The sequence below is a fragment of the Macaca mulatta genome, chromosome 3 (genome assembly GCF_049350105.2).
Source record: "Macaca mulatta isolate MMU2019108-1 chromosome 3, T2T-MMU8v2.0, whole genome shotgun sequence".
NCBI lineage: Eukaryota > Metazoa > Chordata > Mammalia > Primates > Cercopithecidae > Macaca > Macaca mulatta.
In genome coordinates, this window is record NC_133408.1 from 85,934,502 (window position 1) to 86,006,590 (window position 72,089).

Sequence of the window (72,089 nt, forward strand, 5' to 3'; positions counted from 1 at the left end):
TCACATGATTGAGAAGTCCCACTATGGGCCATCTGCAACCTGAAGAACCAGAGAAGCCAGCACCATGGCTCAGTATAAGTCCAAAGGCCTGGCAACTAGGGGAGGTGATGGGGTAACTCTCAATTTGAGGCACAAGACCTGAGAAATTGAGGGGCCCTTGGTGCAAGTCTCAAAGCCAAAGAACCTGAAGTTCTGATGTCCAAGAATGAGAGAAGATGGGTATCCCATTCCAGAAGAGAGAGAATTCACCTTCCTTCTGTCTTTTTCTTCTATCTGAGCCGTCAGCCAATTAGATGGTACCCACCAACACTGGGGGACGGTGGATCTTCCACAGTCAGTCCACTGATTCAAATGCCAATCTCTTCCCAAAACTCCTTCATAGACATATCCAGAAATATAGTATAGGCCCCATACTCACAGTTTCACTTTCGTCTGTTTCAGTTACCCCCAGTCAACTACAGTCTGAAAATATTATATGACTGATCTTAGCACTTTGGGGTCACTGTTAAGCAAAATAAGGATTACTTGAACACAAGCACTGCAATATTGCAACAGTTGATCTGATAACTGAGAAGGCTACTAAGTGGCTAATGGCCATCCAGGTGGGACAGAGCAAGACTGCATGAGATTTCCTCACACTACTTAGAACATCACACCATTTAAGATGTATAAGTTTTTTATTTCTGGAATTATCCACTTATATTACAATGTTTACATCACTCATTTCACTCTCTCTCATCACATAGGCATTTTATAATCTCACATCATCACAAGAAGGATGTGAACAGTAGTATGTTATTTTGAGAGCAAGGGAATCACATTCACATAACTTTAATTAGAGTACATTCTTACAGTTGCTCTATTTTGTTATTAGTTATTATTATCTTACTGTAACTAATTTATAAATTAAATCTTATCATAAACATGTATATATAGGAAAAAATATAGTGTATACAGAGTTTAGTACCATCCATGGTTTCAAGCATCCACTGGGGGGCCTTGGAAGGTATCCCCCATGAATAAAGGGGACTTATTCTGTAATGCTGTATCAACTATCTAGGTTTCCCTTAATTCAGTCAAGTTGACATCTAAAATTAACCTCACAGCTTCCATCTCATTGGCCAAGACATAGTCATGTGGTCAGACTTAGCTGCAAGTGGAGCTGGGAGCTGTAGTTTTTTTACCTGGGTATGTGGACTTCAGAATACAGGTGGAATTCTGTCATTGAGGAAGAGGTAGAGGGCAATTAGCAGTCTCTGCCTCCTGTTGGCACTTGGAAGCTCCCAGGAAGAGGCTCACTTCCCTAGATTGACTTTCAAGAAGAATTTGCTCTGACTTTTGTGCTTTGTCCAGCAAGAATAAAATAGTTAAAAAATAATAGCATTTTCATTTTATGTTCCTCATTTCTCCACGTTTTTTTTTTTTCCTGGGAGACTACCACCTGAGGGAATGTGATCAAAGCCAGTGTCCATCGCTGAGAGAGGGGATTGTTCCCTGCCTTGTTTTCATGCTCCAGAGAAAGGAAAGTCTGAAAAAGTCAGAAGAACAAATATGTTGTGGGTTTGGACTCCTCCTGTCCATCATGCTTCAGTCTCATTTGAACTCGTTTCCCTCAAGGGAGAGGAGAATGAGTCTCTTGTCAGTGCCTGGGTATGTGGCTCTGCCTGAGTTGCTGCTGCACAAGGAGGAGCACAGGCTTCACGTCCTTCCCAGCCCTCCAAAATGCCACTGGATGGCACACAGTGGAGGGCGAGCACGGTTCTTGCCGAGTTACACTTGCTGTGTAAATATGGAGCTAAAATAGATCCTCAGCCAGGACAAGGGTGTTATGAGGTGAGGTGCCCTGAAAGGAGGGCTGTCTGTGAAGAAAGGAGAGACTAGCACTTCCTCAAATATCTGCATGGTATTCCAAGTGTGATTTCTAAGTCCCTTTCCCCTTCAAACTTCCCTATGCAGTCTGAAAAAGAAAGGAAGAAAGAAAAAGGAATAAGAAAGTACAAGGCATTCAGGATAACAAGATGTTGGGGGAAGCCAGGACATTGGAGAGGACACAGAGGGGCTCATGGTGTGGTCAGGACAGACATGGCCACGTCGTGAGACGGTAGCCTCAGGGTCACTAACCAAGACTGTGACCTCCCACCCCCAGAGCCTGCTTCTTCAACTCACATTCGGCAGACTTAAGTTTGGCCTTTTGGAAAGAAGTGAATAGCAGCCCCTGCTGCAAAGGAGGGACCTGATTAACCCTCCAGAGCCAGGTGATTCCACTCCTGGCCAAAAGTCACTCCCATCTACCTCCCTGCAACACCTTAGCCACTGTGATGGTCTTGCTTTCTATCGCTGCGCTTGTGATCTGGTTTTCCTGCCCACTTAAGAAGAATTAAAAGAAAATGGGAGAAAACTATATAACGTTTTCCCCAGCAATGTTAAAGGTCACTTTTCAGGGAAGCTGAGTGTTCTGCCCTGATGGGCTCCAGACTCCGTGACAACTGTCTCTTTTCCAGGTGGCCATGCACCATGTGTTGAGCATGCTTTTTCCCTAATTAGAGGCTGTGCTACAGTATGTTGACAGGAAATGCTGGATTGATGACCTATGGGTCCCCAGCCCAAAATCTTGCTGTATCTGAAGGCATTTTTCTGATGTGTCTCATCTTTTGCCAAATGGCCTGTGCCCCCAGCCTTCCTCCCACCCTGCAGAATCCACAGCACTGCTCTCCCAGAACACTTGTGTGCTGGCCTCTAGAGAGACACAGGCCTGGTCCTGACCACAGATGCACTGAGCCATATTCTCAGAGCGCTACACTGCACTCTCCAAGGCCCCATAGGTTTAGACTGAAGAAGCACAACGACCACATCTGCACCACGGGCCTCTTAACTGCAGGTTCCAGACCATTAGCAGCAAGCCGTGTGAGGCTGTTCCCGGCTGGACTGTTTTGTCCTAAAGGATGGGCCCTCACTTATAAGAGATGTCGAACCCTAAACAAGTTTCAACTGTGCTCCAATAATGTTGGCCACCAGGTGGTTAGCACAGAGAGCTTCCATTTGATGTTTGACTCCTCCTAAATATGAGCTAAGAACACGAATCCTACCAGTAAGTAAATTGCTGCGTTTGGATTATAATTGAACTGTTTTGCTGCCAGCATTGCACTTGGAAAATTACAGCTCTATCGCAATAACGAGCCAGAAAGGGTTAATTCACCTCCGAAGCAAGCATAGTTGGTTCACTCCTTCCTCTCCAGAAGGAGCAGATCAAGAGGTAATTATAAATGTCTGACAACCTTATTTATAGTTTTATTGAGCTGTAATTAAACATTAGAGTATTCATCCTCATTATTCTAGCAATTCTACTTTGGATGCATCCTCAGAAGAAGAATTTGGAAGTAATAGAGTAGAATCTTCTTATGAAGTTTAGCATCCTTTAAAGAATAAAGACTTCCATTACTAAGGGGTGAAAATTTGATCTAAATTAGCAAGACCTGTTCCCAGAGCCTAATGTCACTTCCAGTCACTGCTTACCCATCTCAAGTTACGAGGACCACAGAGAGTTTACACTGTCCCACAGGCTTTCCTCGGTGGCCGGGAACTAAAGACTCATTTGCAGGGCTCAAGAGCTGTTTTCAGATAGATATAAAAAAGCAGGTCTAGACCCTCAAGGAAAGAACATTTAAGTTCATGTTTAAGAACTTCTAAACAAGGAAGTTCTGTGAAAAATGTTGGCTATTCACTCACTAATACATAAAACAGACCTATAACCTGTCCTTGCCTAGCTCCCAGTTTGAGTAGGAAGAGGATAAGTGCATAAAAATCATGTTTTTTAACTATGGCAAGTGACATGATTGAAGGAACATGGCATAGGAATAGAGGATAAAGGGAGATGGGAACATGATTAGTAAAGGGAATCAGGTGCAGCTTCTTTGAAGAGGTGATCGACCTGGAGACTACAGGGAGAGGAGAGAGCCTGTGCGAAGGCCCAGGGTAGAACAAAGAGATTTGTCCCCTCCTGATCCATCTGGGGAAGATGAGTTAAGAAGGAAAATCCCAGGAGTTAAGGCTGAATAGGTATGTTTCCTTTCATCTTCCTTTTTCTTTTCTTTTTTTTTTTCTTTTGAGATAGGGTCTCACTATGTTGCCCAGGGTGGTCTTAAACTCCTGGGCTCAAGCAATCCTCCCACCTTGGCCTTCCAACGTGCTGGAATTACAGGCACAAGCCACTGCACCTGGCCTGGAGAGACATGTTTTCAAGTAGCAACTGGTCAACCAGTTGTTGGAACTATTATATTGGAAATATGTATGTAGAGGTTAGAACTAAACTTTACAGACTTTTCCAGTTTGGAGATGCTTAATTTGCCATGTAACAGGGGCTTACATCATGGTAGGCCACATTCTGGCCCAAGTGGCAAGAGAACTAGCTAGGCTACCTCATGTATTTGCTTGGTGTTATGAGAACACAAACACATGTGCACACTCTGAGCCCAGCCTGAGCTTGTAGTTCTTGCCCTCAGATTCTACCTAGCTAAGCGGACCCCCACTTGTCTCCCAGCCATTCCTTTACCTCTCTAATTCATTCTCCACACTGCACTAGAAGTGGTCTTTCTAATGCCAGATTGGATTAGATCCTTTTAATAAATAATGACATTTACCATAATCAACACAATAAAGGACAAGCTAATGGTCAAATTCTTTCTTAGCTTCATCTCATGCTAGTTTGTGCTCTAATGATCTGAACTACTCTCAATCTTCTAAACTCCGTTTCCCCAGCTCTGTTTCCTTCAACATTTTTTGCAGACTCCCTCATCTCCAAGTTGGACTTCGCTTTCTACAGAAGATGCCCGCAGCCTGCATCTGACTGCCACTGAGAATCTTCCTTGGCTCTACCCGTCCTGCAAATGTGAGAGGATAATAAGGCTTTCCTTTGCTTTCTTGGCCACTCTCCTCATAGATAGATTCAGTTTCTCATGGCTGCATGGACCATGATTGCAAGCCCACTATATTTCCTTACAGGCCCACCCAGACTGGGCAGTGCCCTGGAGGATGGTAGGCAAATACTGATGCTCATTGTGAAGTTGGGGCTCTTTGCCTTTGCTGTTCCTTTTGCCTAGAACACCCATCCCACATTTCTTCACAAGTTATCATGTTTTGACCAGTTAGCAAGTAATTTAAAGTGTGTTGCCCTTAGGGGCCATCCATAAACAACAAGCCGTATCTAATTATCCCTCCTCTCTTCTCAGTATCTTATATATACCAAATGTATTCAAATTATTTGTTAGTGGGTGCATGTTCCGCATTGTAAATTGTGCTCCTTAAAGTTAGCTCTGTGTCCCATTCAATTCTCCGTATACCCTATTTCATCCTTCTCTGCCTGGCATTCAGTAGATGCTCACTAAATGCTTGTGAGGCTTTTGAGCTGAACGAAGAAAATAACAAAATAGAGAGCCAGTTGTAAAACACAGTCCTTGACTCCCCAGTCCTACAGAGTGGCATGCACTGAAGACTTTCAAATTGCCAGCTTAGCCCATCTAATCCCTTAGCCAACCATAGCTTGCATGTGCATTAGGGGCCCAAAACTATTTACTTTGGGGGCCTAAAAGTCATCTAGGCTTGAACTTATTCTTAATTCTCATAGTTATTTATGTGAACTTCTCTGAGGGCACTTTCTGCTTTCTACCTCGACATATTCTTTTCTTTATAACTTTATAGCTCTTTATAGCTAAAGTATAAAATAATTAAAGGTTGTACCTAGCACCTAGTAGGTACTCAGTACATCATTGGTGAATAAATGTCTTTTGCTGCATCCACATACTTTCTGTGTCCCTAATGATTTATATGTTGAAATCAAATTCAATATAAATTCCAACCTGTAATTGTCTAACATGTGGCAAATGTCAGTATGTGCTAGCTGCTACTGAGGACACCAGTACAGATCCTAACTCTAATACTCAAATCATAAAAAAAAAAATGAAAGCCTAGGAAATACTCAGAAAATTTCTCAAACACATCAGAACTATATCATTTTAACATTGGGTTTGTGGTTATATTGGGTTAAATGTTTGCACATAGAGATACACTTTAGACCATTAATATTTATTTTTAAAATAATAAGACAGATTACATTCAAATAATTGATTTCAAATAAACAATGGCAATAAACACTCACACATACATAGAATAACCACTCTGAGACTCTGATCATGTAAGGATCTGTTCGGCCTAAAGGGATGATCTTAAGACAGAAATAAGGGTAGAATGTATTATATATGAAATACTAACTGCACAATTTGTTTCACATCACAAAAATATTAATGATGACTGACATTTTGACTTCCATAGAACTTTTTGTCTAACATGATTACATCATAGGTGCAAGTAACCATATAATTGCTCTAATGTGGGCTTAGTTTTAGTCACAAAACCAAGGTTTGATCTTGCACAATTCACCAGACCATTATCCAAAAGAGAACTTACAAAACGATAAATTCAACTGTTAGAACCCACTTTGCTCTTGGTCATAGGCAATAAAAGTTGAGTTTCAGTTGATGAGACATGAAGAAGACTGGAAATCCTACTTTCAAGGAATTTCATATGCTTCATTTGTGGGGTGAAGAATATAGTGCATATCAAAGAAAATCGTGGTCAGTCTTGATTTTTTGTAAGACAGTACCAATTGAATGGGAAAAGATAACACTCATTATGTTGTAGTAATGGAACAGTTACCTTTAAAGCTTAAATATTTTCCAAGCATGCCCCTGAAAAGTTTTCTGATTCACAAGTTATCCTCTTATTTTTATTTTTATTTAAAATTTTATCAATTTTTATTTTATTTTTTATTATGCATCCTATAATGATGCATAATTAAACATCCCATAGGATCCTATAATGATGCATAACTATGCATTCTATGATGATGCGTGTCAGCGTGTGCCCATGTTTGAACTTAATCCATTTACACTTATTGTACTAACTAATAATGTGTAGTACTTCTTCTGTTATCTTGCTTTATGCTCTATGTGTTTTATACTTCACAACTGCTCCCTTTATGGTTTTCAGTCTTTTGTTATGTAGGAACTGTTTTCTAACCTTTCTGCAACCTGATAATTTTGAAGATATGTATTCTGGTTATACTGATAGTTAACATAAACTTTAAAATGCTCCAGTGTACATTTTCTCCCAGGAAGGAAGCAGGATGGTTGACCCTTTCACCCAAATAAATAACTGGAAAAAATAAGCATTATTTTGGTGTCTTTCCTTTTTTCCTCCTTGCTAGTTTCCCTGGAATAGGAACTTCTACTATTTATGATGATCTTTACAACATGGTCAGCCACACTATTTATATGTTCCCTCCATTTTTAAAGCATTTCCATGCAGTGTTCTAATCACATTTACAACCACAATTATTTAGTCTTAGCATTATCTATCTGGCTTCCATAAAATGACTACATCTCTAGTTTTGGATGGTTTAACATTAACTTGTTTATTGGTCAGTTACCACATGTCTTTGAGCATTTTTCAGAATGAGTATACAGGTGGTGTATTGGCGAGCTTCTCCGACAGTACAAGTAAATCTTTATTCAGAAATCCATCTTCTTTCTATATCTCAACATTAATGATACATTTCTTTTACTTTTCCATTGGCTCTATAGTTGACTTTTTTTTCCTGTTTACTCATGCTTGATTGATCACAAGGTTCTTCATATGTGAAGCTTGCCAATATTTACAATGCAGGGAGTCACGTGATTCCTAGCAATGACCTTATGAACAGAATCTTCCTCTAAGATCCTGGAAGGCTGCCTCCTTTGCAGAGCCCCATCTAAATGTGTAGTCTTTAAAAATCAATTGTATATTATGGTCCTTTTGAATTGATGATGGGTCTGCTTCCCCTGTCTGATCATCTTATAGTGAGAAACACAATGTATTCATAGATGATTTGATAGTCTATGTTTTTCTTTTTTAGATGCAGGCTTATGCTGCAATTTCCACAGCGTGCTCTTTTCACTATTTTCCTATCCCCTCCATTTATCATTGTCAGTATCCCATACCTGCATTCTGACTATTTCTGGCCTATTGCATTACCCAGACAGTACTCTCCAGACAGATATCAAAAGAAAAAAAAGAAAGTGCCTGTGAAAGGATTTGGTTGGGTAAAATGACCTTAGCCAAGACAGAAAGCAGTTGCTTCACCATTTAATTGGTGAAGGCTCCAGATACTAGAATATATAACTCACTAAGATGGGGCGGAAATTTCTTAACGTCTTTCTGCTTGATCCAGCTTGCCTATCTCAGGCACTATCCAAGCTTCAGTTGGTAGAAATTCCTCCTGGCATCCAGCAAATCATTAGACTGAATTCCTAGCTTTCAGTACCGTACAGGCTTTTATCTCTCATTCCATTTCCACAATTACTGCAACGAGAACTTGAGAAGGTATATAACATCCCCCTACCTAACTGCCATCTGACATGGGAAGTTTATCTTTATAGGGAACTGGCAAAAGGAAGGTCAGTCTGACCCCATGTTGAAAGGAAGTTGTGCCCCCTTGATTTTTCTTTACAGTGGTGACAACCTATATAAAAGTGGAATACAAAAATAATCATAAGCAAAAACAGGCCAATGACTCTATGACCCTGCCTCTCTCCACTGACCATCAAAGTAGGCAAGGGTCAGTGCCTGAGGAAAACAAATATCTCACACCAGGGGCATTTCTCAACAAAGAAGAGTTAACCAAAACAAAGCTGATCTAACAAACCAAGGCTGCTGAGGACAAAGCAGAGGGGGTTGCTGCAAGAGAGTCTTTGTCTGAGAAGGAATGCCAAGTGAGAATGCAAGGCTATGGAGTAGAGCTGAGGACACCGGCTCTGGCCTCTGACTGCTTGCTTTCAAATCCTGGCTCTCCTGGCAGATTAACTGCAGGTCCATAGGCTAGGCAACAGGTCTATACTTCTGGTTCCTTATTTTATAGATGGTACCTATCTCAAAGGGTAACTATAAGAAAAAATGACATTATACATGCAAAATGCTTGTAATATCATTATAAGCATTGCAAGCAATAGTACCTGGCCCATGATGAAGGCTCATTAATGTTAGTTATTATTATCATCCTCACCACATGTCTTGAACACGGAGAGATCAGATATAGACAAGGCAGAGAACAGCTAGTAGATATGTCTTTGAGCAAAACATGCAGGTTATAGAAAGGGTTGTTCATTCCCCAAGATCCTGGTGGCTCTGGATGGGGAGCAGCGTGGACTTGGGAAAGGGGAACTATTGAGGCTGTAAGGACAGGAAGCCCTGGGCAAGATGTCAATGATGTACCTACTCCCTGAGGACATTAACGTTGCCATAGTTTCCTTGAAATCTCTATATTCTCTGTATCTAGCCTAGAGATGTGTATATAACAGGCATTTACTAGTTCAACCATTATGGAAAACAGTATGGCGATTCCTCAAGGATCTAGAACTAGATGTACCATATGACCCAGCCATCCCATTACTGGGTATATACCCAAAGGATTATAAATCATGCTGCTATAAAGACACATGCACACGTATGTTTATTGCGGCACTATTCACAATAGCAAAGACTTGGAATCAACCCAAATGTCCATCAGTGACAGACTGGATTAAGAAAATGTGGCACATATACACCATGGAATACAATGCAGCCATAAAAAAGGATGAGTTTGTGTCCTTTGTAGGGACATGGATGCAGCTGGAAACCATCATTCTTAGCAAACTATCAGAAGAACAGAAAACCAAACACCGCATGTTCTCACTCATAGGTGGGAACTGAACAATGAGATCACTTGGACTCGGGAAGGGGAACATCACACACCGGGGCCTATCATGGGGAGGGGGGAGGGGGGAGGGATTGCATTGGGACTTATACCTGATGTAAATGACGAGTTGAAGGGTGCTGACAAGTTGATGGGTGCAGCACAGCAACATGGCACAAGTATACATATGTAACAAACCTGCACGTTATGCACATGTACCCTAGAACTTAAAGTATAATAATAATAAAAAATAAATTAAAAAAATTGTTAATTGAATGCAGCAGCACAAACCTGGACCAGAGAAGACCAGAAGCAGCATGAAGGCCAAGACAAAGCTTCAGTGGATAGTCACAATCTTAGCGTCCTGAGTGATAGCTTATGCTATTTATTCAGCACCTTCAATGGTGCCTGCAAGGCACTTTACATATATTACTTTGTTTTCAATTCATACCAAAAATTCCAATTTTTGAAATGAAGAAACCCAGCCTTTGGGAGCTAAGGAATTGATTCAATCTCTGTACACCAGGGTGTGTCCAAGCCACAGTGTGAACCCAGGCTGGCCTGAAATCAAATCTCACAATCTTTCCCCCAGCCACAGCCTTTCTCAAAGTCCTCAGGCAAGAGAGAAGCTTCAAGTCCCTGGGAAAGGAAGCCCAGCACAGAGAGTGCTGGGAGGCTCCACCAAACAAGTATCCCCCTCAGAATATGGCTTGAGATAGAGGGAGAGGAAGAGCTCTGAGCTCACCTGCACCTGAAGATTCATCCCGGAGGCATAGAAAAGACAGACGGCAGCTTGAGACCCAGGGAATCCACGTGGGACCGCCAGCTGTGCCAAGTCTCACACTGTTTTGATCAGATCTTAGCTGTTAGTAGGAATTGAAATAATTGAAAGAATAAAATATTCCAAATATTCCACTTTGTCTTTTTATTAGCCTAATGCAGCATCCAAAGGGCAATTCTCAGGCCAGTCACAAGGAAAAACTATGCATTTGGAAATTGCTGGGCCACTGTAAGGAGGGAGATGATAGACAACCTGAATGTGACTATTATTATCATATGATTTGAATTCACTCCAAATAAAAGTCATATATTAAAAAAAACTGTGAATGTTGCAACAGAATAAGTACTATACATCCTAAATTAGTAACCTCCTACTTTTTTACCTCCCAAATGACCATGATTATGAGTCTGACCTTTTCAGCTGATGACTCAAGAAAGAAAGGCCAACAACTCAGCTGCTACAGTTCTCTGTGAAGGGATTCTTATTTGCATTTTGAAGAAAGTCTTCTTGTAAAAACTGGGACAGCCCGGAAGTACTCTAAGACTTTCCATGAACAGAAAGGTGCCGACCTGCAGGACCCTCCCAGCCTTCCTTGCACTAGGCCTGCAGCACCATTGCTTTCCTGATGAACCCAGACTGGAAGCCCATGGGGAATCAGTTTTCCCCGAAAGTGATGCTTCTGCCATACCTTGGCCAGTGGGGTCCGCCATGCTCCAGGGCCACGAGAGGACCCACAATTGCCCCACAGGAGAGACTTCCCAGTTGTAAAACATGTGCTGCCCACTGGTCAGAGTCCCTGCCCATTGTCAGAAGAGGAATGACGGTGGCCACCCTCATGTCAAGCCTGCAAGGCTGTCCAGCTGCCATTGTGGGAGAGATCTTGCCAGCTCACCAGAACTGGCCCCCAACATGTCTCTCTGAAAGAGAATGTGGGGAAAAGTCAGCAATGTCTAGGCCAGAAAGCTGGATGGGGTAGTGCCTGCCTCCTCTTCTGTGAGTTGATAGATGGGTGTATTCCTTAGGTTAGAAGTCAGAAACAGCTAGAATCATCGTTGGGTGGTGGGCAGGAGACACAAGAGGAGGTTTGAGGAACTATAGACCCTAAACCACGTCCAAATCCACCACCTTTCACAGGACATGTGGGGACTGGAGCAACTTGGAAATAGGGTTTCACAACCACAACGTCTGAAGCCAGGAATTTTCACTTGGGGTAACAGAGGATGGCACAGGAAGACATTCAGAGTCCCATGATCCAGGCAACCAGACTCGAAGATGTCACATGTCAGAGGTGAAAGCGTCCTCCTTATTAAGGTGGTCTCAGAGCAGGGATCAGGGAGATGAGGGTAAGTGTAAGCCCCCGTAGGAGGAGGGGACCAGAACCAGGGGGCTGCAGCCTGCCCATGTTAAAGAGTTCAAGCCTCAGAAAATATCAAATTGTTGCCCAACTGTATAAGAAATACCTAAATTGACCAGGCATGGTCAGTTACCTAAATTGACAAGGCTCACACCCGTAATCTCAACACTTTGGGAGGATGAGGCCGAAGGATTTTTTGATTCCAGGAGTTCGAGGCCATAGTGAGCTACGATTGCGCCACCACACTCCAGCCTGGGAAACAGAGTAAGACCCTATCTCACAAAAAAGAATGACCTACATTACATGTTAAAAATGCAGATTCCTGTGTCCCACTCTAGGCCTGTGCAGCTGAGGCCCAAGGGTTTATCCTGGAGGTTAACCCGACTTGGAGGTTAGTGAGATTTGAAGGGAGAGGGCAAAAAAGGGAGGGAAGACTGATCTAAACCTATCTCAGCAGAGGTTTCCTTTACTTTCCCAGCCTTTACCCAGGCCACCACCACTAAGTCTGGTCTCTAAGGCTTGAGCACACAGGACAAAGTAGCCCCAAAACTGAGACTTGACTTGGTTTCCTACAAGGTTCATTACCCCTTCATGCTAATCCCCAGCCCCTCACCTGCTGTGCTAATGAGACTGGCATCATTAGTCTATTCCCCCAGGGCCACGAGCCCCAACTCACCATGAACATAAGAATCAGGGCTTAGAGCTTCAACTGAAGCCCAGAGCCAAAGCCCCACTGCATTCCCCCAGCCTTGTCTTTCCAGCTCCCTGGGGCCAGAGCTGCTGCACGGAGCCAACCTCTGGCCACATTTGGTACAGTCAGAAAAACAGTGACAGGCTCAGAACAGCTTCTGTCTTCAGCAGTTCCAAGAGGATCAAAAAACTACCTGCAGCCTCCACCTACTTTCTGGTGTGGTACAGAGTTAAATTATCCTGACGTTTACCTGGAATCTCCTGGCCATGGGGCCTATGATGGCAGGCATATTGCAAACACACAATAAAAAGTTATTTAATGCCTAATAGTGTGCTACCCCAAGTCACAGACTACCTCCCTCCTCCCTGCTGTGGTGGCCCAATGCATGGGATGGGCATCTACTTTCCCCTTAGGTGTGACCTGCCCAGTTACCTTTTCTCAGGAATAGGTAATTTCCCCTAAACCGTAGGCTACTTCATTAAGGCCCTGATCAACTGTTTCTCTTCTCCTAGAAGCTGGTCTTACTCCATGTGCTCCCTAGACTACAGGTAGATTCGCATAAAGCAGGGATCAGCACACTTTTTCTGTAAAGGTCAGGTAGTAGATATCTCAGGCTCTGTAGACCACACAGTCCCTCTCATAATGACTCAACTCTGTTGTTGCAATGCCAAAGCAGCTATAGACAATCAGTAAACTACTGAGCATAGCTGCGTTCCAATAAAACACTAACTACAAAAACACACCATGCTCCAGATTTGGTCCATGGACCATAGTTTGCCAACCCCTGGCATAGAGGTGAAAAGGAAAAGCTCTAAAGATAGTTGGTTGGGTTCAATTTCAGGCTCCAACAGTTACTGAGCTGGGCAGCCTCAGTCAAATTAATTGACTTCTCTAAGAAACATCACTATTATCTATACCATGATCTTCCTACAAGGTTTAAGTGAGATTCATGCATATGAAGCATGTAAGAGGGTTTCCAAGCACATAGTAAACAATCAATAGCTGATCACTCTTTTACTCCTTCAGACAGTGACAATTCTGCCCAGCACTTCCTAGCAACTGGCTGCTGCCTCCCTCTGCTGCCTATGGGGTCCCCTGTGCTAGCCCTTGCCCTACCCATGCCTGAGTTTACTCCTCTCTGAGCATTGTTTTATTGATTGTTTAGCTGTCCTGGCTGCAGCCATCCTCTGTGAATGGATTGCACTCCATGGCCCACTCCCCTACACTACTGAGCATGCCTCCTCTGAGCTCCCACGCCCTCTACCTGCCCAGTGCTGCCACTTGGTTCTAGTATTCCTAATGCAGAGCCCCTGGCTCTCTTAGCTCCCCTCACAGCTGGCAGCCCCACTGGGTGCCCAGCAGGCAGGGTAGACGCCTCAGCTAGCTCTGCAAAGTTGCAAATCCTCACAGAGAAAGAGGGATGACCTCATGGCTGCTGCTTCTGGGAGAGGCAACTTCTAAGAAGCTCTCTCCTGGTCTTCCTTTCCATCCTAAAATATGAGTGCAGACTCCCAGTCTCCTAGTTCCCAGCACCCTGCCCTCTCCTAGGCCACATTTGACCAGGTCTGTGGAGAATGACACATTCGTAGAGAATGACATCCCTCTTCAAGGTACCTTCTTAAACCATCGTAGCTAAATAAGCTATGACGTCACCTTCTCATATCAGTGCTTCCCAACAGTGTCCTGAGGAATAGTCATTCTGTGAAACATTAACAAGTGCTTGCAAAAGGGAAAAGTGTTCTGTGGCCAAATAAGTTTTGGGAACACAGGGAGAAAGACGGTTTGAAATATTTCTTTCTGGCCAGGCATGGTGGCTCACACCTGTAATCCCAGCACTTTCGGAGGCCGAGGCTGGCAGATCACGAGGTCAGGAGATCGAGACCATCCTGGCTAACATGATGAAACCCTGTCTTTACTAAAAATACAAAAAAATTAGCTGGGCATGGTGGCGGGCTCCTGTAGTCCCAGCTACTTGGGAGGCCAAGGCAGGAGAATTGCTCGAACCTGGGAGGTGGAGGTTGCAGTGAGCCAAGATCGCACCACTGCACTCCAGCCTGGGCGACACAGCGAGACTCCATCTCAAATATGTATATATATATTTCTTTCCTACAGTTCTTGTCAGGGCAGTTCATAAGTGAGTATGCACTGCTCATCTTCAGGAGAAGAACGAAAAACTCTGAAGCATTTTCAAAATTTATTTCAGTGTGGAACAATTTTCAAGGGCCATCACACATGGTCAGGATTCTGAGGAACACATTCTGGGAACTGCAACTGTGGACAAAGGGCCATGTCTCTCTGCTCTCTGAGTTGATTGATGGCAAAGGTTAACAGAGTGTGCATGGTAGAGAAATCTTTAAAATCCTTCCTGTTCATTACACGTATGTTCATTTCTCATCACAACTTGCTCAGCACATTTGTACCACGGGCCCTGCTTGCCTGCCTCAGGGAGGTGGGCTTGCTCCCTTCTGTCAGCCAGACCAGCCAGATCTATAAAGAATTCCCTTAGTTAGTGAAATACAATGCCCCTTCCTTCCTGAAGCCACCCAGTCACCCCAGTCTGGATCTTTCCAAATGTTCTCCTCTTTGACTCTTAAAAGAAGTGCAAAGCAGCCCACAATTCATGTGAAATGAACTGGCCTGCAGTTTCCTAGTTTGTCCCCATGGGCTCCTTTATGAAACCATGACTTTATTGGTCTTAGTCATCCCATCTCCTTAGAGGCCTTTGCTGAACTCAGTGAACTTATTTAAACATCCCCGGGGCTTCTCCTATTTCCCTCAGCCCCCTTTCTGTGTGCCCGGAGCCTGGTGGTGCTGACCTAAGGAGGCATTGTGGAAATACTAAATCTTTCTAACAATTCCCAGATTGTAGGAAAAACTGCTGTTTGCATTCTTCGCCCTCCATCTGTGTTCATACAGTCACAGCCTCCATCCTTGTTGTCCAAGTGGAGTCTCACTTTGTCTCACAGGGAGATGGAGCTAAGACCCTTGTCCCAGAGGCGATCCCCATTCCTCCCTCAGGGGTAACCCTGGTTCATTGACAAGTGACTTCTCTTTTCTTCTTTCTTTTTTTTATTGCAAATCAGTAGTAAAAGAACTTACAGTCAAACAATGTCTGGGAAGTACCTTGAAGTCTCCTGATGAAAGGTGCTACGGAGGTCCTACATATTATTATTTCTGCAAACAAGGGAAATAATAGCTTGTTGCTTCATCTAATTCCCTTGAGTGGGCTCGGGCTCTGTAATTACCTGGGTTATAGGCCACTTGCTCAGAAGGCTGCATCCAAAGACACAGGCAGCCAGATGGCCCCGACAGGGTTTCACAACATGCTCCCTGAGTGCTCACTCAGGCGTATCTTCTGGGAGGCCGACTTGGGGATGAGAGAGTTAAGCCAGCTTTTTAATATGTGGAAATTGACTTTAATAGGAGAATCTACAAACCCATGAGGCAAGTTAGTGCCAGTTCCTCCCTAGGTCCGAGCACCCATGCAGAGGGAACAGATGTCTGTCTGTCTCTAGTGGGGGCTGAGGCACTGAGACGATGGTCTGGGAGGGCCTGAGGAGCTCTCACCAACTCAAGGTGGAAGGCGGCCTCTAACTCGGCTTTCTTCCTTTCTCCTTGGCAATCCTGCTTCACTCCCCTCATTTTCAAAATGAGAGGGTTGATAAAGTCCACCGTTTCCCAAATGCTCCTCCCTGGCTCTGGTGATTCAGGGGACCCCCTGTGACCACTCCATGGCTCAGAAAGAACCCCACTGGGATGAGCGGTCTTGGGCATCTGGCCTCCATTTCAATCAGATCTGCTCTACTATTCTCCAGTTATGGTTCCTCATGAGATTGTATTTGGGGAGGGAAAGGGTTCTTGCATGTGAAAATGATCAGGTTAAAACATCATCAAGGTCTTTTTAACTGATAATGTCCTTTGATCCCCGTTCTAAGCATCTCCTGCTCAGCTGCTCACCTCACAGCCCAGATTTTCACCCCCCATGTTTTCTCTCCTAGTTGCTCAACTGCAGTTGAAAATTATCAGGATGTATTTCTGGGAATAAATTAAAGGTATGTTTTGCTTTTGAAAATATCGAGTTACCTGGCAGAAATGGAATTCCATCTTTCAGCTTGGGAGTAGTCAGCAGTATTCAGGGGATTTCCCCCTTCCCTGTTATTGGCGGAGTGCTTTCTGCAGTCCTTCCACTTTTACAGGTGCTCCCGCCAGCCCAGCAAGGATGTTGACGCCTTGCCCAGCATCAAGCCAGAAATCACTGGCCTCATAGAGCTTCCATCCCTCTTCTTACAGCTTATGCATGTTTCTGCTCTGCATCAGGTTTTGCTTTTATCAGGGTTCTCTGCACACGTAGCCTGTGGCAAGGGGCCTCCCTTTTACACTTTCCCACTCTGGCAGTCCTGCTGGCAGAGAGACCTTGCACCAGCTCGGGGCTCACACATGTGTGCATACACGCCTGAGCGCCGCTTCTCAAAGAAAGCACAGAGGACCCATCTATGGCTCTCATTCATATGCTCTGGTGCCTAACCTCCACCTTGTGCCAGTGTCTCTGTGAGCTGTTCGCTAAGTGCTCCTATCTAAGTCTTAAAAAGTCAGAGCTGCCAACCTTTTTCTTCCTTCCCTGGAGCAGTTTGACCTGTTTACATCCATCAGAACTTTCAAAAGTATTGATTGGCCCCTCCCCAAGTGTTCATGAGAGTCAGTGGAGAACTTTGGAGATGCTGAACCCCATGGCACTCTTGAAAAGGACAGAAAAGGGGCTGAAGCTGGGCACCTCTTGCCTGGGTTTACCAAGGACTTTACCTGGCTCTCACCAACAGATAGTGCCATTGTTCTCTTGTCTCTGACCTATGGAGTCTCTAGCTATGAAACCCTTAGCCTTTAACTCCTTCCACTGAGACCCCAAGCGTCCCATTCATCCCCTGTGGCTCTCTTAGCTCCCCTCACAGCTGGCAGGCCAACTGGGTGCCCAGCAGGCAGGGTAGATGCCTCAGCTAGCTCTGCAAAGTTGCAAATCCTCACAGAGAAGGAGGGATGACCTCATGGTTGCTGCTTCTGGGAGAGGCGACTTCTAAGAAGCTCTCTCTTGGTCTTCCTTCCCATCCTAAAATACAAGTGCAGCCTCCCAGTCTCCTACTTCCCAGCACCCTTCCTTCTGCTGGGCCACATTTGACCAGGCCTGTGGAGAATGGTGTATCCATTGAGAATGACACCCCTCTCCAAGATACCTTCTTAAACCTCATTTGGGCTGAGATCTCACTCAGTTCTTGGGCTCCTCCTTGCTAAGACCTGTACAACAAGGCCATTGGCTAAGATGTTTCAAAGCACAGTCTGACCCCACGTTTCCCTGACATGTCCTTGCTTTCTTCGTCTCCCAGCCCCAGGCCTCCCACAGGTAGGATTCTTATCAGAGCCGGGGGGCTGAGATCAGAGCTTTCCTCTCTGATCCCTTCCCTTTAACAGGGCCCACCATGGCCCATGGCAGCGCAGAGTCTGAGAAGCATCTGGCTTGGGCTGGTCTGTAGAGATCTGGAATCCAAACAGTCTTTAAAGAGTTATGACTCCAGGAACTGTGGATGGCAACGTTTTCTATTATTAACAGTTCCAACTTTCCCATCTGGCTGTTTTCAGAATGAAAGCTGGAGATTACTGTCAGCATTAATTACAATCAGGTGTACTTTTCTTCTACTCCATTTTGCCCCAGTGGTTTCTCACACAGCAAGAAATCCTTAAAATGCATGTCCTTTGAAATGTGGCACATAAATCCTTGCTGCTGGTGAGAGCGGCTGTCAGCCTGTTGGGCTCTTGCTGGATCTAGGGGAACCTCACGAAGTTCGTGGAAGCTTCCTTGGGTTTAGAAGCTCATCTGAGACCCTCAGACCTTCAGGACAGGAAATGTCAAGAGGATCTGCTTCCTTGCAAGATTTCTGGCACTTCCTGCTTCTAGTTTAACCATAGCTACCTCAGAAACAGTTGTGTGAAACGTCGGTGTTGAGGGCCCCAGCTAAATCAGAGGGTAAAGTTGCAAAGGAAGAAAACCAAGGAGGCTGAGCTGTGATCCACACAGTTCCTCCAATTCCCCACCCAAGTCTCTTTCCCACGTCATCTCTTTCACGCCCTCTCTCCCTACCCCTTGCCCTATTTTTAGTCAATGTTTGAACAAGTATTGTCTCATTCTGAAATATTTTGTCTCTCTCCATGTTTCTTCCTATATGCATATTTACATACATGCTACTTGTCCTATACTTTCTGGAAGTTACTTTCCATTACTCTCATTATTTTCCTCCATAGATGTCCCATATACATTAATCTTTAGAATTAATAAACATCAGGACCATCCTCCTTTTGTAAAGACATTTGAATTTAAACCAGGTAGGCCCTTCTAGCATTTGTATTATTCTTTCATAATAGTAATGCTATTTAAGCCACAGCACTACCATTACTATTTGAGGGACCCTGAGGAAGCTGCTTAGACCCCCTGAGTTTCTGTTTCTTCGCCTGCAGATTACAATACTATGTCTTTACAGGGAAGCTTAGGGGATTCAGGAAGACAATGATAGCTCCACACAGGTAAGCGGCAGGTGTTACCTGCTCATCTGGCGTGTGCTCCATGATTCCAGGCACTGGAAGAAGGAACAAGGAAATGACTCTTAAACATTCTCGAGAGGGCATCTCTCATCTTCTTGGAGGGTGAGGGAAGGGTTGTTGATATAAGACTACAAATGTGTAAGTGACATAAAGCCCTCACTGTCACACCCCCATATTTTTCATGATAGAGCACAATCTTTATGAGTTTCACTTGTCACATGTGGCTCATTCCGTTTTCCAATAGAATGAACCATCTTACCTAGTCAGCCTGTGATTTCATTTTATCCCTGAGCAATTGTAGTCTAAAGTTCCAGTGTTTGAAAAAGAAAACCATTAACCTAGAACTTTGTCCCATCCCTGCCTTCCCCAGACACACAACCCACAAACTAATAAACTTCGGGGGAAAGGGGAGGGGAGAGTGGATAACTTTTAAAGAGCTAAGCAGGGTAGGGCCCATTTCCTTAATAAAAACTGAATAGAGGAACTTACCACAACCACATTGGTTGTACTACTAAATCAGTCCTGGCCATAACTTGCCCTAATTCGCTGCTTCTGTCACTTGCCCCTTTGAGCTCCACAGTGGTGCTGGCTCTCCCTCATTCCATTCACCATTGGCTTCCTTCCTCAGCCGCCCCAGAGACCTTCTGCGGTGGGTATTTACCGCAACTCCCCTCTGAGTTCCTGCAGCCATCTTTCAGATTCATTCTCCAGCTGCATTTCATAATCTCAGTAGAATAAATGAAGTTTTTGACAGTTAATTTATTTCCTTGATATATTTCAGATGTCTCTTCAGACAAAGCTCTGGCTTAGTCATGCTGGTTGTCTAGAATCGGATATTAGGTGAGAACACTTCCTGGACACCCATTATTGAGATGTGCATTAATTGTATTTGCACACAGTCAGAGGGCTCAACGACCTTCCGAACTCCTAATTTTTCTACTTCATTAAACTCAATGGGTGTGCTGAGATTCATAAATGAGACAGTTATGAATGCCGTCGCAACTGCGTGGGTCTGCTTAAAATGGGTGTGCTCATCCCTGTACTTGTGAATGTACAGAAATCATCCATTACAAGCAAAATTAAGGGAAATATGTTATGTAGACAGATGGTATAGTCAAACACTCTGTTTTCCAGGTTTTAAATGTTTTTTACAAGTGTTTTTTTATTGTTAAAGTTGGCAAGTCCTATTTCTTTCTCTGTGCTATAAACTTCTGAAGGTAGCGTCTCCACTTCAGCCCCTTTCCCAGGCACAGGCTTTAGGAAATAGCAGGGTAAATTACAGATACCCTGGGGACAAAGGAAAGATTGTGGGTTGAGTGAACACGTAATTCTGGGTGTGGCTGTTAATTTCTGTTTCCCAAACCCATGACATAGGTAGCTCCTGCATGGGGAAAGCCACCATCATCAGTGGGACACTGCTGTCGTTGGGGAACCCCTGGAATACCCAAGCGCATGGCACCTTCACTTCAGGCTGGTATCCCTGCACCGGTGATCAGAGTGTAAATTTCAATCTTGGCCCTGCTACTTACTAACTCTGGGATATCAGAATGCTGTCTAACCTCTGGGACCTCCAGTACTTCATATGTGCAATGTATTTATAGCTATTTCAAGGATTCAGGAAGACAATGAATACAGAACTCTCAGTACAGTTCCGACGCCTGGCACAAAGAACATGCTTCATACATGCTAGCTTTATTATCATAGATCCAAACTGAAAAAGGGATATAACCCACATGGGATCCATGGATTTCCCTCTTGCCAAGGGTTACCTCTATCTACTCCAGTGTCTAGAATATCCCATTGTGTCAGTCTCTGTGCTGCCTAACAAATGACAAAAAGCTTAGTTGCATAAAATGACAAAAATGTACTCTCTCACAGTTATATGGGTTAGGAGTCTTGGCACAGCTTAACTGGATCCCCTGTTTAGGGTCTCACAAGGCAGTGATCAAGGTATCAGCTGACCTACATTCTCACTGGGAGACTAAACTGGAAATAAATTCACTTCCAAGCTCACTCAGGTGCTGGCAAATGAAAACTCCTTGCAGCTGTAAGGCTGGGGACCCCAGCTTTTTATTGTTTGTCAGCAACCAGAAGCCACTCTCAATTCCTGAGGCTGCTCACAGCTCCTTGTCATGTGGCCCTCTCCACACCTCCTCACCACCTGGCGATTTGCTCCGTCAAAGACAGCAACAGAGGAAAGGAGTGAATCTTCCAGCAAGACAAAGTCTTGCATAACATCATCTTAGAAGCAACTTCTCATCAGTTTTGCCATATTCTATTTGTTAGAAGCAAGATACAAGTCCCATCCACACTCAGATTATACAAGGGGACACTAGGAGGAGGAGATAATGGGAGTGACTGTAAGTCTATCTGCCACAGCTAGAAAAGGCTTCAGAGGGTAAGAGGTACAAGTAGGGTCTACATCCATGGTTCTCAGAGTACGATCCCCAACCAACAGCAGCACTGGCATCTAATAAGAAATGTCCAGTCTCAGGTGCCACTCCAGCCTTCATGTATTAGTATTCTATTGCTGCTGTAACAAAGAACTAATAACTTCATGGGTTTTTAAAACCACAGTTTTATTATACTATGGTATTGGTAGGCTAAAGTCTGAAATGGATCTCACTGGATTAAAATCAAGGTGTTAGCTTGGCTGCATTCCTTCTGGAGGCTCTAGGGGAAAATTCATTTTTTCCTGGCCCCTTGGAGCTTCTAGAAGCTTCCCTCTATCTTTGGCTCTTGGCCAAGTCACTCCATCTTCAAAGCCAGCAATAGTGAGTTGAGTTTTTCTCACATTACATTACTCTAATCTCCTCTTTTGCCTCCCTCTTCTACATTTAAGTATCCTTGTGATTATATCAGTTCTACTTGAATACTCCAGGATAATCTCTGTATTTTAAAGTCAGTTCATTAGCAACCTTAATCCCACCTGCAAACTTAATTCCCTCTTGCTATGTCAAGTAACAACATATCCACAGGTCATAGAGATTAGGATGTGGATATCTTTGGGGACCATTATTCTGCCCTCTACTGATACTGTGTCAGATGAGGGGGTACAGGTACCTCTGATTTAACAAGTGCTCTAGCTGACAATGATGTACACTCAGGTTTGACAGCACTGGTTGACACCAATATTATTTGAATCAACTAATTCATAGAATACAGATGCCAATACTTGGTCACTGGAGAGAGTTAAGAATCAGGGTATTGCTGTGATGGTTAAACTGTATTTAAAAAAAATACAAGAGTCCATCAGGAATAAGTGACAAGGGTTCTTTTTCTGCTTAGCGTTTCTGAAGTCTGTACTCTATCCATGAAATCTTAGGTGCAGTAAGCCCCCTCCCTTCGTGTCAATGAAGTGGAAAGAGAGCCCCAGAAGAGATGGCAATAGGAGATTAGGCATAGCCACTGATGTCTTGCAGAGATGATGTACAAGAGGGAGAAACATCTTATCATGCCATTGATGATGTAAACCATGAGGCACTATAAATAGTACACTTCAAAATTCTTTGTAGTTAGTAGTAAAAGCCCACAGGCAGACAGAGAGAAGATAATTGTAACAATGTGACTCTGAACAGGGTAGGGTACAAAACAGAGACCATAAACAAAGGATACTGCTGTGGAGAGAAATACTCGCCTCAGTGGTACCTGGCTGAGGTGTTGCTAAGTACCTTCTAGGAATGATTTGAAGTCAGTCATATTGGATACTGCATATTGTTTGTTGCATATTGTACGAATTAAGTGGCTAGGAAAATAATGAAGGTGTCTTTCTTTTTTCCTTTTTAATATTATTACTTTCTCACTAGCCCAGGATAGCCACTTGTTTGGGGGGATAAAAGAAGATGTAGAGAGGTTAGGATATGTTGCAGAATTAGCTCAAAATTTGATCTCTGGCCCTCAACATATAAAAATTATGCAAGATATGTTTTTCCTGCCCTTTTGATATATTAATGGTTAACCATTCATTTCTCTTTAAAAGGAAAATCAATTACCAATTTTTTATTAAAGCCTAGCAGTGAATGAGTAAGGAAGACAGAGGAAATGATCTCAGTCAATTGTTCTCAAACATTAGCTGCATCAGAATCATCCAGATAATTTGATAACATAGATATTCCTAGGCCCTACCCCAGAGATTCTGGCTTAGGAGAGGAAAACGTGCCTTTTTTCCATCCTGGAGTGTTTGGGAAACAAGAAGTGCAGAGGCAGAAAATGATAGAGCTGCAATATATGTCCCAATCTTCCTCTTTGCCAGGTTCGACCCAGAGAAGCTAAAATGAAATGAATTAGACAAATTAGGGCAAGTCAGAGCAGCTCATGATTTTCTAAGATCTGTGCTCAGAGCCCCATGCCATGGGATACAGTGCATCCCAGCCTAGATAAGAGAGCACAACAGCAGGGTAGGGGAGGCAGATGCCCTAGTTGGTGCCTCATGCTTCCTGTAACCCCTGTAGTGGGGTTTCAGTGGGCGCGCATAGCACAGAGGGCTGAGGCCAACCATGGTGGACTACTGGGATTGGGACTGGATGGGGGTGTGGCAGAGACTTGGTATTCCACAGCCACCCGAAGACAGAGGAGACCCTTTAGCCATGAGAGCTGGTTGATGACGCCAACAGAGCTTCACTGGAGCCAAAACAGCAGACGACAGGTTTCCTAGTCACAGACTTCAGGCTTGGGTGCCAACACTGCCAAGGCCACCCAAAGACAAAGCATGGGTGAACAGTGAATGGAGGGGCCTCCAAAGACCTAATTCCACACAGTCACACAAGCCGGCCCACCTCCCCCAAATCACAGACACTCCACCAAATGCAGCCAGGGAAGGAAGGAAGGAGACAGAAGACTAAGAATCAAGAGTGTTTGAGTGTAAGGATGACTCAAATCACTGACTCATGCTGAGTTTAAAACAGGTAGTCTACAAGTTCATTTATTAACAGTAATCAAGACTTTATTGTATATGCAAATGCCAGTAAAATGAATGGTCCAGCTTGTGTCAATGTCTAGACAGCAGTGGCTGCCTGAGGATTTGAAAGTCTCTAGAGGGGTTGGTCACTTAGCACTGACCACCTGAGTAGGAGGGGCAGGGGACAGCCCCTGTGCTCCACAGTTGCCATCCCTCGGATATGCTACATTTTCCTGTTTTACTTAATGAATGTAAGCACAAATTCACAAAAAATGGTCAAACAGTCATCTTTTCCCAAGACCTAGAAATGTGTCTGTTAATGATAGAGATAAAGTGAAACATCCAACTTTAATTTCGATCCTTAGCAATTTGGATCGATAATGACAATGTAATTGTCATTATCCTGTGGAGACTATGACTAAAGTGATGCACCCAATCTCTTTCTCTGCTTCAATGGACGTGAATAGCAGAGGAAGAAAGAGTTAGAAAATTTTCTACAAATTTGTGCTGAAGACCTTCATACTTGAAACTCCATGCCAGGTTCTATACGTAACACAAAACAAGTATGATGTGACATTCTCTAGGAAAAGTGCTGTTATTCTGACCAGCAAGCCTTTGAAATGTGAGCTGCTTATGTGTTTGTCAAACAGGTTAAAATGGCAAGATCTGTGTCAAAATACCTTTTATTCCCCACTGTGATAGGAATCCAAAATCCCTGAGAGAAATGCATTCCCAGAGAAAAGCCAGTATGCAACATGATTGACTAGACGCAGCCAGAAAAAGCATCTCCCACTAAAAGACCAGACCATCAAGAAGACCAGTACACTCTGAGCAGATCTTCAGAAGGAGGGCATTGAGAGGAAACAGGAGGAGAAAGATCCTGGGCTAAAAGAGTAGGAAGTTGGGAAACCTGCACCGGGCTGCCAACCACCAGGAATCATTTCTGGCCCCCAGCAGCTCCTGGGAAGAGGTGAGTTAAATAGGCAGGGAGTAGCCCACTACTACCATAGACCTCCAGAATTCTAGCTGCAGGAGACCGTATGCCTCCCACAGACATTTAAGCTGACAGGGAGAGCTTCCTGGAGGAGTGGTGTGAACAAGACTCCAGCCTGAATGATGCCTAGAGGATTTGGCATAGGAATGGCTACAGTGGAGCACAGTCACAGACACCCATTCAAGGCTTGCTGTGCTCCTTGAAGTCGCTTTGGCCCTTGTTGACCATCAGACCTGAACATAGCAGGGCTGTCTTGAGATAGGGCCAGATTGATCTGAGAGCTCCTTGCTTGCCAGCCTCTCCTGGGGTCCCTGCCTGGTCACACCTGCTTGCAGAACAGCCTTGGATGCCCAACCAAGGCACTTCCCGACGGCCACCACCATAGCTCCTTCACTGGCAGACCCCACCTAATGGCTGGAGAGCTTTAGCAGATCAATCCCCACAGCCTCCTCCCACCATTTTGCTGGTGCACACATGCAGACCTCATTGCTCCACTACCAGTTGTGCATGTGCATACAAACACTGCTGCATCACTGCCACCCTGCCATTGCCAGTGCACACATGCAAAACACAACTGTGATGAAGCACTTTTCCAGCATCCCCCATCAAAGTGCTGTTACCAGTGGACTGGAAAAACTTCAGCCCCTCTAGCGCAACAGGTGTTTAACCCCAAGGGGCCAGAGAACAAAGCTGTGGGTCTGGCCCCAGACTGGGCAGGATTAGAGAACCCAGCACTAGAGCGTTGAGCTGATCCTTGGCCCCTGAAATCATCCAGAAGTGAAACCAGTCAACTAAAGCCAACTTATATCACAGAGAAACTCTCAAGAGCATCAAAGAACATAAAAGCAAAAACCCCATCTAAAGGGCAGCAACTTCAAAGACTAAATGAACATCAGCCTACACAGATAAGAACGAACCAGTACAAGAGCTCTGGCAACTCAAAAAGCCAGAGTGTCTTCTTACCTCCAAACAACTGCGCTCACTTCCCAGCAACGGTTGTTAGCCAGGCTGAAACGGTGGAAAAGACACATAGAATTTAGAATCTGGATAGTAATGAAGATCATTGAGAATCAGGAGACAGTTTGACACCCAATCCAAGGAATCTAAGGAATCCAATAAAATGACACAAGAGCTGAAAGATGACATAGCCATAAAAAAAGAACCAAACTGATTTGAAAGAGCTGAAAACCTCACTACAAGAATTTCATAGCACAATAGGAAGTAATAGCAGAATAGACCAAGCTGAGGAAACAATATCAGATCTCAGAAACCAGTACTTTGAATCAACTCAGTCTGACAAAAATAAAGGAAAATAAATAAGAAAGAATGAACAAATCCTTTGAGAAATACGGGATTATGTAAAGAGACCAAACCTATGACTCACTGGAATTCCTGAAAGAGACCAAGCAACTTGGAAGACATATTTCAGGATATTGTTCATAAAAATTTCCCAAACCCTGTTAGGGAGATTCATATTCAAATTCAGGAAAATCAGAGAACCTCTGCAAGATACTATACAAGATCACCAGTCCCAAGACATATAGTTGTCAGATTCTCCTAGGAACATGCAAAAGAAAAAATATTAAAAGCAGCTAGAGAGAAGGGACAGGTCACCTACAAAGGGAACCCCATCAAGCTAACAGTGGATCTTTCAGCAGAAATCCTGCAAACCAGAAGAGACTGGGAGCCTATAGTCAGCATCATTAAAGAAATTTCAACCGAGAATTTCATATCCAGCCAAAGTAAGCTTCATAAGCAAAGGAGAAATAAAATCCTTTTCATTTTCAGACAAGCACATGCTAAAGGAATTTGTTACCACCAGATCTGCCTTACAAGATGTTCTTAAGGGAGTACAAAATGTGGAAACAAAAGACCATTATCGGCTATTAGAAAAACACACTTAAGTACGTAGACCGTTGATATTACAAAGCAACTGCACAATCAAGTCTGCATAAATAACCATCTGCACACATCAATAGTAACCTTCAACATAAACAGGCTAAAAGCCCCACTTACAAAGTACAGAGTGGCAAGTTGGGTAAAGAAGCATGACCCATCCAACTGCTCTCTTCAGAAGAACCATCTCATATACAATGACAACCATGGATTTAAAGTAGAGCAATGGAGAAGAAAAATTTATCCAAGCAAATGAAAAACAATAAAGAGCAGGCGTTGCTATTCTAATTTCAGACAGAAAAGACTTTAACAATGATCAAAAAAGACAAAGGGCATTATATAATAATAAAGAGTTGAATTCAACAAGACAACTTAGCTATCCCAAATATAGATGTACCCAACACTGGAGCATCCAGATTCATAAAACAAGTTCTTAGAGACCTATGAAGAGACTTAGGTAACTTAATAATAGTAGGAGACTTAAACACCCCACTGACAGTATTAAACAGATCATCGAGGCAGAAAAGTAACAAAGGTATTCAGGATCTAAACTTGATACTTGACCAATTGAACCTAACAGACATCTGCAGAACACTCCACCCAAACAACAACAGAATATACATTCTTCTCATATGTACATGGCACACACTCTAAAATTAACCACATGCAAGGCCATAAAACAATCCTCAATTAACTTGTAAAAACCAAAATCATACTCTCAGACCACAGCAGAATAAAAATAGAAAGCAATACTAAGAAGCTACCTCAAAGCCATACAATTACAAAAAAATTAAACAACCTGCTCCTGAATAACTTTGGGGTAAATAATGAAATTAGGCAGAAGTCAAGAGATTCTTTAAACTGATGAAAACAAAGATACAACATACCAGAATCTCTGGGACATAGCTAAAGCAGTGTTAAGATGAAAGCTTATAGCACTAATAACCTACATCAAAAAGTTAGATCTCAAATGAACAACCTAACGTCACACCTAGAGGAACTAGAAAAACAAGAGCAAAACAACTTCAAAGCCAGCAGAAGAAAAATATAACCAAAATCGGAGCGAAACTGAGATATAAAAGCCGTACAAAACTACAAAACCAAAAGTTTGTTCTTTGAAATAATAAATAAGATTAATAGATCTCTGGCTAGACTAATACAGAAGAAAAGAGAAAAGATCCAAATAAACATATTGAGAAAGGACAAAGGGGACATTACCAACAACCCCACAAAAATACACAAATCTCTGAGACTATTATGAACACTTCTATGCACACAAACTAGAAAACCTAGAAGAATAAATAAATTTCTGGAAACATACAGCCTTCCAAGATTGCACCAAGAAATTGAATTCCTGAACAGACCAATAACAAATTCCAAAATTGAATCAGTAATAATAACAATAAAAATAAAACACCAACCAGAAAAAGCCCTGGACCAGACAGATTCTATCAGATTCTATCAGATATATACAGCAGAGTTGGTACCCATCCAATTAAAACTTTTTCAAAAAATTTACAAAGAGGGACTCCTCCATAACTCATTCTGTGAGGCCAGCATCTTTCTGATACTGGTATCTGGCACAACACCCAGTGAAAAAAGAAAACTTCAGGCCAGTATCCTTGAAAAACATAGAAACAAAAATCCTCAGCGATAGATTAGCAAACCAAATCCAGCAGCCCATCAAAACGCTAATCCACCATAATCAAGTAGGCTTTATTCCTGGGATGCAAGGTTGGTTTAACATACACAATTCAATCAGTGTGAGTCATTACATAAACAAAACCCAAAACAAAAACCACATGATCATCTCAGTAGATGCAGAAAAGACTTTTGATAAAATTTAACATACCTTCATATTTAAAAAACTCTCAAACTGGGCATATAAGAAACATACCTCAAAATAATAAGAAACATCTATGACAAAAGCATAGCCAACATTATACTGAAAGGGTAAAAGCTAGACGCATTCCCTTGAGAACTGGAACAAGACAAGGATGCCCATTCTTACCATTTCTGTTCAACATAGTACTGGAAATTCTAGCCAGAGCAATAAAGCAATAGAAAGAAATAAAAAACGTTCAAATAGGGAAAGAAGAAGCCAAACTATGTCTCTTTGCAGGCACTATGATTTTATACCTAGAAAACAGCATAGTCTTTGCCCAAGGGTTGCTAGATCTGATAAATAACTTCAGCAAAGTTTCAGAATACAAAATCAATGTACAAAAATCAGTAGCATTTCTATACACAAATAACACCAAAGCTGAGAGCCAAATCAGGAACACAATCTCATTCACAATAGCCATAAAAAGAATAAAATACCTAGTAAGACAGTTACTCAAGGAGATGAAAGATCTCTACAATGAGAATTGCAAAACATTGCCAAAAGAAATCAGAGATGACATAAACAAATGAAGAAACAGTCCATCCACACAGGTAGGAAGAATCAATATCTTATTAAAATGGCCATACTGCCCAAAGCCATTTATAGATTCAAATCTATTCCTATCAAACTATCAACGATATTTTTCACAGAATTAGAAAAAAACTATTCTAAAATTCCAATGGAACTCAAAAAGAGCCTGAATAGACAAAGCAATCCTAAGCAGAAAGAAAAAATCTGGAGGTATCACATTACCCAATTTCAAACTATGTAACAAGGCTATGGCAACTAAAACAATATGATACTGGTGGAAAAAAAAAAAAAAAGATACATAGACCAATGGAACAGAATAGAGAGACCAGAAATAAGGCCACACACCTAAAACCATGTGATCATTGACACAGTCAACAAAAATAAGCAGTGGTGAAAGGACTCTCTATTCAAAAAATGGTATTAAGATAACTGGCTAGCCATATGCAGAAGATTGAAACTAGACACCTTATTTTCACCATATACAAAAATCAACTCAAGATGGATTAAAAACTTAGATGTAAAACCAAAAACTATAAAAACCCTTGAATGAAACTTAGGAAATACCATTCTAGACATAGGCCATGGCAAAGATTTCATGATGAAGATACCAAAATCTGATGCAACAAAACCAAAAATTGACTTATGGGACCCAATAAAACTAAAGTGCTTCTGCACAGCAAAAGAAACTATCAAGAGAGTAAACACACAGTCTACAGAATGACAGAAAATATTTGCAATCTATGCCTTTAACAAAGGTCTTTAGACCTCCAGAGTCTTTAAGAAACTTAAAGAAATTAACAAGTGAAAAACAAGCAACCCCATAGGCAAAGGACACGAGCAGACACTTCCCAAAAGAAGACATACATGGAGCCAACAGTCATATGAAGAAAAAAAGCTCATCATTAATCATTAGAGAAATGCAAATCAAAACGACAATGAGACATCATTTCGCACCACTCAGAATGGCTATTACTAAAAAGTAAAACAACAACAACAACAACAAAAAACAGATACTAGTGAGGTTGTATAGAAAAGAGAACACTTATACAGTGCTGGTGGGAATGTAAATTAGTTCACCCACTGTGGAAAGCAGTTTGGAGATTTCTCAAAGAACTTAAAACAGAACTACCATTTGACCCAGCAATCCCACTACTGGGTATATACCCATAGGAATATAAATTATTCCACCATAAGGAGACATGCACACATATGTTCATTGCAGCACTATTCACAATAGCAAAAACATGGAGTCAACCTAAATGCCCATCAACAGTGGACTGCATCAAGAAAATGTGATACATATACATCATGGAATACTATGCAGCTGTAAAAAGTAACAAAACTCTGTCCTTTGCAGCAATATTGATGCAGCCGGAGGCTATTATCCTTAGTGAACTAACACAGGTACAGAAAAACAAATACTGCATGTTCTCACTTATAAGTAGTAGCTAAACACTGAGTACAAAGGGACACAAAGAAGGGAACAATAGATCTTAGGACCTACTTGAGGGAGAAGGGTGAGAATCAAAAAACTACATATTGGGAGTTGAATGAAGATAGCAGATAGGAGGCAGGTCTAGCTTGCAGCTCCCACTCAGATGTAAAGAGCAGCAAGTGGAGACTCACACCATGAACTCTTTTTCTAAGAACTACTAAAACAAAACACTAAACAAAAACACAACAAAGGACCCTCACAGAGTCACATAACTCTCCTGCTACCTCCACCAGAGCAGGTACTGGTATCCACAGCCACAAGATCTGAAGACAGATCATATCACATCACAGGACTATTTGCAGACACTCCCCAGTACCAGCCCAGAACCCGCTAGCTCTGCAGGGTGGTTAGACCCAGAAGAGCAAAAATAATCACTACAGTTTGACTCTCAGGAAGCCCCACTCCTAGGGGAAGGAGAAGACATCAAGGGAGCACCCCACAGGACGAAAGAATCTGAACAGCAGCCCTCGAATCCCAGATCTTCCCTCTGACATAGTCTATTCAAATGGGAAGGAACCAGGAAAACAATTCCAGCAATATGACAGAATGAGTTTCTTTAACATCCCCAAAAGATTATATCAGCTCATCAGCAATGGATCCAAGGCAAGACAAAATCTCTGAATTACCAGAAAAAAGAATTTAGAAGGTGTATTATTAAGCTAATCAAGGAGGCACCAGAGAAAGGTAAAGTCCAACTTAAAGAAACAAAAAACATGATACAGGATATGAAGGGAAAACTCTTCAATGAAACAGATAGCATAAACAAAAAACAATCACAACTTCTGGAAATCAAGGACACACTTAGAGAAATGCAAAATGCTCTGGAAAGTCTCAGCAATAGAATCAAAAAAGCAGAAGAAAAAACTTCAGAGCTTGAAGATAATATTTTTTTAATTAACCCAGTTCATCAAAGATTAAAAAAAAGAATTTTGGAAAATGAACAAAGCCTCCAAGAATTGTCCAAACCTAAGAATAATTGGTGTTCCTGAGGAAGAAGAGAAAACTGTAAGTTTGGAAAACAAATTTGAGGAGATAATCAAGAAAAATTTCCCTGGCCTTGCTAGAGATCTAAACATCTAAATACAAGAAGATCAAAGAACACCTGGGAAATTCATTGCAAAAAAATCATCACCTAGGTACATAGCCATCAGGTTATCTAAAGTCAAGATGAAGGAAAGAATCTTAAGAGCTGTGAGGCAAAAGCATCAAGTAACCTATAAAGGAAAACCTATCAGATTAACAGAAGATTTCTCAGCAGAAACCCTACAAGCTAGAAGAGATTGGGGTCCTATTTTTAGCCTCCTTAAACAAAACAATTATCAGCCAAGAATTCTATATCCAGTGAAACTAAGCTTCATAAATGAAGGAAAGACACAGTCTTCTCCAGACAAACAAATGCTGAATTTGCCACTACCAAGCCAACACTACAAGAACTGCTAAAAAGAACTCTAAATCTTAAAACAAATATTTGAAATACACCAAAATAGAACTTTCTTAAAGCATAAATCTCACAGGACCTATATAAAAATAACACAATGAAAAAAAAAAAAAAACCAAGGTATTCAGGCAACAATTAGCATAATGAATAGAATAGTACCTCACATCTCAATGCTAACATTGAAGGTAAATGGCCTAAATTATCCACTTATATATACAGATGGCAGAATGAATAAGAAACCAACCAAGTTTCTGCTGTCTTCAGGAGACTCACCTAACAAATAAAGACCCACATTAACTTAAGGTAAAGGGATGGAAAAAGATTTTCCATGCAAATGGACACCAAAAGCCAGCAGGAGTAGCTAATCTTATATCAGACAAAACAAACTTTAACACAATGGAATTTTACAAAGACAAAGAGGGACATTACATAATGATAAAAGGACTAGTCTAACAGGAAAATATCACAATTCTAAATTTATATACACCTAACACTGGAGCTTCCAAATTTATAAAACAATTACTATTAGGCCTAAGAAATGAGATAGACAGCAACACAATAATAGTGGGGGACTTTAATACTCCACTGATAGCACTAGACAGGTCATCAAAACAGAAAGTCAACAAAGAAACAATGGACTTAAACTAAACCCTACAACAAATGAACCTAATGGATATTTACAGAACATTCTACTCAATAACTGCAGAATATACATTCTATTCATCAGTATATGGAATATTGTCCAAGATAGATCATATGACAGGCCACAAAACAAGTCTCAGTACATTTAAGAAAATCAAAATTATATGAAGTACTATCTTAGACCACAGTGGCATAAAATTGGAAATCAGCTCCAAAAGGAACCCTCAAAACCATGCAAATACATGGAAATTAAATAGCCTGCTTCTGAATTATCGTGAGGTCAACAATGAAATCAAGATGGAAATATAAAAATTCTTTGAACTGAATGATAATAGTGACACAACCTATCAAAACTTCTTGGATACAACAAAAGTGGTGCTAAGAGGAAAGTTCATAGCACTAAATGCCCACATCAAAAAGTCTTAAAGAGCACAAATAGACAATTGAAGGCCATACCTCATGAAGCTGGAGAAACAAGAACAATCCAAACTCAAACCCAGCAGAAGAAAACGATACCAAAGATCAGAGCAGAATTAAATGAAATGGAAATAAGCAAACAAAAAACAAAACAAAAGATAAATGAAACAAAAAGCTGGCTCTTTAAAAATACAAATAAAATTGATAGACCATTAGTGAGATTAACCAAGAAAAGAAGAGAGAAGATCCAAATAAGTTCAACTAGAAACAAAATGGTATATATTACAACTGATACCACAGAAATATGAAAGATTATTCAAGGCTACTATGAAAACCTTTACATAAATAAACTAGAAAACCTAGAGAAGATGGATAAATTCCTGGAAACATGTAACCCTCCTAGATTAAATAAGGAGATACAGAATCTCTGAACAGATCAATCACAAGCAATGTAATTGAAATGGTAATTTAAAAAATTGCCAAAAAGTCCAGGACAAGTCAGATTGACAGCTGAATTTTTTCAGATATTCAAAGAAGAATTGGTGTCAATCCTATTGACACTACTCTAAAAGACAGAGAAAGAGAGAATCCTCTCTAAATCATTCTTTGAAGCCAGTATCACCCTAATACCAAAACCAGGGAAGGACATAATAAAAATAAAAATAAAAATAAAACTACACACCAATATCCCTGATGAACATAGATGCAAAAATCCTTAGTAAAATATTAATGAAAAAAATCCAACAGCATATCAAAAAGATAATCCACCATGATCAAGTGGGTTTCACACCAGGGATGCAGGGATGGTTTAACATACATAAGTCAATAAATGTGATACACCACATAAACAGAATTAAAAGCAAAAATCACATGATTATCCCAATAGACACAGAAAAAGCAAATCCAGCATCACTTTATGATTAAAACCCTCAGCAAAATCGGCATAGAAGTGATATACCTCAAGGTGATAAAAGCCATCTATGACAAACATACAGTCAACATTATACTGAATGGGGAAAAGTTGAAAGCATTCCCCCTGAGAACTAGAAGACAAACATGGCCACTTCTTTTCAACACAGTACTGGAAGTCTGTGGAAGTCCAGAGCAATCAGAAAAGAAACAGGTAAAGGGCATCAAAATTGGTCAAGAGGAAGTCAAACTGTTGCTGTTTACTGATGATATGATCACACACCTAGAAAACCCTCAAGACTCATCTAAAAAGCTCCTAGAACTGGTAAATGAATTCGGCAAAGTTTCAGAATACAAACTTAATGTACACAAATCAGTAGCTCTGCTATACACCAACAGCGAACAAGCTGAGAATCAAATCAAGAACTCAACCCCTTTCACAATAACTGCAAAAAATAAAAATAAAATACTTAGGAATATACCCTAACCAAGCATGTGAAAGACTGCTACAAAGAAAACTACAAAACACTGCTGAAAGTAATTACAGATGGCACAAGCAAATGGAAACACATCCCATGCTCATGGATGTGTAGAATCAATATTGTAAAATGACCATACTGCCCAAAGCAATGTACAAATTCAATGAAATTCCCATCAAAATACCACCATCATTCTTCATGGAACTAGAAAAAAAAACCCTAAAATTCATGTGGAACCAAAAAAGAGCCTGCATAGTCAAACCAAGACTAAACAAAAAACAAATATGGAGATATCACATTACCTAAATTCAAACTATTCTGTAAGGCCATAGTCACCAACACGGCATGGTACTGATATAAAAATAGACACATAGACAAATGGAACAGAATAGAGAACTTAGATATAAAGCCAAATACTTACGGCCAAAGGATCTTTGGCAAAGCAAGCAAAAATGTAAAGTGGGGAAAGGAAACCTTATTCAACAAATGGTGCTGGTATAATTGGCAAGCCAAATGTAGAAGAATAAAACCGGATCCTCATCTCTCACCTATACAAGAATCAACTCAAGATGAATCAAAGACTTAAATCTAAGACCTGAAGCCATGAAGATTATAGAAGGTAACACTGGAAAAACCCTTCTAGAAATTGGCTTAGGCAGACTTTATGACCCAGAACCCAAAAGCAAATGCAACAAAAACAAAGATAAATAGATGGGACTTAATTAAACTAAAAAGCTTCTGCACAGCAAAAGAAATAATTAGCAGAGATAACAGACAACCTACAGAGTGGGAGAAGATCTTCACAATTTATACATCTGACAAAGGACTAATATCCAGAATCTACAAGGAACTCAAACAAATCAGCAAGAAGAAAACAAACAATTCCATCGAAAAGTGGGCTAAGAACATGAATAGACAATTATCAAAAGAACATATACACATGGCCAACAAGCATATGGAAAAATGATCAACATCACTAACAGGGAAATGCAAATCATATAATTATATATACACACACACACACACACACACACACACACACACCATGGAATACTTCTCAGCCACAAAGAGGAACAACATAATGGCATTTGCAGCAACCTGGGTGGAACTGGAGACCATTATTCTAAGTGAAGTAACTGAGGAATGGAAAACCAAACATCATACGTTCTCACTCGTATGTGGCAGCTAAGCTATGAGGACAGAAAGGCATAAGAATGATACATCGGACTCTGGGGACTCAGGGGAAAGGGTGGGTGTAGTGAGGTATAAAAGCCTGTATATTGGGTACAGTGCACACTGCTTGGGTGATGGGTGCACTGAAATCTCAGAAATAACCACTAAAGGGGGCCGGGTGCGATGGCTCATGCGTGTAATCCCAGCACTTTGGGAGGCCAAGGAGGGCAGATCACAAGGTCAGGAGACCGAGACGATCCTGGCTAACATGGTGAAACCCTGTCTCTACTAAAAATACAAAAAAATTAGCCGGGCGTGGTGGCGGGTGCCTATAGTCCCAGCTACTCAGGAGGCTGAGGCAGGAGAATGGCATGAACCTGGGAGGCGGAACTTGCAGTGAGCTGAGATCTCACCACTACACTCCAGCCTGGGCAACAGAGCGAGACTGTCTCAAAAAAAAAAAAGAAAGAAAGAAAGAAAAGAAAAGAAATAAGCACTAAAAAACATATTCATGTAAGCAAACACCACCTGTTCCCCAAAAAACCTACTGAAATATAAATTGTTTTAAATTTTAAAAGGAAAAAACTACCTGTTGGGCATTATGCTTATCACTTTGACAAAACGATCTGTACATCAAACCCCTGTGACGACCAATTTACCCATGTAAGAAACGTGCATATATACCATATACCACCTAAAACCAAAATAAAAGTTGGAAAAAAATAAAAACTAAGAACTACATCCCACTTGGGAATCAGAGCAATCACACCATAGGAATTTCAGGGGCACCGGGTTTCTTTGCCAAACACATCATGAAGTTTCAGCAAAGCTGCAGGGAAACATTTGTTTGGAAACAACAGTAGTTGTTTGTTTGCTTGCTTGTTTGTTTTGGAGTCCACCTATTTATTGAATCATCCCAGTGAAGAATAGAACCCCTAAGCACTGATGACTAGTAGAGTGGGTAAGTGAAGCCTTTTTCAGCTTATCATACCTGGTGCAAACATTGCACAATTGTCCTGCCAGTAGTTAACAATCGGGTGAAAATGTGTTTTTTCCTCTGTATTTCTTCCAGTTGTTAGATTACTTTTTCCATATTCCCTAGGTATCAGATGTTTTTTTAATTCCCTGAATGTATGCTTTTGCAAAATAAATGGTGTTTGCTGAAATGTGTATGGTCTAAGTGCACAGTTAAACTGTGGGTATCTAGAATAAAAAATAACTCCTTTAGGTCTGACCCATTTACAAAATGTATTCTTGGCCTATTTTTTTTCTTTTAGATCCACACCAAATCTGTTATTAAATCATGCTTGAGTTTTAGAGATTATTTACAAATAAATTCTGTTCATGCTATGGTTTAATTAAAAAAATATATAACATTCATGTATATTAAACATTAGATAGAAAAATTGTGGTGATGAAACTTTAGTTTGTCTTGCCCATTTTGAAGAAGCTGTTCTTTCTGAATATGGAGTTTGGCTCCATGTGATAATTTGCCTATTGTAGAGGATTCAATAAATGCTACGTAATTATGATTTCATATTTAATGTACATGCACCAGAATCTAATGAATGTGCGGCACACCATCAATTAATCAAAGTGCTTGAGAGGAGGATATTCCTTCCAGATAATTGAATTTACTGGTAAATTCAGGCTGTAATGGCAAATCCTTTTACTGTTACCCTTGTTAAAAATCCGTCTAAAATGTATTAGTTCATAGTACAATGTACCAAGGATTAACATTTGATATTCACAAAAAAATTGTCCTTTACGTGCCTCGTTTTTATCAGTCTAAACACCAATTCCCCTTACAGAGTACTGGAAATGCAGAGATGGCTGTTGCTTTGAGTCTGGGATGTATAATTTGCTTATTTCTCCTTAACAATGAAGTAGAGCAAAATATCTCAGTTAATTGGAAGTCTTTATTAATTGGATCTCTCTTTATTGTCTTTGAGAGAATAGTTTTTGCAAGTTCCAAATTGTGTGATAGGGAGTTCTTTTTTTCAACAAAAAGGAAATTCCCAGGTAAAAGCATTGTGCCTAATGAACTTTCATACAGGTGCTTCTGTCAGGAGAGAGCCTCATTCTTGAAAGCTTTATGGCCCAGGCTAGAATTACAACCAGTGATAACAGGAGCCTCAGCCCAGGACAGGTGTTGTCATTCTTTTCAGATGCTTATTTTAACATGGAATAAAGTCGAGTCTATAAAACAGGGGTGGGAATTTCACTAGGGCAGATTTGGGCTGGATCATAAAATGCCAGTCCTGTGTCCACACTGCTTGTGTGTGAGCCCCCTAGAGAACTTTCTAGAAATGTGACCAAGAACCTCAATCTCCCATGTGTGTGTATGGCAGGCGGAGGGGATGTGCATTTTTAATGTACCATAATGGATTAAAATTTGTGAACATTAAGTGAAGACATATTTTATGTTTTCAACTCCACTCTCAGAGGCCAAAGGGATCTGAAAGTAGTTACAAAAGTTAGTCCTTGTGCTCAGAAACATTAATCTTCCGGGTTAATAAAAATGGGCCAATGTAACATCACTAAGGAACATTTAATTACTGGAACTGTGTCTCTAGAAGAGGTGTTCACAGATTTATCAACGCCAAGGCTGTTTTGGTTCATCATCTTTGTAGCTAACTAAGAAAAGCCATGTTTTAAAATACACATTGGAACACATAACTCCCCTATATTAAACCTTCTTCCATTTCAGACACATTTTGAATTCTATGGGGTTCTATGTGTCTGTCTGTCTATGGATCACAGAGTCAGACTCCTTTTGGGCCACCAGCCAACCTGTTTCCTAGCTCAGGTCACACCGGCTTTTTTAAAAGTTCTCCTGAACATATTGGATCCCGCCCCACACCCTATTTAAGAACCTTCCCAATTGCTGTGTTCTGCACCTGTGACATCCTCACCCTGCTTGCCTTGCCAACTTTCCATTAGGTGTCACACAAAATGTCAGCTCCCACAGTCCTCCCTTGACAGCCCCCTTCATTCATCCATTGCGTGCCAATTTTCCTCTTAATGGTTTTTCTTCATTAAACTTCTCAGAAATTGCATCTAAATATATGTTTGAGTATTTAGGGTTTTTTGCTCCCATTAGCCTATCTATATAATCCATGAAAAGGGGAACCACATCATTATTGTTTACTTCTATGTTCTCAATCCCCAGCACAGTTACTAACATATGGGAAATATTTAATAAATATCTGTTGGATGAATAAAAGACTGAATCAATAAACAAAACACAAAATAATGTGAGATAATCAGACATAGACTGCATGTGCCCTTAAATTATGCTGTTAACAATAAACACCTTCATCAAGTGATTTCTATCACTTGTTAATTTATTCATTAAATATTTATTGAGTGCCTGCTATGTGCTGGATATTGTACCAGGTATTGAGAATTCATCAGCAGAGTGAACAGAGCTCTGGTGCTAAAATCCTGGCCTTAAATCCTGGCTCCACCAATTACCAGTCACGTGACTTTGGTTACTTAATCTCTGAAGACCTAAGTTTTCTCATATGCAAAAGAGAATCATGTAATAATACATGACTTTGATGGTTGTTGTGAGATTTTAAAGAGTGAATACAAGTAAAGAAATTAGAACAGTGGATAGCACATATAAATGCTGTCTATGTGTCAGCTACTCTTGGGGAACAAAGTGATTGTCTACCAGACCAGCTGAAGATGCTGGAAGGAACAGTAGGCCAAAGGGCAGCAGGTTGATGCTTTCATTCTCATTTAGTCCTGTGCTAGGACTGGGTCTCAGTTTCCTCATTCGCAAATTGTAGAGCATAGTATCTGCCATCCACGAATGAGAAGGTCTCCAGGGAGATAATGTAAACTGCAAAACACAACACTGTTATAAACTAGCATTTTTTCATGGGTAACACCTTTATTTCACTTGGCTTCTCTTAAAAACTCAGGGTTTTCTATCACCATCCATTCTTTTTAAGTGCTCATTATACTTTATTTGCTGGTTTTAAATGTCAAATATCATACCAGGGCACTGCCCATCTTTTTCCAGTGTTTCTTTTTTCATTTCTATGAAAATCTAAATAAGAATTGATATCCTATCTGTAATATCAGGCATTACAATATTTTGAGTTTGAAATGGGAGCTCAGCTAGATTTTCAATAAAGTATGTGTGTTTTCTCGGCATCTTTTTATAAGTCTATTATTATTATTACTATTACTACTATAATAGCATTCTTCTCATCTAAAATTGTGAAAAGTGGGCATATTTTCAAACTCTTGGGCAGCATTTTTAAGGGAGTTAGTCACTGTTACCCATTGCTCAAGTAAATTAAAATGTAATAGTCTATGTTATCCCACATGGGTTATGGAGAAAATGCATAATTTCCCAGGGGTGTAAGGAAGGGTGGGAGTATTGGACTAAATAATCTTGTTTTCTAGATGTAATTTGATGCTTTCTCATTGGAGTTTATACAGTGCACCCCACCCCACCAGTAATACTCTGACCTCTTTTTCAGGTTTTGGTTGGTCTTTTTATTTTGTTTTTATTTGTTTCTGCATTTTTCTCATATCACTATAATACCAGAAATTAAAAATTAAACAGCTCTGACTCACATCACTTATCACAGAGAGTAGCTCATAAACAGACATTTGATAAATTAATGTCACATTTATAAAACTTTCTACTCTTTTGGTATACAGAAGTTTTAGGTACTGAGAAACATCACACTCTTACTCATCATTTCTTACCTTGCTTTCTATGCAAAAAATAGTGGGTGAGCTTTTAGGGAGTCTCACCTGTAAAGTAATTTTATGTGCCCAAAAAGTAAGAAATCTGTTGTTATATTATTATTGGCATCCTTGTCATTATTTATAATAATTATCTTAGGAAAGAACTTGCCATTTCTGGATGGTCTATAATCCCAAAATAATAATCATAGCAACCGCCATAATAATGAGCAATATAATAACCATTCATTTAGACAGTGATTCATAATCTTAACCATTATCACATTATGTTTAATTATGATGACAGTGGTGAAAATTACTATTTCCAGCTATTGAGAATGCAAGGAATTTCAGAACTCAAGGGAGGAAAGTAAAAATAAAAAAATTAATGAAGCTTTTTTTCTTAATAATCTCTAGAAGAAACGATTGAAAAATTAAGCTTGAAAATGCAAAATCTGTCTTGATTTAACCCATATTCACCTGTCTGATTTCTGATAGAGACACATGAAGTTTTCAGGTTGTTTAAAAACCTATTTGTGTGACTTTTCCTCCCAAATTTCCACCAAAGACATTTTGCTGTGTTCCAAACCAAAAATAATTAGGAACAATCCTGACAGGAGGATGCGCCTGACTTTTGAAAGTCATAGCATGTGTTTATGACAAAGCTGGAGGACTGTGTTTGGCTTGGTCATTGCAGGAAACATCACATAGGAACAAGGGAAGACAGACGTCTTGGCTTACCAGTGAGCTGTAAAAACTTAATGGCCTTGTCTGGGAAGAAAACAAAAAAGAATGTTTTGTACTGTTGGTTGCTGAGAGTCCTTTTAGGCATGACATAAAAAACGCAACTATGCAATCATGATCGCATTATTTAAAATCTATATGTGACTATCATATATATGTAATGTACATATCTATTGTTTATTTACAATTAGCATAGATTACTGATTTAGTAATAAAAATATGTTGGAAATTATGGAATCTGAGTGATGCATATAGCCTTCCTGCTCCCCACCCAGCCTCCAGTACCAAATTCCTCGTCCAGGGAGAAGGGGAAGAAGTCGGGTTTTCCTGTGTGCCAGGCATTCTGACAGGCAATGAGAATACAACAGCCAGCAAGGAATTGCCTTCATAAACTTACAGAGTATGAAGAAAATAGATAATTAAACATGAAAATCACAAGCCACTGGGAAAGGTGCCATAGTCCCAGCCCTGAGGACACTGGAGGGTCTCAGCAGGCTTGGGATGGCAAAAAAATCATCAATGTTGGGACCTGGAAGGAGGACAGGAGTTTTCAAGCAAAGGGAAATGTAGCAGAGATTTCAAGGGAAGGAAGCAAAAGTATTTGGAGTATACACAGGAGCCCGATGAAGGGCATTAGGAGAAAACAAAGGGGTTTTATTTTTGCCCTCAGTGAGATAGTTAATCCAGGAAGGGGCTAGGTGCAGAGGTTCATGCCTGTAATCCTAGCATTTTGCAAAGCCAAGGAGGGAGGATCGCTTGAGTCCAGGAATTCAAGACCAGCCTGTGCAACATGATGAGACCCCATGTGTACAAAAAAAATGAAAACATTATTAACTTGAGAGGCTGAAGTGAAAGGATTGCTTGAACCCAGGAGGTTGAGGCTCCAGTGAGCCGTGATCACGCCACTGCACTCTGGCCTGGTGGCAAAGGGAGACTGTCTCAAAAAAAATTTTTTTTAAGGAAAGAAAAAGAAAATCCAGGAAGGGTTTATTTGGGGAGTGATATTATCCAATCTGTGTTTTAGAAGCACAAACAATTCTGGCCATGGTAAAGAAAGGAGCAGACTTCTGTTTCTGACACCATGGCTGACTAGAGATTTTCGAGAGTCAAAATAACTAGATGTTGCATTCAAAGTAAGTTTTCTCATGTGTTTGTTTTGTTTTAATTGCTGGGCTTTCAGGAAGTATGGAAAAAGAAGAAGAAAACTTGCCGTATTTTAGATCGGTGGTTTTCAAAATATGGTTCATGGGCTCCTACTATTTCCCCTAAATTTTTCAGGGAATTGAAGAGTTTAAAACTATTTTCATAATAAGCAGTCATTGGTCCCCCCCCGCCACCCCCCATTGTATGAACACTAGCAGTGGCTGTGCACAGGCAGCTGTGGATGACAGGGCATCAAGGCCATGGGGCAAAGCAGGAGTCTCTTCATCTCCATACATTCACAATTTAAAAAAAAAAAGCCAAATTCACATAAGAATTAAAAACTTTTGCCTTGATGAAGCAAAAGATTAATTTTGTTTATATCTACCCTGGAGAGTCAGTCTTTTCAGTATTCTCTGCGATGACACAGGAAGTTTGCAGAAAGCACTTCTATCCCTCACAGGAGTAGGAACATTGTCTTCAGGAAAAACACGTGAGATTCCTTCAGTCATGAACTGAACTAACAACTTTTCTTCATAAAGTGTCATTTTTACTTGAAAGAACAACTGAAAACCTGTAATTATGCAGACCTGGGTATTTGTCCAACATTTTCTTGAAAATGAATGAGGTGAGCTTGTCACTTCAAGAAAAACGACTGACAATATTTGTTGCCAATGATAACCTGAAGTTTTCAAATAATAATTATAATTTTGGGAAACTTGTACCCCCCACAGTGAGCTTGGCAGCTTCTTGATAATTAAAGACTTTTCTGATGCAAGCAGTGAATTCTTAACAAATGTGCTTTTTTATACTATATAATAAAATGTGCCAATACTTGAAAGACATGCATAGCTCAGCGAAAACCAATATTGTCCAATACAGGAAGTATAAGGTCACATGCAGGTAAAAGATCCATCCAAACTGTAAGATAGACCAAATGTATTTTAATATAACAGAACAAAAAATTCATTGACAAAAGTACAGATTTTACATTACAACTAACCTTTCAGAAACTACCAGTTAGGGAGTTCTGGTATTGTATTAAAGAATATCCACCATTACCTGGAAAGGCTACTGAACACTCCTCCCTTTTCCAACTACATCTCATCTGTGAGGCTGGATTTTTTTTTCAGATACTTGAACTAAAACAACGTATTATGAAGACTGACTACAGAAGCAACTGGGTTATTTAGCCAGACATTTAAAATATTTGCAAAAGAATAAACCAATGCCACTCTTCTTACAAGGTTTTTACTTTGTTCTGAAAAACATAGTTTCTTTTTCATAAAACATTATTTATATTGACATGGAATGAATTTACTAATATATTTAAATGAATTTATAAATGAATACGAAAATTTCAAATTTTCATTTTTGGTGTTGTAAATATCAATAGATATAGTTCACATTAAGAAGCTTTTTGGGGTCACTAGTTTTAAAGATTATACTCTTAAAGTATAATCATGAGACCAAAGTCCTCATAAAGGGATCCTCAAAAAAATATTTAAGGGTCTTAAAACCAAAATATTGAAAACTGTTGTATTGTATATCTAAATAAAATTATTAAAATTATATGCTATATTGTATATATTGTATATCTGATCCTCAAAAAAGGATTTTAAAGGGTCCTAAAACCAAAATCTTTAGAACTGCTCTATTGTTAATCTGAATAAAATCATTACATTCCAAGAGTCATAGTCTGAAAGCACAGCCCAAGATAAAGACTTGTGTGGAGATTTTTTTTTGTTGGCAATGAGATACCAGAAACACAGACAAAGAAAACCAATCAAATTGCACTCATAGGATCTCAGGGAACGTTCTGTCCAGCTTTATGAACACAGCTTTATGAAATACAGTTCGGTCAGTAATGAATTGCATATATGACAGTGGCCACATAAGATTATAATGGAGTTGAAACATTCTTATCACCTAGTGACATCATAGCCATCATAACATCGTAGCACAATGCATTACTCATGTGTTTGTGGTGACGCTGATGTCAACAAACCTATTGTGCTGCCAGTCATATAAAAGCATAGCACATCCAGTTACATACTATACATAATACTTGATAAGGATAATAACTGTGTTACTGCTTTATGTATTTGTTATACTTTACTTTTTATTGCTATTTTAGAGTGTGCTCCTTCTACTTACAAGGAAAAAAAACCCTGTAAATCAGCCTCAGGCAGGTCTTTCAGGAAGTATCCAGAAGAAGGCATTATTATCGTAGCAGATGACAGCTTCAGGCATGTTAGTGCCCTGAAGATCTTCCAGTGGGAAAAGAGGTGGGAGTGGAAGGCAGTCACACTGGGGATCCTGGCCCTGTGTGGGCCTAGGCTGATGTGTGTGTTTGCATCTTAGGTTTTAACAAAAATAGTTTAAAAAATAAAAATTTAAAAATTTAAAAATAGAAAATAAATTATGTAGAATAAGGCTATAAAGAAAGAAAATATTTTTGTTTAGCTATACAATGTGTGTTTTAAGCTAAGCATTATTACAAAAGAGACAAAAAGTTTAAAAAGTAAAAATATTGGCCGGGCGCCGTGGCTCAAGCCTGTAATCCCAGCACTTTGGGAGGCCGAGACGGGCGGATCACGAGGCCAGGAGATCGAGACCATCCTGGCTAACACAGTGAAACCCCGTCTCTACTAAAAAAATACAAAAAACTAGCCGGGCGAGGAGGCGGGCGCCTGTAGTCCCAGCTACTCGGGAGGCTGAGGCAGGAGAATGACGTAAACCCGGGAGGCGGAGCTTGCAGTGAGCTGAGATCCGGCCACTGTACTCCAGCCCGGGCGACAGAGTGAGACTCCGTCTCAAAAAAAAAAAAAAAAAAAGTTAAAATATTATGATAAGCTAAAGTTAATCTATTATTTAAGAAATAAAATTATTTAAATAAATTTAGTGTAGCCTAAGAGCATCTTCTTTAAGAAGTGTACGGTAGCATATGGTAATGCTCTAAGCATTCACGTTCACTCACCACTCATTCACTGACTCATCCAGAGAAGCTTCCAGTCCTGTAAGCTCCATTCATGGTAAGTGCCTTATATAGGAATTCAATTTTTTATCTTTTATACCCTATTTTTAGTATACCTTTTCTATGTTTAGATACGTTTAGATACATAAATACTACTGTGTTGCAATTGCCTATAGTATTCAGTAAAGTAACATGCTGTGCAGGTTTAAAGTCTAGGAGCTATAGGTTATACCATGTAGCCTAGGCATGTAGTAAGTTCTACCACTTAGGTTTGTGTGAGTGCACTATGATGCACAACGACAAAATGGCCTAGTGACATGTTTCTCAGTAACTATCCTTGTTGTCAGGGGCACATGACTGCACTCCTTAGAACTGTCACCCATAGCCTGAAATGCAGAAAGCATGAGTCCCTTAGCTTCCTTCCTTCCTTGATCAAAGTAGCTTTAGCAGCCCTTTCCCTCCTGCATTTTCTGGTTGCCAGAGCATGAGTGGTAACCCAGTTCCCCTGAGCATCCCACACCACAATGTCCAAGAAGCCCCAGGGCAAGAAGTAAGAGGTACGTGGCAGCTATTCCAAGGCATGGTGTTGTAAGCTTGCACCTGGGTGAAGCTGCTGGAAGACTGCATAGGTCTGGTTGTTGCAGAGTAGGCTGGAGTTAAAAGATAAGGGTGAGAAAATGTGAAGTACCCAAAGGGTGCCAGATAATCCACCCGCTCAAACCCCTTGATCTCTTTATGCCCTCCATTAATTTCATTCAGTCATGGAGTCCCTTTCAGAATGGTGACCCAACTAAATCTCTTCCAAAATTGAATGCAAGACAGCTAGTGGAGCAAGCTGTGGGCTGTAGACCCCTATAGCTATGGTCCCAAAGCTATGATTGCTATCATCATCTTCCTCATCCATCCTTATTCTTGACCAGCACTTGGGCTGGTCTAGGTTGTTGACAAGACTTTTGTAATTGATATATCTGTGTCCTTAGTGGACTTTTCTCTCTCAGACTATGGCTGCTGTAAATGCTCATTCAATTAGGTCACCAGGTCCAGGAGCAACAAGACACACCTCAGTGAATATCCCTGCTCCTTTCTAGCAGCAACCCTAGCTCTACATAGCAAGCAAGGTCAATTTCTTCCCAGCCCCTAGTGACCCAATGGTAGTCATAGCTTCGAGTTCAAAGGAACATCACACTTTGTCTCCTGGTGGAAGCATCCACCCCCACCCCAACCTGGGGATCCAGAATATCTAATCTAGCAATATAATATTCTGCAGGTTGGGAAGCCAATCCCACTTCCACCTCTAGGTTCCTGAACTCGTGTGTTCTAATAGGATTATAGCACCTTAGAACAGCCACTTGTTTACTGCATGTACTGCAACCTATAGAACACTGTCCAATCTGCAGGGTCCTCAAGCAGACCCTTAACTGAGTATTTAAGAGGTTACTCCAACTTTCTGTAAATCTTGTTGATTCTGTGCAATGAGATAAAACAAGTGGATCCTTATGGTCATGTATCCATTTTTGTAACTACAGGGTTATGAAACCGGTCTCTTCGTTCAGAGCATTATATAAGATTCCATGGTGAGATACCTGGCATTCTGTAAGCCATCAGACTGCAGTGATGGCAGAGTCAAGGGGGACATACTCATATAAGGTGTAGAAGTCACACCTGCATCCCAGATAGAGGGATTTAACAGAATCAACCGGCCACTAATAGCCTAGCTGGTCTCCTCAAGGAACTGGACATCCTTTTGTGGAACCTTGGCCTCAGTTGAGGTCTGCAGGATAAACATGCTTCCTTACAGCGAGGGGAGGGAGGTGACATCTGCCAGCCAGGGGGGCCCAAGGGGAAGTCTGAGATTCAAGATTCTCAGGCTCATCCACTCAGATGTTCCATCCTGGGTCTCCAGGTCCCATTCATTTCTTATCAGGACCCTGATTCTGATTTGGAGACCTGTGGAAGTTATACAATTTGTTTTCTTAATTGTGGCATTTAAACAAATTAGGTTTGCTGCTAGATCGCTTGTGCTTGAATTTTGTCTTTTTTTTAAAACATCTTTTAGTCTCCTTATAAGTAATATTAACTCTTTTATTACTTATAGAGACTTATACTTACTCTATTAGGTTTTATTTGTGATTTTTAGGTAGGTATAGATTCTATTATTTGATGGTAGTAGCAATAATATTTTCAAAATTGAATTTGGAATTATATTTATCTGACTGGCCAAGTAAAAATCTAATGCATATTTTCATTTCCCCTTAGTAAGATGGATAAATTTATTATGCCTTTACTCTCTATTCACTCACTTCATGGTTTTTGTTGACATAATCTGAGATTTTAGGAACAGAATTATTATTGTTTCTAGTATTGTTGTCATCATATGATATTCATTTATCAAAAATCAATTGGTATCTAGTTTTTAAGTTTATTTAAAATAAATATTTAAACATATTTATGTGTAATGGATTTCAGTGCTAATTATCTGGCATATTATTCATATATGATTCATACACATACATTTTAACTTCTTAATTCTTAATACTGATTTGCACCTCAATTATACTGAGATTGCTCCTATGTCTTATCTTGTTTGTTTCTTTGTTCACACATGTATTTTACACTTCCTAAAACTATTAATCTTGTTGCCTTCAAACATTACAAGGGGCCGGGCGCGGTGGCTCAAGCCTGTAATCCCAGCACTTTGGGAGGCCGAGGCGGGCGGATCACAAGGTCCGGAGATCGAGACCATCCTGGCTAACACGGTGAAACCCCGTCTCTACTAAAAAATACAAAAAACTAGCCGGGCGAGGTGGCGGGCGCCTGTAGTCCCAGCTACTCGGGAGGCTGAGGCAGGAGAAAGGCGTGAACCCGGGAGGCGGAGGCTGCAGTGAGCTGAGATCCGGCCACTGCACTCCAGCCTGGGTGACAGAGCAAGACTCCGTCTCAAAAAAAAAAAAAAAAAAAAAAAAAAAACATTACAAGGTATGCATCGAATATAAAATTTGGGGGCACAGACTCTCCTCAAAGACACTGCGGTCTTTTCCATATGTTCTGGCATCAGAGTTACAAATAAGTCTGAAAGCTGCCCAACTACTGTTCTCAAATGAAAAACAAACAAAACAAAAAACCCTACTTTCCATATTTTTCTTTATAATTGAAGCTTTTTTGCCAAGACTTCTGCAAATGCAAGTCTCTTTTTATCAGCTTTGTCTTATAAAAAGTATTTGAAATCTACATATGTAGATTTATTTATTTAAATCTACATATGTAGATTTAACTCTTTATTCAGCACAGGAAATTTTCTTCCATTATGCATATATTTATTTAATACATCTTTCTCTTTTTTTCTAGTTTCTTAAGGAATTACTACTATTCATGTGCTATGAATGACAAACAAACGAAAAAACCCTAAATCAATAATCCTCTCTCTTTTTTCTGTATCCCGAGGGAACTCCAGTTTATTCTCAACAATTGTCGTTTCCTTTTCACAATGTCCATTCTCTTCTACGTTGCTTCCAATGCTAATTTTCACTCTACTATGCCATTTTCGGTTTCCCAGAAGTTTTTAGTTCTCTTTTCATCTTAGATTTAAAGTTTACTCTTTCCAAACTCTGCCTGTTCTTCTGTAATTATTTTCCCTTTTTTTCCCCACATTAAAGAATTTTTGGGGGCTTGCCATTCATCTGAATCATCAGTATAATTATCCCTTCCCTTTTACTTCAATATTTTCACTCAGGATCCCCATTGCCTATGACAGCAATACACCCTGGGTAATATGAGAATGCAGAGAAAGAGACAGGCTAACAGTCATGAAAGGGCCGGGAAATTTCCTGAAAGAACAGAGGTTTCACCCCACCCTTAAACAATTAAAGAGAGTGGCCCAGAGGAAGACAGAGGTGTTTTAAGAAGGAGACTCACTTGTTCCCACCTACATTTTAGATGGATAACTCTGGCAGTTGTAGGGAGGAAGTGCTCAAATCAGGGGCACTCATGAGGAAGCTGCTGAAATTGGCAGGCGTCTGTAATCCCAGCTACTTGGGAGGCTGAGGCAGGAGAATGGCTTGAACCCACGAGGCGGAGGTTGCAGTGAGCCAAGATCACACCACTGCACTCCAGCCTGGGTAACAGAGTGAGGCGCTGTCTCAAAGAAAAAAGGAGACCAGGTGCCATGGCTCATGCCTGTAATCCCAGCACTTTGGTGTGAGGCCAAGGCAAGCGGATCACCTGAGGTCAGGAGTTCAAGACCAGCCTGACTAACATGGAGAAACCCCATCTCTACTAAAAATACAAAATGAACAGGGTGTGGTGCTTATGCCTGTAATCCCAGCTACTTGGGAGGCTGAGGCAGGAGAATCCCTTGAACCCAGGAGGCAGAGGTTGTGGTGAGCCGAGATCGTGCTATTGCACTCCTGTCTGGGCAACAAGAATGAAACTCCATCTCAAAAAACAAACGAACGAACGAAAAACCTGTTGACATAAATTACCCCATTAATACATTTGTAAATGTATATGTTTATTTCAATTTGTAAAAATTATAATTAAAAACACTAAGTTTTTTTTTAATTAGCCAACTATGAATAAAATAAAATTTCTAACCTAATGTGGTAGTCAATGACCAAAGGCACTGCAGGCCTGATGACACAGTAGAAATAAAACACTCAACAATGAAACAGAGTGCTTGAAAGGAAAAATTTCTTACCTGACAAGAGATAGCGCTTGGGCCTAATGTGACCCCTCTTTCATCCTTACTGTAAATAACGCACTGAATTAATGATTCTGAGGGCCACTGACATGAGGATTTCTCACTTCCCATAGCTGAATTAACCACCAACACAGGCACAGATCTCTGAGCAATAAAGGAGTCATTGGGAATCTGCATGGGCTTAATGGGGTTACTTATCTTCTTAGCGAGCTTGCTTTATGGTTTTATAGGAAACTAAAATTGAAAACAAATTTGAACTGAGTCTGACCCAGTATTATTTATGATCTTGGTGAAACTCCAGGCGCCTTCTCTCCAAATTAAGGAAAATGTACTATTCAACACAGTGCAAGAATTATTAGCCAATGTGACGGAAAAAAAAATAGACATTAGAGGTATGGGATTTGAAAGGAAGACACAAAACTGTCATTATTGGCAGACAACATGATTGTCTCCATAGGAAGATTAAGAATGTATTTTTTTTAAAAGCCTATTAAAATTCAATTGCTTTTTAAGATTTCCCGTTTTAATAACCAAATCACATGTCAATAGCATTTTCATACATCAGAAATAACCAGTTAAAATGTGGAAGAGAAAAAGGAACCCTATTGACAATAGAAACAAAACTTAGAGCATACCTAGGAAACCTTTTTAAAATTATATTCAAGACATTAGTGGAAAATATAAAATAATGAGGTTGAGCATTGTGGCTCATGCCTGTAGTCCTAGTGCTTTGAGAGGTTGAGTCAGGATGATCACTTGAGGCCAGGAGTTTGAGGCTACACTGAACAACATAGCAAGACTTCTGTCTCTACAAAAATAAAAATAAATAATACAAATAAATTAATGAAAGAAAGGAACATTCACAGATGGAGAAAATCAAAGTTGCATGAATGTTAGTCTCTCCAAATTCATGTATGAACTCAATGCAATTCCAATCAAAATTCCAAAAATAAGTTTTGTGACATTTGAGTAACATTCTAAAATTTACACGGAAGAAGAAGGAGCTGGTCCCCCCTTTGTCATCTCGTCCCCTCCTCTCAGTCTTCCTGCAAACCCTGCCATTCCCAAGCAACCACTGATATGCTTCATGTCATTACGTATTTGTTTGCGTTTTCTAGAATTTTGTATAAATTTAATCATACAGTATGTCTGTGGGTGATAGATCATACATATATATGGGGTGATGGGTATGTTCATTATATTAATTTGATGGATGGTGATTATTTTATAGATATGTACATATGCCAAAACTTATTAAGTTTTACACTTGAAAATACATGCAGTTTATTGTATGCCAATTATAGCAAAATAATATGAATAAGCAAATAATGTGAACAGTTGTTTATCAGTGGAAGAACACCAAATGGTCAGTAAACATATGTAATTTTACATGCAACTAAGGACGAACACATTAAAACAACAGTGATATACTTCTTAACACACAAGTTTGACGTAAATAAAAACTGAAAATATCAAATATTAGAGAAATGAGTTGGTATTGATTACCTGAGTGTCATAGCTACTGCTTAGAAGAGCAATCTAAAGATATGCATTTCAGGTGAAAATGCATATTCCTTAACACCCAACATTGCATAGTTCTAGCTATATGCATTAGAGCAGGGGTCCTCAACCTCAGAATTAAAGCAATGTTGGATTTGACAACACGAAAACAAAACTTTATGGTATCTTTTGTTATTGCAAAATTAAAATACCAGTGTCCAAGAGATAGAAATACTTACAACATAGTACCAATTACCTATTTCCAACTACATATTTAGTTTTACAAGATAAAAGAGCCACATACAACCTAGTAAAAAAAAAAAATCAAAACACTGGAAAATATTTGAAAAAAAACTAAAAAGATGAAATAAAAATGGCCAAAAAATGTATGGAAAAAATGTTCAAGTTCACCAACAAATGAAAGCAACTTATCACCTAAAACACCGTGGAAATGTTTTACACGTTGATGCTATACAGTGCTGGTGAAGACAAGGCTGAAGCTAATGTCCACACTTTCTTGTGGAGGTGGAGAGAGTTGGAGACGCAAATCATCAAGGACAATTTGGTAGTATCCTTCAAAAATTTAAGTATGCATTCCTTTTGAGACATTAAAAATGTAATGATGGTTTTCAAAACTTAATTATAAATAGGCCTTGAAGTCCCCCTGTCATGCTAAATCCAGATTAATCCTACAGACTCTAATTAATGTAGATAAGTGTGAAAATGCATAAATATTGCAGATACTTTGCTTTCACTCTGGGCGTAATATAGAATGCTTTAAGCTCTGCTGGACACTGAGGTATTATTTCCTGTCTTCTCTCAAAAACCTCAAATGATATTTTCATTCTGTTAAAACAAAACAGGCTGGGTGTGGTGGCTCACATCTGTAACTCCAGCACTTTATGACACCAAGGCAGTAGGATGGCTTAAGCCCAGGAGTTTGAAACCAGCCTGGGCAACAAAGTGAGACCCCTATTATGTTTATACAAAAAAAATAAAAAACAAAATTAGCTGGGTGTGGTGGTGCACATTTGTAGTCCCAGCTACTCAGGAGCCTGAGGTAGGAGGATTGCTTGGACCCAGGAGTTCAAGGCTACAGTGAGCTGTGATTGTACCACTGTACTCCAGCCTAGGTGACAGAGTAAGAGTCTCTCTAAAAAAGGGGGAGGGAGGAAAGCAGAAATTTTCTTCAATATTTATTATTTTTTCACCTGTTCTACATCCACTCAAAAATAAATTAAGATATCTAATTAAATACCTGGAAACATAGCAAGATAAGACAGAAGTAAGACTGAAAACATAGAGAATAAATAAGGTAATATTACAAAGTGAAAACAGGAATTCAATGTGAAAAAATACATACCATACCATTTTACATTCTTGCTAAAATCAGGAAATGTAACATGGCTCCAAGAATTGTAAAACCCAATGAAAGAGAGGAGCATGATCAGTTAATCATTCAGAGTGTCCTTAGAACAGTACAAAGCAGCTGCTCAGGAGAACCTCAGCTTGTCCTAATGCTAAGGCTGGGAACACATTTCCCCCAGATTCGTCAGAAAGAGGATAAACAGTAGTATAGCAAGGAATGCCCCTATAGCAGTGCTACAATGAACAACGTGATTCATCTTGGTGGGGCTGTTCTCGTACCTTCTCCTAATACAGGAATACACCACCATTCTATAAAAACTGCTAAGTGGAGAGCCAGTTCATGCAGTCCAGGAACATGGCTCTCTAGCAAACTGGCTTTAACCAAGAGAAGATTTTGCAGAGGTTGCAAACAGACTGCCCTTGAGCTAAAATTTGGCCTGAAGTATGTTTTGTTTGGCCACGATAGTGGGGAGTTTAAACTGAGCAAACATAAAAATTGTACAATTGCACATAAAAATCCAGATACTTCAGCATTCCTTAAAGAATTGTAAGACCTGGCAACAGCAGATTCACATGGCTGCAATTAGTTGGCACCAAGTACCAGACTGCCCCTTTGGGCCAGGGGATAGATAGTAGATTGTCCAATCTTCACTAATCTGTGTAACTCATTTACATTGCCTGCCTGGCCCCCACGTACGCATTTTAATTTGCCATCAATATTTAGACTGTCTTGCAGTGATTCTCACACCTGGCTCTTCAACAAAGACATCCATGGAGATGTTTAACAATGTTGATACCTGGGGTAACTCTAGACCTGCTCAATCAGATTCCCAGTAAAAATTCCAATGAAAAGCCCAGCAAAAGTTCATCTCTCTATATGTTTACAAATGCCCAGGTGATCTAATGCCCAGCCAAGGTTGAGAAATATGAATCTAGAGAAATGATTTATTAAAGCAGCCCTCCCTAAATACTGTTTCTCTCAACTGAGCTGCTGATAGCCATTGAAAATCTGTGAGTTTCATGTTAGCACTCAAGAACAGTTATTTTATGCTGCCAGTTAAATAGAACCATGAGCTGTAACAATCCAATTACCTGGGCTGGGGATGATACATGTCAACACACCTCAAAAGAGAATGCCTTGTCACATCTTCTTGAACCCAAGAAAGCACCTGTAAGAGTCAAATTTTCTAAGACATAATTTGGAGCTGCCTCAAAGCAGGGACATAGAGAAGTTACCTACCCATTCTCCCCCTACAAGGAACATGAACACATTCCAAAATCAAAACCTGCTGGGCTGACAAGAATTCATCACTAGGGGCATTTCCTGCTCTGGAAGATACACTGACAGATGACTTAAAGAAGAACCATCCCTCCCAGTGTTCCTCAAAGTAGAGTGATTTTATCTCCTCTCCATCCTTGCACCTCTCATTTCCATCCAGTCTCTATGAGCTATGGCACCTGGAGACATTAACATGGTATGGAGACCAGGGTGCTCCAAGCTACCCCTTTCCACTATTTTCCTCACTTCCTCTAAAAGTAGAACTACACCAGCAAAAAGAAATAATATCCTCCTAGTAAAGTATGATTTTATCCATTAAGTCAACCCATCCATTGAACATCTATCATGTTAGATGCTGGGGAGACGACAGTGAACAAAAAAGGCAGAAATTCCCGCCTTACTGATGGGAATATTCTAGTGGGAGGTGGGGAGAAGGATGATAAGAGAAAGTCACAAACAAAAAGTGAAAATGAAAGGGGATAGTTGGAAAGCATTAGAAGGAGGAATTGATTTTGGGTAGTGTGGCCAGGGAAGTCCTCATTGAGAAGGCATTTTAGTGAAGATTTGATTTAGCTTAGGAATGAAACATGCAGACATGGAGGTAAGGAGTGGGGAAGAGCATCCAGGACAAATAAATGCAAAGGGAAAGGCCACGTGCAGGAGAACATCTACAATTCCAAGGAAGAGCAAGGAGGCACTCAAGGCTTGCAAGAATTCATGTTGGAAAGATGATGTCTGGATACCAAAGCACCGATATGTAAACCAAAACTGTGCCACACAGGCATTGTGGGTCATTTGATCTCCGTGTTGGTTTTTTAAAACTACTTACACCTTCTATCATCAGGACAGAGTTTCAAAAGCAATTTTTGAAAAATCTTTTTAAAAATCCCGTAGTGGCCGGGCGCGGTGGCTCAAGCCTGTAATCCCAGCACTTTGGGAGGCCAAGACGGGCGGATCACGAGGTCAGGAGATCGAGACCATCCTGGCTAACACGGTGAAACCCCGTCTCTACTAAAAAATACAAAAAACTAGCCGGGCGAGGTGGCGGGCGCCTGTAGTCCCAGCTACTCGGGAGGCTGAGGCAGGAGAATGGTCTAAACCCGGGAGGCGGAGCTTGCAGTGAGCTGAGATCCGGCCACTGCACCCCAGCCTGGGCGACAGAGCAAGACTCTGTCTCAAAAAAAAAAAAAAAAAAAAAAAAAAAAAAAAAAAAAAATCCCTGCAAACCTAGATATCTGTCACTGGCGACCCAGATAAAGTGCCTAAACCTCACCCCAAATTCACAGCAATGATATGAACGACATGCAGAGGAACATCTCACAAAATATTACTCCACCTGGAATCTGCAAATGGGCTATCAAAAAACTTCGGTAAACCTTAAGCAGTCTTAGTTGCTGAGGCCCTCTCCACATCATAGTAAAAATGTGGATAGACACATGCATCCCATATGCATTTTCTGCCCCAAATTTGAACACAGTTTTATGAGTCTGATTTTAGGATTTTTTTTGTATTGATTTGGTCCTTTCTTTTTATATTTTTATATTTTCATATTTGGCATGACTCACTTTTCAGGTCTCAGCTGTTCTTGTTGTTTTGTTTTGTTTTTATTTTCTGTTGCTGTTTTTTGGTTTTTGAGACGGAGTCTCACTCTGTTGCCCAGGCTGGAGTGCAATGGTGCAATCTTGGCTCACTGCAACCTCCGCCTCCCGGGTTCAAGTGATTCTCCTGCCTCAGCCTCCTAAGTAGCTGGGACTACAGGCATGCATCATCATGCCCAGCTAATTTTTGTATTTTTAGTAGAGATGGGGTTTCACCATGTTGGCCAGGATAGTCTTGATCTCCTGACCTTGTGACCTGCCTGCCTCAGCCTCCCAGAGTGCTGGGATTACAGGCGTGAGCCACTGCACCCATCCCCCCATTTTTACAGATCCTTGAAAAGCAGCCTACCAAGGACAATGTGTCTTCAGGCCTGAAAAGCAGCCTAACAAGGACAATGTGTCTTTAGGCTAAATGCACCTGGTCTACGTCGGAGGGGCTGCTCCATCTCAGGGAGACTGCTGACTCCCTTCATAGGAGAATGCCCTACCTGGGATCTAGTCCTTCTCCAAGAGAAATGAAATGAACCTTTAAATATAATGGCTGTCCTCACAGCCAGACAGCAATGCTTTTATCAGTACCTTCAACTGATGTGAGACACTTGGTCCACCAGTGGGTGATGGGGAATCTTACAATCCATAAGACCTGACTGCACGCAGAGAATTTCCCTCCAGATCATGAGACTGTGTGCAGTGTCTGACAGCTGCCACACCAAAAGGTCATGGCAGCAGTTTTCAAACTTTTTAATCTCAAGAGTCCTTTATGCTCTTAAAAATTATTGAGGCCCCCAAAGACTTTTTGTTAATGTGGGTTACACTATCAATATTTTTGTATTAACAATTAAAACTAAAAAACATTAAATGTTTATTTATTAATTGATTTACAAATAACAGTAATAAATCTGTTTCACTTTACCATAAATAACGTGAAAAATAACTATACAAATGAACTTTAGAGGGAAGATTGATGTTGTTTTACATTTGCGTTGTCCCTAGGTATGAACTGATAGAAGACAGCTGGATACTCATATCTGCTTCTGCATCAATCTGCTATGATATCCTGTTTTAGTTAAAGTATATGAAGAAAATGCTGCCCTGTACAGACATATCACTGGAAAAGCAAGGACCTCGCAGGCAGTCTGAGATGCTCAGCAACTCCCACGGGGTCTCAGGCCACAAAGAGCACTGGTGTTCTAGGTGACAGGGATGAATTGGAAGTGCTGTGTGAGTCAACAGGGTAAGTTTCACAGTACATTTAGGTTATGTGAGAAAAAGAAATTGGAAAACAACATACACAGCATAATGGTATGCACAGCTTTCAAGAAAAGAAAAACAAAAATGGATTTGTAGCATTTGCCGATTTCTGTGGTGTAAATATTTCAACGGTGGTTCCCACCCATAATGACTGTATTTCACAACCAGCTCACAGAAATCCCTGAAAATTCAACAGCAGTTCTGAGGAGCTGGTAGGAGCTGGTTCCAGCACACTGGAGGAGACCTAACATCAAGAGAGTGTCACTAAAGAGGAACTCTTCTTACCTCCGATCATTTACTAATGTGAACTCATTTGTGCATTATTTGTATAATTAAACAAAAAGTGAAATGAACCATTAAATATAATATGCAGAAAATGCTGCAGAGGCTTAATCTAAATGTGTCACTTTTGAAGACATTCAGAAGAACAAATTAGACTTCACTTCAAGCAGCTGAATCAGTCTTTCTTATTGGAAGCAACAGAAATAGGCCCTGTTTGCCTTATAAAGCCATAGGCGGCTCATTGGAAGCATATTTGGTTTTTAGAATTGACAAAAGGCTGAAGAGTCAGGCTTGGAAAATAAACAGGTCCAGAGGCAGAAAGAACAATCATCCTGTAGTAAAAGAACAAAACAAAACAGAACAAAAAAAAAAAAAAACATTTGGGCCAGAACACCATGCTACAAGGAATGGATTGCTTCCTTGAAAGGAATGACATGGGACATAGTCAGATGTGAAAAGTGAAAAGGGATTATCAGTTGACGTTGGGACAGATGACAGAAAGAGAATGCAGAGAGGGCAGAGATATTTCTTAAGCTCCAATTGGCCAATGATTTAATTTGTGCTTAGTGTGAATGATTCCTTATTTCCACTCACCACACATAGTTCATTCCACAGAATAGATCCTCTGTATCTACGGGTTCTGCACCCACAGATTCAACTAATCAGGGATGGAAAATATTTGGAAAAAATATATGGCTGCTGTGCCGAACATGTACAGACTGTTTTTCTTGTCGTTATTCCCTAAACAACACAGTATAACAACAGTTTACATAGCATTTGCATTGTATTTGGTACTATAGGTAATCTAGAGATGATTAAAAGTATACTGGAGGATGTCAGTAGGTTATATGTAAATATTATGCCATTTATATCAGAGACTTGAGCATGTGAGAATCTTGGAGATCCTGGAACCAATCTCCCACAGGTAATGAGGGATGACTGTATTGTCCACTCGTCCCTTTCTGATTTTTATAGAAATCCAATTTAACATAGGTCTTTCAGGTATTGCTAAAGAAATGCAGCACTGCATATCAATACTGCATGAATACAGCTCTTTCCTAACCAGTTGCCTCACATTATAATTAAGAATTTTAAAGACTAATAAATATTCGGGTGGAGACAAAAGTGAAAGTTAAACTTGTGTGGTATATTCTGAATGACCTTTTTTCCAAGCCTGTGATTTGAACTCTGTATTAGGTCTTAGGCCTTATCTACAACAGGGGAAAAAAAGGAATATTTTTCTAGGGAGGACCACTCACAGAGAAAGAATTAAACCATAGCTAATAATTAAGGGCCACACCTTAATTTAATTTTTAGGTTTTCTTGATAAAACAGTTCAGTTCTTTTTCTTTCTTTTTTTTTTTTTTTTTTTTTTTGGTTAAGAATGGGCAATGCTGCTGCCCTCAAACAAGAAGCAGATGTTGTGTTAAATATCTGAATCTCATAGGTTGACCAGCAAAGGGAAGGGGAAAGAGAAGGGCAAAAGCAGGTGTTGAATTAAGTTTAGCCTAAATCTGCCTCTTCATATATTCAACCTAAAGCTTTCTCAGTACGTAGTGAACTGCAACCTAACTGGATGTGTCAACAGACTGTAACCTACTTTTGTGCCTTGAGTTTTGGCCAATCAAAGGTGACCATCTATTCAAACTGCGTTCAAATAAGGCAAAAACCAGCTCTTGCTATAACCCATTTCTGTTTTCTGTAGGTCACTTTCCTTGTTCTGCCCATGAATGTTTTTTGACCACGCAGCTGTGCTGGAGTCTCTCTGAACTTATTCATGTTTGAGTGCTGCCCCATTAGCAAATCGTTCTTTGCTCAATTAAACTCTGTTACATTTAACTAGTCTAAGGTTTTTCTTTTAACACAAGAGACAAATACAAAAGCAGACCGGGACCTACGGAGATGGAGAGAGCTCAGTGAAGGAGCAGGCAGGAGGGAAACGGAAAGGCCCAAGAGGGTGTGCTCCAGGCCATGGAGGCAGCATGGAGAATGGGCCTGGGCCCACGCTGGAACCCCCAGCAGAGCTCTGCTGTTACCCTCCCCTACACTGCAGAGGGGAGTACCTGCCCTACACTTCCTCAGACCTGCCTCCAAGGGGCTTTGCACTAGGCATGCCAGCCCTGGAGGCTCCAGACTGAAAAGTAAATGCACTGTGAAACAGGCATTCTTCCATGGAAGCTAAGGCTGCAGGGTTTTTCATTTTTAATTTTTTTGGCTATTGGTCTTGCCTGGAGAAAATGGTATGTGTCCACCTGCCTTTCTTTCTTTCTCAAGGACTCCTTTGTGAGCAGAGGATTTGCAGTAATTGGTCAGGGTGAGCATTTCCGGACTTTCTTGGAACATAGTCCTACACCTGCGCTGCCCTGAGCTCTGGAGCTCTGCATGGAAATTTCCCGTAAAACCTTTCCATGGTGCAATCTATAAATCACCCTGTATGGCAATATTAAATTTTAGAAATCAGCTTCTTACCTATGAGTGCTTGTTGGACAAATCTTGTCCATATCTTGTCAATGTTTTCTCTTTAGCTGTGTATGAAGGTCACTTCCCTCTTAAAAATACTAAATTATAGTTAACTGATAATGGCTCATCAGCTTCTTCTACTCCTAGCCCCTGAGTTGTCCATTTCACTGTTACCTTCAGACAAGCTTAAGACTTACTGTAAATGTGTTCCTACAGCATCCTGCACCCCTTCATAGCTGCTGGGGTTGTCACACTCAGCAACTAAAAACATAGAGTGGCCAGTTAACTTTGAATTTCAAACAAACAGTATATACTCTTTTAGTATAAGTAAGTTTCAAATATTTATCTGAAATTCAGATTTAACTGTCTGGTATCTTACCTGACATCCCTAATTATAGCACATGTCACACTTGTAATTAATTATGGGTTTGTATAATTATTTAAGGTCTATCTTCTCCTGGTAGTCTGTGGCTAAGACTCCATTGGTCTTAGTCACAGTCATATTCTCAGCATTCACACCAAGGTGGCCACATGGTAGGAGTTCATGAGGAATTTGTGGAGCAAATGAAGATCTACTCTGAAAGGCATGATGATTTCACATCACTGGGAGAATATTATCCCAACTGTTCAGTCAGTGACAAACACAATATTACCTTAAGATTCAAGCCAAGTGGTGGATTTTGTCCAAAGCTCACTATTGCCCACTTCTGAAGTAGTTACGCTACTGCTGCACAAAATATAAAAAAGGACAGATGCCGTGTGTAAGTCCTTCCACATAAATGCATATGTTACACTGTGATGGCAGTAAAGGACCTGCAGTGCAATCCATGGCTCTCAGACTAAAAGGAGTGCGGAGAGATTACATGCACTATCTAAAGCCCTGGTGCCAGGTGACAATAAACAGTGAGTCCAAGGGCCTGGGTACCCGAACCAGCTAAGAGAAGAAAGTCTGCCTTTGGTTTGTTACAAGCCAACACAAGTGGAATTCAGCTTCCTGAGGCTCCTCCGGGAAGAGTCCTGGCCTGCCCTGAGGATAGTAATAAGAGAGAGGCCAGCTCACTACATCCCTGTGCAGGGAGGGGAAGCTTGCCATGTGGAGGAGGTAGCCGGTCAGGAACTTCCTGACTCTTCTTTCCCGTCCGTGCACTTTTTCTGTGAGTAGATTCCTCTTTGAAGTCCCCAAAGTGCTGAGTTAGGAGAAGTATAAAATGGATCAAGGCCACAAAAGGTAGCCTATAAATTTCATATCTTACTAACTTTCAAATCTTCTCTTGATTTAACTAAGCAAAGGCAGCTCCATGGTAATAATATCTTACCATCTCAGGGCCCTGAGGGGCTTTTATAATTCCTATTTGCATAAGTGCATTATAGTTTCCAAAGCTCTTTTACATGCATCGTTTCAATTAATCCCCCGCAGCAACCCTGGGAGAAGGGTACTCGTGTCTTTCACAGAAAAGGAAACTAAGGTTTATGGAAGTATTTGCTACTTAGTAAGCACTACTATTGCAGGACTCAAACAGCATTTGGACTCCTGAATGCATGGTTAGTCACTATGCAGCAACCCTCAGCGTCTTTCTGCTCCTTTCATGGGAACAGACCCAGTTCTCACGCTCAGCCCTAAGGAGCTTTTCCATGCCCCCAGGTGGCAATTCTCCGGGTACAATCTGCAGAATACTGGTAGGAAGATATGATAAATCCCAGCCATTATCATTTGAGTATGAATTAGTTCATCATTTTACCAAGGAAGAACAGGAAGAATAAAGGGTAGTTTTGCCGCTGTTTTCTCTGCGGCTCCTTTCCTCTTCCATCTCCCATTCTGTATGGAAACCGAACACAGACTTGGAGAAACAGATGGTGAGAGCAGCAAGAGGTGATGCTTGAAGACAGGAACTCTGGGGAGGAACTTACCTCCAGGCAATTGGACTTTGTCAAGTACACGCAAGGCCAGTGGAAGAAGAGGCTGAGCGACAATTTCCTGTGGAGGCAGAATTGGCAACCAGGTACAAAAGCCGTGGGAAAGAGGCTCCCAGTCCCTGAGATCCAGTGAGGAATAGAGGCGGTCATGCGGCCCTGGCTCTCCAGAGGTAGTCCTCTCACCTTAGGACACTCTGGGGGCCAAATAAATGGTGAACCCATAAGAAATGGGGAATGCTCCTAGTGCTAACTCAGAGTCAGTCTTGTGGAGGGCAGTACAACTTCGCCGCTTCTCCTCAGGAAGAGGTTCAGGGTGGTTGTCCATTATAAAACAAAACAGTAACCAAAACAAACCAGTGACAGCGCTGTAAGGAGGGAAAGCGGATGGGTACCTCGATCTAGGCAGGCTCATCCTCCACTGTGCTTATTTAATTTAATTTGTTTAATTTTATTTAATTTGTTTGATTTAATTTATTTAATTTTATTTATTGCGCTGCTCCGCCGTGGTTCCTGTTCGAAGCAGGGAAGAAGAGAAAAGAGAGAGGGGGCAGAGGGTGGGATGGCACTGGAAGCCCGAGCCTACATGCAACATGTGTCCCGTGGTACTGTGGGGTTAACCACCAGGGACAGTGCCCTAGCAGGCATCAGCCGGGTGAAGGGTGAAGCTAGGGGCCTCCCATGCAAAGAAAACGTTCAGAAGGGACGCCCCTGCAACAAGAAACCCAGCAACTGACACTCATGCCCCGGCGCCGCTGTCGGTACCTGCCACCAGGAACGCAGCACACTCATCTCAGGGCGCACAGAGACAAGCAAACTCGGAAGCAGAAGCACCCAAGAGGGAAGGCGGCACCTTTTTCCCTTTTCTCTCCTCCCTGTCCCAATACCAGAAGATGGAGATACGCAGAGGGAGAGGAAGGAGAAGAGAATGAGCAATCTGCTTTCTCTGTACTCTAAAGACTCAGAAGCCTGCGCCCAGAAGGCAGGGCATGCGTGTTAAGTCCAGTAAGATCCTGAAAGGGCTTTCTCCTCATCAGTGGTTTTCTTGATTTTATTTAATAAATAAAATAAAAATAAGTAGAATTTGGGTTTTTTTGGTGATATTTCTAATGTTTTGTTTGTTGTAATTTAGTATGCATTTCTAATAGAATGTTAATTACAGAATACTTGTAAATTTTTGTGTTAAAGAAATTTTGGAGCATATTTAAAAGTAGAGCATATGTAACAAACTCTCACGTCCTGTCCATCCATCCTTCAGCTCCCCATTGCCAGAGCACACCAGTCTTACTTCACTGACACCCTCACCCAGTGCCCTCCCGACACTCCTCCCCTAACATGAATTCTTAAAAAGGATGGGAGGCAAGTGTAGGGAAAATAGCCTGTGTGAAGAGGAAATAGGGAGTGAGAAGTTTCAATGGCTGAAAAGTGTCATCTAAATAGAAACAGTGGTTTTCATTCAGTGGCAAGGATGTTGAGCAATGTTTATTTCCTCCTTGAATCTTCTGTTCTCTTTCTTGTGTTAAAATCAGTATGCATTATTTACATAATCAGAAAAAACAATACCTCTACTTTAATTTCAAAAATAATGAAGTCTTTATGGCAGGTGGATTTGTTATTGCTATATGAAGGGAACCCCAGGCCAGCGGTGGCAGCATGAACAGTGAGACTTCTAAAACAAAGCAAAACAGCATCAGATTTTCTACATGCCATGGACTCTCTGTTTTAAGCTTTGAGACTTCGGAGATTTTAAAGAATATTAAATTTACATATTTCTCACTCAATTAATAAGAAATATTATGATTGTTCTTCTATTGAAGCATTCTCTGATATCTTTAAAATCTTTAGAACATTTTTCTTGAAATAAGTTTTACATCTCCACCGACGAAAGTTAAAAAGTCCACACTATACCACAATATAAAGGGTGCTTCTTTTCTCTTTGATTGTAAATTGCAGAGAACATTTTCTCTGTTGCTTTATATATGCAGTTGAGAAATGATCATGCACATCATCTCTGAGAAAGAACAGGGATTTAGAGTGAAATGAGAGGCATTCACTTTCCAGATTCGTCATTTGCTGGCAGGTTACTTCTCCCTGAGCCTTGGTGTCCTCAGGTGTGAAGATACTTATGTCAGAGTGTTGTAAGGATCAAGGAGCCTCATGTGTGAAAACCCTGGGGACAGAAGCAAGTCTCCGCGTTGGTGAGGACTGTCAGCTGCAAGTGACAGACAACCAAAACTGGCTGAAGCAAACCGAGGAATTTGTTGACAAATCATGACTGAGAACAGAGCTGGAAGGACCCCATTAGGACCTCACCTCCATCTCTTCAGCTCTTGGCAGGCCTTCATCATGGTGGCCCACACATTTTCAAGCTGATACTCCATCAGCTTCGTGAGTCCCCTTCTCTAAAAGTGCCAGGAATATTTTCGGCCGGGCTCTTCCTGGTCTACCTAGGGTTGTGTGCACATCCTGTGGTTTGAGAGTGTGGGAATGTGATGCTCTTATTGGCTAGCCAGGTTATGTGCTCATCCAGTGTGCCAGGGGTGGGTTTACATGAACCAGGAGTGAAGAGGCCCTAGAGGAAAATCAGCATGTCTCACCAGAGGGGAAAATAATACTATGCAGATGAGAACACTACAATACATTTCAATTGTATGTGATAATTATATAGCAAGTATTACTTTTTAAACCATCATTAAGCAAATTCCATGTAGTTGATTAAAATCAGAAGATTACTATTCAATACTCCTTGGGATGAGGTGTCCAAGAGTGTAAAATACAGTATCCTTTCTCTGAGAACCTTAATTACCAAGAATGATGCACCATCCCCAGTCAGGAGTCCCAGAACCAGGCCCTGTACTCAAGGTTTGCATGGTGCAAGCTTACTGGGAAATATACTCAGGATCACCACCTGTGGGGTGCAAAGGAGGCAGGTCTGCTTTAAGGCAGTGGTCAGCAAACTTTTTGTATCACAGACCTGATAGTTAATGTTTAGGCTTTGTGGATCATATGGTTGCTGTGGCAACTATTCAATGCTGCTGTTATAGCACAAAGGCAGCCACAGAAAATACATCAACGAATGAGCATGGCTGGGTTCCAGCAAACTTTCACTTACGGACACTGAAATTGAATTTCCTATCATTTTTAGGTGTCACCAAATATCATTCTCCTGAGTTTTTTCAATCATTTAAAGATGTAAAAACCATTCTTAGCTCACAAGCCTTGCAAAAACAGGCAGCAAGCCAGATTTGGCCAGTGAGCTGTAGATTGTTGATCCCTGGTTTAGAGGAAGAAATTGAAAAGAGATACAGCAGCAACAGGGCCTCTGCCTACCTCATGAGTAGCCCCTGAACTGGATGACCCAGCTGAGAGCCTGAACCGGGGCTTAGTTGCCCCTAAACCAGGGCCTTAGATGCAATATGTCCATGGGACAGGGGAATGACCTCCAATAAAGTGGCTGTTTTCAACACAGGACAAGTCACAGAAAGGTACTTAACTGAGAGCTGTCATCTACAATACTTTTAGCACCTGGGGTGATGAGTGTCTCAGTCCTGAAGTAGCAGAGACCTGTGATATGCCAATGACTAGGCCCATTATAACTGGTTCCACAGGGTATTTACATTTTAAATTTCAAGCAAATTTCATTATTATTTCCAGTGTGCAGTCCCTGGAAGTGACGTGCAAATGAGGCTCAATTTTCTACAGAAAACTAAGAAATGAAATAACGTCTTTGGGGCTGTCATCTCTTCTAGTCTCAACTCTAGTCAGCAGGGAGTGCTGCTAAGTACATGTGGTCCCCTTCCAGTGCCACCTCATTAAAGTGGTTCGTTCACTCTGTACCAGGGTGGTGGTAGAGTTTTCCATGTTTTGAGGGGATAGACGAGATTTGAAGTCTGGTCTCTATAACAGGTATATTGAGGAATCAAACCTGCAACAGTTTTATTTCTTCTAAGTACTGTTCAATATCTCACCACCAAATCCCCAATTTACGACCCTTTTAACAAGAGCTTGGCCCAACTTTGTGTTTTTTCCAGCCACCAAAAGTCATTGGAACAATATGCAATTTGGGAATTCAATGCTATTTTCTTCTCCTTTCCTTAATGGAGGCTGCAGCTGTGTTCAGGGAGTAGACAGAACCAGGCTCTCCCTCAGCCTGTTATAGGCACATGCTCCTCTAATTGTGAGAAGCAAAAGAGGGAAACAGGAATGGGCATATGTCCCTCTCTTGAAGACATATGAGAAGACCTGGGAGTGGCCCTAACAAACCCAGCTGATAAAGGGCTCACTCCTTTGCGCTGATCACCCCTGGTGATTGGACCGCATCTCCCACTGGAGGCCTCACACCACACCTGGTACTGGTACCCTGAATCCCAAACATCTACCATCTACTCCTCATTTCGGTAGGATCCCACTTCTATAACCCTGGCCTTTTCTGTACCTAAAAGTCTATCAAAATGACCTCTCTCTTCAATTTATTTATTTGTTTTTTTTCTCTCTCCCTCTCTCTCTGTCTTTCTTTCTTTCATTCAGACAGGGCCTCGCTATGTTGCCGTAGCTTGTTTCAAACTCCTGGGCTCAAGCCAATAGCTGGGATTACAGGCTTTTTCTCAATTTCTTTTAAGTTCCAACAGCCTTAGTAGTCCTGGGCAAGTCAGGAGGTACACTGCCTAAACATTCCAGCCCGAGTGAATATCTTGTCTCCTTGTCTTGCAGGAACTTTATTTCTGAGCAATTCTTATCTCTATTTTTCCCATGCTTGCAAGAGAGGAACTAGCAGGAACTCAAGCCCCATTCCCAGTGCAAGGGTTAAGAGGAGAAACCATCCTGTTTTCACAAACTCAGGATTCTCCTAATTTGCCCTTTTCTCGAAAGCCTACCCTAAGTGATGGTGAGGGTTGGGGGGTTGGCAGTACTGCCCCCTCTCTCTTGCCAACTGTCTGGCAGCCTTCTGGTGAGATGGCTGGCCAAAGTACTGGCAGAGCTCTAACTTAGAATTTCAGAAACTTAGTACCACTTGTGCATAATTTGGAGCTTTAAGTGTAGTCTCTGTCAATAGGGAAGAACCTACTTAACATTCTCTGATATGTTATCGTTTTGAGTTGTTTGGGTTAGATTGTGTTGGTTTCACTGTTGTCCTTGTTGTTTGGTTTTGCTTTGCTTTAGCAAGTAACAATATACACCAGAGATTTAAAACTAAGAACAAAAAAAGCCTTCTCCCTGGAAAGCCCGTCTTTGCTTTTCTAATCCCTTCTTGGCAAGTCCTCTCTATTGCATTTAATGGCTGTGTTTACAGTGCCCAAGGATAACTTGGGAAGAGCAACATCATATTTCAGAGCTGATAATCATCTTTCAAAGTTTCTTATATCACGACTGATTTTGAACTTAAAATGAGGCACTTGGACATAAGGAGATACAGCTTTCCTTTTCAGATCTGTCATGGAATTCTGCATTGTAGTCTACTTATGAAACTGGCCATTGCAGAAAGGCTGGTATATACAATTAGGCAGCAGTCTCTATTATGGACTATACAAAAATATTTATTAAACATGGGTCTGTGCACATAGATTTGCACATACATGATTCCCATGTACATTTACACTAACCTGCTTTTAGAAGGATCGGAATGGAAAAGAGTTTTCAGTAGGATATTAACACATGTGAGGCAGTAGCCAGGAGAATGGAAATGGAGCTCACTTACGTTGTTGCTCTAGAGAGATTTTTCCAGTAAGGGATCTACATGTTCAGACACATAAGACTCAACTGCCCTTAGAATTCAGACAAGCTTTAAAAGACCTTTGATACAAAGTGGACCCACCAAATAGGAGCTTTGCACTCTTCCCCTGCCTGCTTCGAGGAGGTGGGAAAAAACAAAGCACAGAACATCATTTTTCATCAAGCCACTGAAAAGGGGAGATATTTAGTTTTTTCAGTCCCTCACCTCTTCATACACAACAGCTTTGAAAAAGAGAAATTATGTCTCTGCTTACTTTTTCTAGAAAAAGTATTACATAGCCTTTTCTTTTGTAACATTGGAAAAAGCAATGCGCCATTCAATTCTGTCCAACCCACACGGAGAGTCAAAAGCATTATCGCTCAAGATCTGTCTGAGGGTAGGCTTTTGCCAACAGCTCCTGGAATCTCTCCAGAGGATTCTCCACTTTCCTGTTTGATGCCTGCTTCAGGTAATTCTAATCTAACCCAGAGATCTAAAAGGATGCTGACACTAGCCCAGCAAAACAAGCAGGGGGCATGTTAATAAGTCATACCCCCTGGCTTTCTCCTGGAATCAATCCTTTTCTCTGGCCACCATATGGACTTGATTCACCCCCTGGAGAGGAGGCTGCTGCTCCTGTCCTGCAACTGCTGGGAATTGTATGCCTAATAAAGGCTTCATTAACACACAAGCATTATTAAGCCTTGTATGTAATATCTTCAAGGTCTATAGGTTTGGTATATTTTACATTAAAGTGCGTACATTCTTTTATCTGTGTTTTTTTAAAAAGAGAAAACAATAAAAATATGCTATTCTCGAATGATGAGTCTGCTCGCATTTTCTTATAAATAAGACATCATATTGAGAGCATCTTGCGCCTCGATGTGAATGTATTTAAGGAACAGAAATTTTAAAATTGTCAAACTCTGTTAGTATGGCGCTCATCTCCTTCTCCAAACAATCTTTGACATCGAAAGCAGATTCCAGAGAGATGGGTTGTTCCAAAGACACAATGCACACATTGCTAGCTGCACGTTAACCTTATGCAAGTTAAACAATGCAGAGATGATCTTGGTGATAATTTCATTCTGGGTCTCACCGAATACTTTCGATACTTCTGCCAGTGCCTACATTTTGGCCTCCTTGAATGGCCTGCTTCTCAGGCTCAGAAACAAGATTCTTTCACATTAGCTTTTACTCCCATCTCCTCATTAACCCTTCACTTTGAAAATAAAAGAAAAATTGGCAGTCTCTGAAAACATTCTGTTAGGGCTTTTGTGTGGTACTTGCAGGATGCCTAAATTAGCCCCGAGACCTTGACTGGCAATCTTTATGACATCTATTGTTAATTCATCGCTAGACCAAAATTGCATAAACCAAGTTTTCTGCTCCTTAATTAGTCAATGGTTTCGTTTGGTGGTTTCTTCAATCAACTAATTGCAGCCTTCAAAAGAATGATATCACTGATTGGCTAAAAGAAAAGTTAAGTTAAACAAAAGCCATTTTCAGAGAAGACTGAAAAGGGAGAAAATGAATTTACGGTATTAAAGGGATCATGCTGCCAGTTTCAGGGAGACAGTGAATCCACAAGCTTGGAGTTCTCAGATTAATCTTTAATGCTCTGCTTCCTTGGCTACGTTGTGGAAACATGGAGTTAGGGACATCAACAACCTAGAAGGAATGTTAGTGACAATCCAGCCCAAACTGCTCAATATACAAATAGAAAAGTCAAGTCTGTAGATCAAAATCACTTGCTCAAAGACCCAGCAACGAATTACATTAAAACCTTGATCCCTCTAAGCGTCTTCTGAAGCTAAGTATGGAGCTCTGTGTTTTAATCAAATCAAATCAAGTGTAGGGAAAGACGAATCTTCTGCTTATTTGCATGTATTCACAGTCATTTTAAGCATAATAATTAGTCATTACTGTACAGTGGTTTGCAGAGGTGGCTCTGACTACTATAAATTTCACGAAGCCGAACCAGAGTTTCTGTGTTTTCATGTACTTTATTGGTTCTGTGGCATGCTCTATCAGTGTAAATGTACTGTTAGCTTGGACCATAGAGAATTTACACAAAGGTAGCCTCAGCACTGCTCACTGAGGTCTGACATTTCAAGGTGGTGGCTGCTTTGGCAACATAAGACTTCGAGTGTCTCCAATAAACGGAGCTCCCTGCCAACCCTTGAAGGGAACGTAGCATGATCAAAAAATACACCTTTGTGGTTAAGCCATGGGTTTTGGGGGATTAGTTGATACATGATTAAAATGTTCCAATATTTTCCTTGTTTATTTTTTCTTTGTATATAGTTTAATACTTCATTTTCTCTTCTAATGCCATTCAAATATTATCTCAAACTTTCTTTTAAGAGTTTTGTTTTGCTCAATCTGAAATTTAGTTTTGCTTATGGAATGAAGAAGGATCTAATTTTATCTTTATTGCCAGCAGAAAACTCAGTATTTTATTGGTTGGTCAACTTGTTCCTCACTGATTTGTAATGTCACGTCCCTCATATCCTTCTCAAAGGTGCATATCTGGGTTTTTGTTGGGCTTTTTATTTTATTCCTTTGGTTTATTGTTCTTAGAACTGATACTACACTGTTTTAATTAATCTTGCTTTAAAATAAGTCTTCATACCTAGTGTAATGTGTCCCTTTTTATTTTTACTCTTGTTTAAAACTGTCCTAGATATACCTGACCATGTGCTATTTGTATGAAAGTTAGTATCAACGTTTAAAGAAAAAAATCATGCCAGAATATTATTTGTGATTACACTGAAAGTATGAATTTATTTTGGGACAATATCTGTTGAATATTTCCTTCTCTGGGGGAAAAGAAAAAAAAAAAGCCTGGTATAGCTCTCACTTATTTAGGTTTCTTTTTATTCAAAAAAAATTATTTCTTCTTCATTACCCTACAGCTTTTGTTTCTATAGTAAATTGTGTCTATTTGGATTTGTAATCATTTGTTATTGATATACAGCCATGCTATTGATTTTTACATGTGGTTATTGTAACTAGAAACCTTGAAGAAGTACCATATTATTTCAAGTAATTTTTCTATGAGAAATGGCAACTTTATTTCTTTCCTTTCTGTTGAAATTGGTTCTATTGCAGTGCATGGACCCTCACATTAAATGAGAAAACCACACACCGATGCTGGCTATTCTTGTTCTTTCCCAGATATTAAATGAGTTACTTCTATGGTTTCATATCTATGAGTATTTATTGCAGGTGTTTGTTTTTTTAAGTCCTTTGTCAGGCTAAGGAGGTTCCTGTCTCATCACAGTCGTTAAAAAGAGAAAGAAAATCTTCCGGAAACATTCAATTTACTGAACCCAGTTTGCCCCAAACCATTTTGAATCTCAGGGAGACTGAGTTGCTAAAGAGCATCATTGAAGAAGTTTTGTATCTGCCTGTTCTATGTGGCTCATGAATAGCAAGCACTCTGAACCAATTCTTACATTAATGCCTTGGTTGATGACTTTTCACCCTTTGAAGGGTAGGATTCCAACTCAGGTGAGAATCAGGGTTTTATTTCTCATGAGAATTTGTTTTTGCATCAAATTCATAACATGAATGGACTTTCTTTATAGGAATCCTGTAAAGAAAGTTTATTATTCCCCTTTCTCCAGGGTTGCAGGTCTTCTAAAGTATTGGCTTCATGCAAAGATGTCCCATCCAACTCCCATTTATGCAGGAGCAAGGAACAGGAGTCCTGTGAGGGCATTAAAGCTCAAACCCAGGGCCCTAACTGGGTCACTAGCCCCATGGGATGACTGCTGCCTGGCTCATGGCTGCACTGCCCTGGCGGTCCCTTCTCGGTTTCAGAAACACTTTCAATCGGTGGTTCTCAAATTTTTTGTTTCAGGACCCCTTTACACTTGTAAAATTAATTGATGACACCAAAGAACTTTTATTCAGGTGGCTTATATCCACTAAGAGTTACTATATTTGAAATTTATTTATTTATTTATTTATTTATTTATTTATTTATTTGAGAGGGAGTCTGGCTCTGTCGCCCAGGCTGGAGTGCAGTGGCCGGATCTCAGCTCACTGCAAGCTCCGCCTCCCGGGTTTACGCCATTCTCCTGCCTCAGCCTCCCGAGTAGCTGGGACTACAGGCACCCGCCACCTCGCCCGGCTAGTTTTTTTTTTTTTTGTATTTTTTAGTAGAGATGGGGTTTCACCGTGTTAGCCAGGATGGTCTTGATCTCCTGACCTCGTGATCCGCCCGTCTTGGCCTCCCAAAGTGCTGGGATTACAGGCTTGAGCCACCGCGCCCGGCCTATATTTGAAATTTAAAAGTAAATCAAAACTTATTTAATAATTCATCTTAAAATCCCAATAATAAATTCTTAAAATGTTAACATAAATTATACATTTTTATTAAAAATATGTTTTCCAGAAAAAAAAAAACTCATTTGTGAAAAGAGTTGCACTGTTTTATATTATTATAAATCTCTTTAATGTCCGCCTTAATGGAAAATGGCTGGATTCTCTTATCCGCTTCTGCATTCCATCTGTTGTGATACGTTG